The sequence below is a fragment of the Urocitellus parryii genome, chromosome X (genome assembly GCF_045843805.1).
Source record: "Urocitellus parryii isolate mUroPar1 chromosome X, mUroPar1.hap1, whole genome shotgun sequence".
Taxonomy (NCBI): Eukaryota; Metazoa; Chordata; class Mammalia; order Rodentia; family Sciuridae; genus Urocitellus; species Urocitellus parryii.
The window spans coordinates 121,684,452-121,756,540 of NC_135547.1; the positions used below are offsets into that span (position 1 = coordinate 121,684,452).

The 72,089-nt window shown below is 35.8% G+C and overlaps 1 pseudogene; it reads left to right on the plus strand.

Annotated features, from left to right (window-relative positions):
• Positions 1-21,542: 21,542 nt before the first annotated feature.
• Positions 21,543-57,748, plus strand: LOC113188450 (large ribosomal subunit protein uL23 pseudogene; annotated as a pseudogene).
• Positions 57,749-72,089: the final 14,341 nt, after the last annotated feature.

Consider the following 72,089-nt stretch of genomic DNA (forward strand, 5'->3'; position numbering starts at 1 on the left):
AATTGGAAAACTTGGGTTCAAATCATGACTCTTTCTCTAACTGAATGGGTTAGACACTGATCATCTCCATGCTCTGAATCTTATTCCTTATCTGGAAGAGGAGAAGATGCATGACATTTAGAGAATTACTTTTCAAACTGTATGAGTGAAGAATTAGATGTTTTATTTCTAAATCATCAGCAGTTGATACTCTTGGCAAATATAATAAGAATAAATTATTTAAAAAAATCATGTTTGGGATGGGGTTGTTGTTCAGTGGTAGAGTGCTTGCCTAGCATGTGTGAGGCACTCGGTTTGATCCTCAGCACCACATATAAATAAATGAATAAAATAAACATCCATCAACAACTAAAAAATATAAATTTTTTTAAAAAATACAATCCAAAAATAATGTGTTTAGGTGTCAACAATGTGAAATTATAATGCAAGTTTTTAAATGCTTACTGTGTACTAATGACAAACATTTGTTTTGGACAGATATTAGTCTACAGATCATATTTTAAGGAACAGTGGTTTAAGAGTAGAGATTGGCAGAGTATAGCCTGCAGGTCAAACCTAGCACAGTGCCTATTTTTGCAAATTGAGTTTTCTTGGAACACAGCCATTCCATTCACTTAAGATATTGTTTATGGCTGATTTCAGTGAACAATGGCAGAGTTGCAGTCTGACAGAAACCCTGTGGTGACCAAAATATTTACTATTTGACTCTTTATGAAAAACTTTGTCCACCTTGGTTTAGAGGGGGCAGAAAATAAGGGAGCTTGATTAATTTCCTAAGGCCCTTTCAAGCACAAAGAGATAATAATTCTGCCACGATGCTTGGTAATAGGGAAAATTGGCTGTCTGACCCTGAAAGAGAAATAGTCAGAAAATGCTGCACCTTTCAGTGAATTAGATGTCATAAGAAGACATTTTGCTCCAAAATGAAATATTTTGCTTTCTCCATCCCTTTATAATTCCAGTATTTCAGTGTATTCCACCCACACACTCTGAACACATATACAATTGTGTATTTGATCAGTTAAGGTCATTGTCCAGGTTTCTGGCTACCCCTTTGTTAAATTCCTAGAAATGTGTGCTCTCCTATTTCATTTCCAAAACATAGCCTATTTCTACATAATTATAGAGACTCTCTGTTTACCACCAAGGCCTTTCTAAAATGAGCTGTAGTTTATGGGCAGCACTTTGGTAGTTCTTTCTAGTTGGTCTTCATTTGTGGGGGTCCAAGAAGCATTAATAGCATCCCTGTTTACTATCTGAGTTCTAAACCTATAGGGAAAGACAACACTTATGATATTGGAAAATGTGGCTTATATTTGTGCACAAGTGAACGTCTTAACACTGATCTCCAGAATCAATCAGACATCATCAGAATCTCTGAAAACTACAGGCCTATGATAAAAGACTAGGGATAGAGATAATGAAAATATATAGCCTTACTTAAGAAAGGAGGAAGAAAAAGGAATAGGGCTCTTCAAGTCCATTTTATTATCTCATACCAAACAGGTCATTTTTAGATGGAGAGGTTAGAAAGACTACATTCATGGATATCCCTCCACAAGGAGGAAACATCAGACATGGAGGGAACTAGATTCAAATGCTGACATCGTTCAGGATAAAACCTCTTCATTGACTCATCTTACCACCTATTCTGCTGTGGAAAAAAAAAACTCCATTGGTTTCAAACTTAATAGAAATATAAAGTTCAGTCCAGGTTTTTCTTTTTTGGCTAGTCATGAACTTTGCCATTTCTACCTCAGATGTCTCTTCAAACCTTTCTTCCTCCACTTCTCCACTCCATCTCCTTTAAGTCAGACCTTAAAAAAAGTTTTTAAAGTATATTTCTTGGATTTAGGGATATAGTTCAGTGGTAGAACACTTGGCCTGGGTTCAATAACCAGTATTGGGAAAAAAACTAAAGCATATTTCCTGTAACAGGCACATTATCACATATCACATGTACATGGCTTCAGCATGTCTGTGTTGGATAGCTCCTTATACCCTGAGGATATCCAATCTCAAGGACACAGATAGAGCCTTACTTTTTTTTTCTGCCCCAGGGCCCCAAAGTATTTAACTTCTGTGTGGGCACATCTGGAGGTGCTAGAGATTTACTATCTGGTAGTCATCTTCAGCAAGTGGAAAGTCTCTGGATAAATGCTTTAGACACAGACACATCCCTCTTTGTTTCAGCAGAACAATTTTGAGGAACATTCTTTATTGATGCCCTGGTTGGTTTGAGTTGGTGGCAACAAGCTCATTCATGCAGTATTTTCTTATCTTTCTTCTTCCCCGACTCATCCTGCTCTCTTATTTCCACTTTATGGGATTACCTCCCAAGTGTACAACCTATCCTCTATCTTGGTCTTAGGCTTTACTTAGAGGAAACACAAAGTATGTCATTATTCGTGAAGTTGGGTGGTTTTATTACTATTTCTTTAAAGACAAGAAACCAAAAGCATCAATAAGTGAAGTAACTTGTTGAAAATTTTACTTCCAGAACATGTCATAGTGTTATGGGCCAGGCTATATGGGCAATGACCAAACAGACTCCATTTTACCCTGAGACTCCACATCATGTAAGAAATGCATGGAAAGCCCCTCCTCTGCACTCATTAATAGTTGCCTAGCATGACATACTTGGCAACACAAAATAGCAATTCTTATGCAATGTTAAATTGTTCTCTATGGTTTTCATTTTTTTTGGGGGGGAGGCAATGTACCTAGTCAGAGATTGATTGTCTAGACAGTAACCATTCTCTAATATGTTCTGAACTAGAGTCATTTTGACCACTTTCCCTTCTGCTTGCTTGCTGCCATGCCAATCTGGAAAGTCCCATGGGAAATACCATTGTACCCATTGCATTGTCTCTCTAACTGCCAGTTCAGCTTCTGTACCTGCTTGTTTGCAGCTATGTCAACCCGGATGTGTTTTTTTGCCTTTAAATATCCTAAAATGCTCAGGCTTGGGGCTGTTCCTGTGGGGAGCAATCACTGGCTGGCTATTTAGACAAAACTGGGACTTGGTGTGTTTTCTGAGCAACCTGCCTCACAACGATATCTAAGGATAGATCCATGTCCAATGTTTCCACTTTGCTGATGTCTCCTTTCCACCCAAGATCCAATGCATTTTCCATGTAACATTTCATTACCTGAATGAAATTTTAATAGAAAAATTTAGATGTATTAGTAGGCATAAGGTATTTTAAAACACATTTGTAGAAAGTGGCTTCTTTGCAAGTAGGCATAGTGGTAAATACTTAATCCATGAGTTTTGTTCAAGTGCTAGGACCCATTTATTGTGATTCAAAGAATGGAGACTTTTTAATCAGCTTTTTATTTGTTTGTTTTCTGAACCATTCATATTACAAGTATTGTTTGCCATGTTCACTTCTTGAAATAGAGCCAAATGAAGCACTTTGCAAGCAAAACAGGCCACTCAAATGATTTATTATCATTCAAAAATAAATGAAAATGCTCCAAAGCTGAACAATTAAGCTTTCAAAAGTAAGTACTCAAGTAGGCTTCCTCATTTAAAGAAATCCAAATTAGCTTTAAACTCTCAACTCTAATTTCAATTAAGCAGAAAAAAAGCCCCTGTCCAATTGTGAACTATTTTTATTTTGCCATTTTCAGTCTTTTAAAACATCAGAAGTGTCAAGACAGAGAAAAGACTGTTGGAAAACATTTGCCTACCATCCTGAATGGTCATAAATAGCAGGTAGGAGATGACATCTTGGGAATGCCCTCTTAGCTTCTCTAGGCTTATAATCATCTAAGTGGAAATGAATGGAAATTGGTCCAAAGAAAGTGAATATATATATATATATATATATATATATATATATATATATATTCCAAGCAGAAAACAGTATAACTCACCTGGGAGTTTTGAAGAGCTCTTTTTTACTGAAGAAACTACTTACTATTTAGAGGTATGGGTGGAGTTAAGGGTACCATTAAGGATACTGGGGTATTAGCATGTAGCAACATTAGAAAGCTAGAAATCTATTAGCAATCTTAGGCCTGGTGAGGTAAAGGAGGGAACAGATCTACTAGGCACAGTGATAGCTGGAAACATGGATGTGCCCCTACTCCCAGAAATTGTGATAACAGAAGAATGGTGTGAAGCTGGCAGAGATCCAAGGTAGTAAGTACTTTAACCATTTTTAAAAAATCTCCTATTTTCAAATCACTCTCCAGGTACTTCTCTTTAGCTGAAACCAACCAGAAGCCAGTGGCATGGGGTGGAGGTAGAGGTGAGAATCAAGTGATGTAGCTCACATAGGTCATCTACTGGGGCACAAAGAAGGACAGAGAAAGATGGAGAAGGGATCTAGGAGCTAGTGAAAGAAAGAGAAAGTACTGCATTTGCTCACTCACTCATGAATCAATCCTATCACATACATGAGCAAAATCAGTTTCATGGAAGCTTTAGCTCCCCAAAGGGTAGGACTTAGACTCACCACTTACAGTAACTAAGAGAGAAGCACTCAAAATAGATTTTAGCCTAAAATTTTAATGTTTACTTGGAAGCCTATATACATTTGGGTACATATTTAAGCAAACAACTGTGATAGTCAACCTTAATATGGATAAAAAGCAATAAGTGCTCATAAAACAAAAGGATTTCTTTTTCTCGATAGTTAAAATTCTAGCATTACACAAATCTTTCCTCAGTTGACTGATTATTGAATCCACATCTCAAAAGTTTATTCAAATTGGACCAAATTATTTTATTTTTTCATATATTCTTATTGGGGCTGGGCATGGGAGCCTGCACCTGTAATTCCAGTGAGTTGGGAGGTTGAGGAAGGAGGATCACAAATTCAAGAGAAGCCTCAACAATTTATCTAGGCCCTAAGCAACTTAGCAAGACTGTATTGCAAAATAAAAAAATAAATAAATAAAATTGGCTGGGGATATGGCTCAGTGGTTATAGGAATAGGGTGCCACACTCATGAATTTGCTGCAGTTTGTCATTCATTCGTTAGACACTCATTGAGCATCAAGCCGTTTACTAAGCCTAAGAGGAAGACATAAAAGCATCCTTGTTAAGGCTGACTCATAGTGGGGTATGGAGGGGGAGCATGGGAGGAATAGACAAACTCTAGATAGGGCAGAGAGGTGGGAGGGAAGGGAGGGGGCAGGGGATTAGAAATGATGGTGGAATATGATGGGCATCATTATCCAAAGTACATGTATGCAGACATGAATTGGTGTGAATATACTTTGTATACAACCAAAGATGTAAAAAAATGTGTTCTATATGTGTAATATGAATTGTAATGAATTCTGATGTCATATATAAATTTTTTAAATAATAAAATTTTTAAAAAAGCATCCTTGCCTTGTTCAATATTGCTTGCAAGTTAAGGAGGTAGATAGGAGACAAGTAAATACTTTAATAAAACATGTTCAGATGATGATCAGTACTGTAGAGGAAATGAAAACGGTGAGGAACTGAAATACAATTAGGGAGAAGGACAATCTCAAGTAGATAAGGTGGTCAAGTAAAGTTCTTTTGAGACAAGAACATGAAAACTGAAATCAGAGGGATGGAAAGGAAGTAGACCTGTGAAAAGCAAAGGAAGTTATAACCTAGACAAAGGGAACAGCAAATGTAAAGGCCTAGTGGCAGGAAAGGACCTGAGTCTTATGACAGTGTATCCTCTTATTCCTTTAGGATAAGGTGACTTAGAGTTACTTCAAAAGTTATAAATTTCTGCAGTCCCCTCACAGATGCACTGCATCAGGATGCAGAGAAAGGATCCCTGGGAAATAGGTAAAAACTATGATCAGGAACATTTGCAAAACCCTGCCCATAAAAAACTACCAAATCTTATTTGGACTATATATGGTGGTATATCTCAAAGACATGGGGGCTGAGTGTAAACATGATGTGTAACCTTGTTGATTTTCATAGTGCCTTATTTCAGAGGTATTAACCTCTTAAAAGTAGCAACCAAAGTTATCAAGATCAAATGTACCTGAGACACCTGCTTCCTGGACCTTGGGGCTGCTGTTGGCTTTAGATATACAAGTGATGAAATGTGGTAGGCTGAGTTCCAAAGATGCTCCTCCAAGATTCCCATCCTCTGGTTATTCAATCAAATGCTAATCTAGGTATTGCCATGAAGGGGCTTTGCCAATGTAATTCTGGCTACAGGACTTAAAATAGACAGTAATAAGGATTGCTCAGGCAGGTTCAATTTAATCACATAAACCCTTATAAGTAAAGAATTTTCTCCAGCTGGAGTCAGAAGGATGATGCCACAGAAGAGGAGGGCAGAAGAGGCATTCAGAGAGATGCAGCAGATTCAAAGAGATTAGAGGCATGACAAGGGCTTAACCTACTGATGCTGGAGTGGGGGGTGGGGCACATGGAAAGTGTAAGAAAGAACGTGGGAAGCCTCTAGGAACAAAGACCATTCCCTGGTTGATACCATCAAGGAACTAAACAGCTTGAATAAATTAATTTGAAAACTGATTTTTTTCCCTTATAGCCTCCTAACATAAGCCCAGACAGGCAACAGCTTGTTCCTGGCCTTGTGAAATATGAAGCTGGGAAACAAGCTAAGCCCACCAGGACTTCTGACCTACAGAAATGTAAGATAATAAATTCGTGTTGTTTCATGCCACTAGGGTTGTGGTCATTTGTTCTGGTGGCAATGGAAAAATTATACAAGAGGTTATAGTCAAACTCAGTGGCTCCCAACCTTAAGGCCACTCTTAACACTCATCATCATTAGGAGTCCCACCAGTGGTTTAGTGAATTGAATCATTTATCCATCACTTAAGTTTTCTGAGACTCACATTCCTGATCTGTAAAACAGAGATAAAATTGCCCCTGACTCAGAGTGTATCTGAGATGCTGATGAGATGAAAGCACTAAATAAACTTTGAAATACCATACACACATTAAATGGTTGCTTCCACAGGTTTGGAGACATCAGAATGCCTTTTGGCAAAAATACTTGCACATAGTTCTTCCCATCTGTTACAAGTCGGATTGCCTGAGAAGCAGATTTGAAGATGGAACTTGGAGTTAAGGTCTGAGGCTATTTATTAGGCCTATATGGGATCAAGACCTATGGAAAGAAGCAGGATTGGGCTAGGGAGAAGTTGAGCTGGAACACAGGTCTGTCAGTTAGTCCCATAAAAACTTTATAGCTGAGATGTTCCTTCAAAGTTGTTCAGGGATGAGCCCTGGGTCTGAGCCTTGATGCCTTCTGAATAGATTATCATTGGATGAGGTTGCCCTAGAAAGAAAACACTGGCTTGGTCCAATCTGCTAGATTGAGCTGAGGCAGTTCCTGATGAGGGCTGATAGCCAATAGCACTCCCAGCAGCTAGGGGTAAAGTCCTTCCTACTTGAAGGGAAATCTGAATAGTCTACCACAATATTCACCACAATATTATTGATCTTTGTGCATTTTCAATAAGAGGCTTTTCTGTCATACAAAGGAAAGCATATCTTAGGTACCATTTTGTTGTCTATATGTTTCTTGTGACTTGGCACTTCAGTTTCATGCAAAATAGATGATATTTTGTAATTAGTATCCCCTCTTAACTCTCAATGATCTCTTGTATTAGCCCATTTTTAGGATCTTTGAATGCCTATAGATTTTTTTGGCCAAATTTGAGCCTGCTTAAATATGCTGGCATATATATTTGCCAAGATCAGCTCAAGAAAATAACATTGGGAAGGAACTAAGGAGAATCCTATAGGAATCCTCTTAAAATGCCTGTGGGCTAAATGTTTAAATATAACAAACAACCACTAGGGTCCCCCAAGGCTCTAATTTGCTGTACTAAAGGAGAACATTTTGTGCAGTTATGGCCACAGGATTCCAGGAGAGTTTCAGGAGAGGCATTTTAATATTTCATTTTATCAAACCTCTTCTCTCTTTCAAACGGCATAATAAACTGCAAATGTCTTATGACCTTGGAGTGTTTTTATGCCATATTCCAAGCCTTACAAGTTACCCTGGGATGTGAGGGTTGAAATGTTATGGTAATGTGTGATTGAGAAGGAAAAAAAACTAGAGCAGTAAAGGAAAAGGATGGAAAGACATGATTTTTAAACATCGTGTTCAATCCTATTCCTCTAGCTGGCAGTTTTGTACCTTTGAAATCAGCATTAATTCTTCACTGCCTATCAGGCATATTACTGTTTTGTTATTGTAGGGGTTGAAAATATTAATCTGCACTGAGATCTTTGACATAATGTTCTAGGGTGAACAATATTTGGTTAAACCAATTTTAGCAAAGTATATAGGTTGTTAAAACTTAGACTCAATCTATAAACCAAATCATAAGAAACTTAACTGTGGTTACAAGTCAGTCTATAAGTGTTATCATGCAAAATAAAGATTTAATTGACAATAGTTGGAACATGAAAGAGAAGAAAACAGGATGGGGTAGTATTATTCTAGTCTAACAAAATGAGGAGAAAAAAGGAAGAGTCCATGTTTAATAGTCCCAGACAAGGAGGCTTAAAATTCTATATAATGTTACACAGGTGACTACTTTTGTTGTTCTCTTATGTGTAATATATAGGGAAGAGGAGTGGATAAGTCAACTGTCTCTATCTAAAAATCAAGAAATCGGAAAATCTTAAGGTTGATATCAGCATAAGTAATTTATTGAGAAGTATAATAGTATCAATCTGAGAAACAAAATTAGAAATAGTAGTTTTTTCTAGGGAAGGCAACTGTTTTCATAAACTCTTCCATGCTATTTTATTTTTAAGAATATTACTTTGCACATATTCATTTGACCAAGCCAGAGAAAGAGAAGATGCAACATCAGCAACTTAGTTTCAGGACAGCAACAACATTCATTACATTAAATGAAATGTAGCTAATTTGGATTCTATTGGCAATGTATCTTTGATCATATTTAATTTGTAAATTTGTTTTGATTTTACAATAGAAAAAAGCATAAAGATTTTATACTCAGCTTGATGTATGTGCATTTCCAAATACCATTAGAATAAATCAATTCTTAGAGGTCAAAACTTTTTCTTTCTATCATTATATCACTTAAGTTTAAAGACTACCACTTCATTGTAAAGGGTTGAGCTACCTTGGTAATGACTCATTACTCAGGGCTTGGTTCAATTTCATGTCCTCTCTGAAGCTTTTCCTTTATCTTCTAAACAGAATTGATGATGCTCTCCTTTGGGTCCCACTGTACATTATACCTGCATTTATCACAACTTATGCTTCTCATCATAGAGCTATTTGTTTATACAGATGTTTGTTTATGGTTCCTAGACTAAAAGTGATTATGAGTAGGGCTCATAGCTTGTTCATGTGTATTTTTAGTACCCAGCTCAGAGCCAATCACATACAAGAAGCCCAGCAAATATTTGCTGAATTGAAGACATTCCCTTGGTCTTCAGAGTCCCCCCCCCCACCTCAAGTGTTAGCCATCAATTTTAGAAATCTCAAGGTACTTTATTCATCATGGCTAAAAAGCTTTTTAGAGATAGGAGAAACATTAAGATGAGGCATAAGTCTTGTAATTAGATTTATGGCAGATTCAAGGCATCGTAAAAAGAGTTGTCTTAAACTCCTTTCCTGGGTGTCTGTACCCCGTGTAGAGATAAGGTAATAGTCTCATTATATTCAGGTATAGTAAATATTAGTACAATGGGAGACCATCCTAGCATATAATGACATATCATAGGTACTTATGCATGATCAGCTTTTTAAAGATAACTCTGCAACACTGAGATTTTCAGTATTACTGCAGGAAGGAATTTTAACCTACTTCTTAGCCCCATTCTCACTCATCCCCCTTTGCAGTTCATCCTTTACCCAGATGAATCTGTCTTATTGGTCTACCTACTTATGAAAAGAGACAATAAAACCACAATACAAGAAAACAAAAGGTGAAATTATTGAATATTTCTGAAAAGATCAGACTCAGAGGAAGAAGCAGTAATTCTATTTGGAGATGTATAACCTATTTGTTGAGATTGGTGAAATTGTTGAGATTTTTGTTTGTTGTCTTCCCCAGTCCCCTTGGTATTGCCAGTCCACATGCCCATTCATTAATTCATTTAGCAAGACATCAGACACCAGTTAGGAGCAAGATGTTTCTCTAGGCGCCATGGTTGATTTGCAAGATGTGGCCCTAATAAACCAGAGTAAGAACTTCATGCAATTTGTCTCCTGGCCAACCAGTCTGTTATTTGCAGTTTTACAACTGACTTTGACAAAAGGGAGCACTCTCTATCGATTGCAACTTTTAAAATGGACCTAAATAGCTGACAGTCAGGTATTTAAACAAAAGCATGAAGGCTCCTTGGGAGCCATTAAAGCTGGCTTAGTTGCTTTATTCTTTAAAAAGACATATTTGTTTTATTGTGATCTCAATTATAGCACTTCCTCAAATGTTGACACCTATGAAAAGCCACTATATATATTACGGTAAAACGATTATGTGATACTTAACCCTACAGACTTTTTAAATACCTCATATTTCCACTCAAATAGATTTAAGGATTCAGAATAAGACTTATTTTCTTAAATCTTTTGCTTTTTAAGCTTAGAATTTCTAGATAGTAATCTAGTTGGAAACATCAGCACTTGAAAAAAAATAGGGTTTATTTAGTTCCTTCAGAATGTTTTTATTTTATTTTTCATTGAAGTTACTTCAAAACATTCTTAAAGAACTGGATTAAGTATTTATGGAAACCTCTTACCCTCTTAAGTTATGAAGTTTAGAATAAAAAACTTTAACTTATCTTCAACCAGGTATCAAACAAGAATATATGAAGAATATTAAGAATTCATTTGAATTTACTTCCTTTCATCTGTCATCTCCTTTAGTCCCAGTTTCTTTTAAACTACCAGTGCTTTTATAAGAAGAATAATTTGTAATGTAGATATCAAATGTGGACTAATACTAAGAATTTCCATTTCCCTAAATTAAGGCCAAGTATTGTAATCTTAAGATATCCCCAAACTTTGCCTATAGTAATTTATCAGTGATTGAATTCTGTACAGATGTACACAACCTCAGTCAGCACAGAAACGTAATGGTGCCATATTTAGGCTTAGTATAAGAGAATATTTTTCCATAAGCCCTGGGGAGAACATTATTGACCTTATAGACATATTCCACATTTCACTAGTCCTGGATAAAATAGGATCTCATAATAACACTTAAAAAGTAGTATCTCTTCATCCCATGCCTAGAAGTTACAAAACTAATTCTTTCCTCAAATCTCTTCTACAGCTTTGGGAAAAACTCAGAAAATTCCTGGAGCTTCCACTATGTGCCAGCAAACATAGTCCTCCTAGCATTCTTCTCTTTTGCCACTCTGACTGGTTACTTCTTGGGATCCACCACTGATCTTTGTCTGATTGTTGCTATTGGATGGCCTTCAATGGGCTTCAAGTCTTAACACAGTGTTATGGTAACTCAAGAATTCTCCATCAACAGATTGACCACTTATTGTTAAAAAGAGATAACAATGTCTATTTTGAAAAGTCACTGGAAAGTTTAAACAGGACAATATACAGTTGATTCTCGTTATTCATAGTTCTGCATTTGTGAATTCACCTACTTGCTAAAATTTATTTGTAACTCCAAGAATAATACTGTGACTGTTTTACATTCACAAAGAGAAGCAGCATGGCAAAATTTTGAGTTATCCAAAGCATATGTTACTAGCTGAAGCCAAACAAACAATGCTCTGTCTTGTTCTAGCTCTCATACTGTAAACGAATACCCTTTTCCAGTCTATTTAGTGCCACATTTTTTGCATTTTCATGCTTTTCTTTGAATATTTAACTGTGTAAAATGGCCCCCAAGTGTAGTGCTGAAGTGCTGTCTAGTGTTGTCTAGTGTTCCTAAGTGCCAGAAGGTTTTCTGCCTTATGGAGAAAATATGTATGTTAGATAAGCTTCACTCAGGCATGAAGTACTCCTGGCCATGAGTTCAATGGTAACAAGTCAACAATATGTATAAGATAAGATCTTTAAACAGAAATAAATCAAAGAAAGTTATGTGTTGATCAGTTGATAAAAATGTGAACATATGCTTGCCAGAATCTAAACCTGCATTTCTACTAGGAATAATGGTTCAGTATTTGCTGATTCCATATTTGTAGTAATTTTATAAAACATAACTACAGCAAATAATGAGAACTGACCACACTGTAAATGCCTAGTACTTAGGTGGAGCTAAACAAGTACTTCCTCCTTTCTCTGTTCTCTGTATACATAAGAATAAAATGGTGAAATTTTCTTTGAGGGTTAAGAGGTGACTGCTTCCTAAACTTCCTCTTCTTAAAGTGTTTCCTTGAAACCATAAGAGGGTCAATAAGAGGTCCAACCTTTTTATTTTACAATGAAATGTCAGGGGCCTTTTGCTATCTGGTCCTGTAAATGTATACCTTCAAAATTAACTCTCAGATGAAGTACACAGGGGATTGTCACAGGTGAACGTCTTTATCTCTAAAAGAGATAAGAGAAGATTAAATTATTCTTTCTTCTGTCTCACTGTAGAAATTCGTATTAAATTCTTCCTGTCTTTGTGGGTACATTTGAGCTACCTTACAAGCATATAAATCTGGTATTGCTTACTTAAAAAAATGTGTTCCCTCTCTCTTTTATATTGGTAGAGTGAGGTCTTTTGTCAGTAAGATTATTTTATTTTTTCAACATGTGTTGGAGTTTTATTCTGGGTAGGCTGTTCTTTTTAAATTTCTTGGGCTTGTTTATATCTGTCAATGACTGAATGGCTTTTTGGCTTAGCTATTATGCAGTTCAAATTATACTAATGCACCTGTTAAGTTAAAGTGGTTATGCTTGTGGGCTCTCAGTGAATCAATTTTGCTGCTGAATAATGAAGCACCTCAGGTTTTCCATATTTCTGTGTCTACTTAGAAACCAGAAAAATGGATGTCCAGATATTTTGCAAGGTGCCTGGTGATCCTAATTGTTGATTGAGGATGTTGCAGGCATGGAAAGAAAGGTTGTTTAGACTCTAAATTTTATGGCATGATTCTCAGTTACTGGCTCTAGTCATGAGCCAGATGTCTGATTTTTCTAGGAGGTGTGTAAATCCAGTAATTCAAGATAGAAACCCATTTGGGACTCCATTGGATCATCTTAATAGCTGTTCTGAGGAACCTATTTTAGTAAAAAATTATGCAAGTGATGCCTGATTTTTGTACTCATCCATCTGTCCCCTTTTTCTCAATGTACTTCTTTTCCTGGAGATGTTCTAAGTGATATCTAAGTCACTGGCTCAACTCACTCCTTCCTCTAGGACAGGGTTTCCCAGCCATTGTTTGTTGTTGTGTGTGCTGTTCTGTGCATTGCAGGTGTTTAGCAGCATTCCTGGCCTTAACCTGCTAGGGGCCAGTAATACCCCTCACTCTCCATTTATGACAACCCCAAATCTCCACACATTATCAGATGTCTGGGGGGGGGGAATTCCTTCATAGATTAGCAGTGCTTTAGTGAGAGAAGGTGTATTTTGTGCCAACTATGGGTTTTCAGTGTTTTCTGTCTCTGTGATTCAAAGTAAAGGGCTTCCAGGCCCACAAAAGAAGCTCATCATAACCTGGCACCAAGGATTTCCACTTGTCTGTAGTAATAGGAAATGTGGCTGCCATGTGACCGAGGTACTTCTTAGCAATTGTTGTATAGTTCGAAAGTTGCCAGAATTATAGGAACAGTACCTGCTGTGTGTCTTGGTTTTCTTGTTTACACAAGGAAGAAAACACTGCCCCTCACAGAAACTTCATTTTGTTTTGCTTTTGGATTCTTTCCTGATTCAGAGAGGACAACAAACAGTAGCTTCTGGAAAATGAAGAACAACCTGATCATCTAAATTGTGCCTTTTCTCAGTTCTCTGGAGTTCCTGACCTTAATGGTTGGTAACTTCCCTTTTTTGATATTTCCTTCTTCAGAACCTTTGTCCAACCAAGCTGATTGGCTTACCACTGAGAGGCAGGAAGAGGTAGTGCATCACAGCATAGACTCAGTTCAAAACATGGCTATGTGACTCAGTTTGGGTGACTTTAAATGGCTCAGTTTAACTTCTGGTTTATATTTCTTTTTTTTACAAAATGCTGATAATAACATTATCATTCTTAGTCTTTGTTGCAAATCTTAAATAAGTTCATATTCTCCTAGCACTTGAACAATGGTGTGAGGAAAAATTTGTACTTCAGTGGAAAACTATAGACCTTTCCCCCTTACCTGCTTCTGATTCTATGGAAGTAAATTTACAACTCTAACTTGTAGACAACTGATAGCAATGCAAAATGATTCTTGTATATGAACGTGAAAATGTGCATTCATTCATGCTATAGCCATTTAGCTGCTTTTATTTCAATGTTTCTCTGTTTAAGGGACATGAAGAGCTGATGTATTTGCCTGTTCTTCCTTTCAGTGTCTATATAATAAATTCTCTGGATCTAAAAAGGACTTATGTTTCTTTACTGGTCAAATCTGTCAAGCCTTGGCTTTGACTTGTGCTTGACAACTAGAATTTGAAACGAGATTTACCTGACTTTCCAAAGTCTGTTTCTCACCGTATCTCTTTACATTACTGGGTATTATCTCTTTTAGTGATCTGCCATCTTTTAACTAACCTGTTTTTGTAGTAGTATTTATGATTGTTAGTGCACGTATGAAACTGAATCTACAAATGCCTGTGGCCTTCATCCCAGCCTATATCTGTTACTCATTGCTGCCTAACACATTATCCCCAAACCTAGCAACTTAAAGCAGCACATGGGTTATGTGGGTCATGAATTTAAGCATAAATTAGGTGGGTGGTTCCTCTGGCCCTGGGACTCTTATTACATACTCAAGGCTTACTACATGAAGTTCAACTGAAGAAGGATTTGCTTCCAAGCTCACTCACATAGTTGTTATCAGGATTCAGTTCCTCAAAGGCTGTTGAACTGATGGGTTGGCTATTGGCCTGAGGTAACATTCAGTTCCTTGAAATGTGGGCATTTACAATATGGTAACTTGCCTTATTAAGGTGTGCAAGCTAAGAAGGCAATAGAGACAGTCCGCTGAAATGACAGTCCATCATTTGCCATACTGTATTCATTAGGAACAAGTCCCTACATCCTGCCCACACTTAACAGGAAGGGATTATATAAGGATGTAAAAGCCAAGAAGCAGGAATCATGAGCCATCTTAGAAGTCTGCCTATCATACAGCCATATGGGATCCAAATTTGTGGGCTTCATCCCAGCACAATCTGAACCAAATCCAAATGGGCATATAAAATAACCATAAGCCAGAGTTCCACAGATCTCATAAAGAGGAGTAAATATGAGGCAATATTATTATTAAGGTCCAAATATAGCTATACCATAGACCCCGCCTACTGACAGCAGATCTCCAACCTTTTCCTTCAAATTCAACTTTGGTTATTTCTGAGAGTCCACAGGAGTGCCTCACATAGTCTTATAAATAAGGCCACCTCAGTCTTTAGTTGCAACTTTTAAGAAATGGAGCCAGGCATTGTCATTATTTCTAGCACTCTCAGAGGGAAACCTTAAGATGTTAAAAGGGAATTGTTTCCTTCAGTTCTCATTGCACTATTGAAGCCATCATCTACAAAATAAACAGAACACACTGGACAAAATTCTCCTTCCCCACTGTAGATCACAACTTGGATATCCAAATAGTGGTGCTTAGTACCCAATGCTTCTGCTGTGGAGAGCACCTCTGTTTTGTTCAAGTACCCTTACTCAGGTCAGGTCAGGCAATGGATATCATGCCATCCTCTCTGTCTTGTCATCTTCCCATGTCTATTCCCATGTGCTCAAAACTTCCTCATAGGTTCCCTTATCACTTCCAATCTGTGTTAATTTCCAAAGGCAGTCTTTAGAGAAAAAAGTTCAGATTTGGAACTTTTACCAGCATCCATGGTATAAATGTTCCCACTGTACACAATTATGTCATTGAACGTGGAATTGGGAAGAGATTGTGCACCATCTAGCCCTTTGCAAACTGGTACAAGCTGGCTCCAACATACTGCCATCTGTAAGGCCAATGTCCCCAAAGACACAGTCACAATATGAATCCTAGCCTGGACTAATGGGAGCCTTACTATGTGCTCTTTATTGGTTATTCACCCTCATCTGGGGATGTGTAGGATTAAATTGCTGTACCTTGTAACAATTTAAAGTATATTATATGCATGTATGAATATGGCATAGTGAATCCTACTGTTATGTATAATTGTAATTCACCAATAAAAATATATAAACAAATAAAAATAGAAACTGGATGAAGTTATATGGGGTAATGTGGAGACCTAGACAGAATGAAGAATCTTCCTTTAGGATACTGGCAGAAGTGACTATGGAACTCTTGTGTGTTATGTTTACTCAACTTGCTGTCTCTGAAGACTGGGACTGGATCTCAGTATCCTCAGAAAAAGAAGTCTGATGTATTCAAATAATTGTCAAAGTCATCACCATTTAAAATATACTTCATATTCTCCAAAATTCTCATGGACTGCAGATTATTTCCCAGACTTCATTGTTCTTCTTGGTGTCTTTGATATCTTTACTCTATATTCCTGTGTTGGTCCAGCCTGAAGGAAGTTTGTTCCTTCTTCATTCTAAAACTTGATCAAGTTTATTTTTAATGGTTATTTATTTATTTATATTGGTACATTACAATTATATATAATAGATGGATTCTTTATGCCATATTCATACATGCACATACATAGTTTAAACAGCTTCTTCTTAAAACATAATTATGAACTCAAGGGTCTGATATAAAACATTGAGGTTTTAGAAAGAACTAGATAGACACATACTTCTAATTTCACATCTATATAACCTTGGTGGGTTATCTAACTTCCTTGAGTAAGAATCTTTGTATGTCTAGTAGAGGTAAGAATGCCTACCTCCTAGGTTTATTCTGAGGGCATAAATTAGAGGCTGGATGTAAAGTTCTAGGCATAGAGTAGGTGCTTGTCAAAAATTATTATTTGTCAATTTATCCCAAGCTTGTATAATTATGTCAAAATGAACCCTAATATTATGTATAGCTAAAGAAGCTAATGAAAATTATTATTTGTCAATTAAAAAACAAATGAAATACTTTTAACATCTTCAAATATTCTAACATTGCTTTAATTTTTCCTTTTTATTTTTCTATTTTTAAGCATGGATTAGTTTTCTATCCATGGATACTGGGTTGGGTTGAACTGGGATGAATTGCTCTATTTTGGGCTGAGAGCCAAAATAGGCGCTCAGTGCAGGACACAGCAAGAGAGGAAGGGAGACATTACTTTTATAAGGAGGCTCAAAGTCTGGAGCCACATTTGGTTTTGTTTATTCATTTTGTACTAGTATTTTACGACCCCCACCCCATTGGGTTTTTTCCTTCCCTGTTGCTATATCCCCAGCATCTAGAACATCACTTGGCATAAAAACAAGTATACAACAGTACTTTTTGTAATTAAGTGAATAAAAAACCAAGATGGATTCAGAGATAAAAGGTAGATTTGCTCTGAGCAGAATCCAAATTAAGGTGATCCAAGATATCACCAGGCAACAAAACAAAAAACAGTTGGAGGAAAATTAAGTTATCAAAGAGCCTAAACTCAGAGAGGTACACCAAGCACACAAGAAGACCCCGCAAAGCCAAGAATCCCACACACAGCGGTGAGCCACAATGGACACCAGCAAATTGTCATCACTTTGTTAGTGGAGCTAATGCAGATTTTATTTGTTTTGTAGTTTTATGGACATTTTATAATTTTTGAGGCTTTATAAATGTATGTGCTATAAAAAAATAAATAAATAAAATATAAAAGCATAGCCTATTTATCTTAAGAATAGAAAAACGTCTAGATACGTATTTAGAAAGATAACAAGTAACAGTCCACTTTCTCCCCCATTCCTACTCTTTTTTGAAGGCAAAGTGTTCATCTTTCCATAAATATTTGTGTTCTAATTAGTAATATATGATAGTAGAATGCATTTGGACACATCATACAGTTTACACAAACACAAATATATAGTATAGGTATTTCCTCAAAGTTTACTTTTAAGAGATATGCTTTACTCTGAAACTTGTTTTTCTCACTTAACAATCCATCGTATGAATATTATTTGTTTGGGGGGTAGACAGGAAATAGGTACTGAAATATTCATTTATGAAATAAACCTATAAAATTACTTTGTGGTAACAACTTTCTGAAATATACTTCACATACCATACATTTTACTATTTAATGTATAGAATTCAATAGTTTTTAGTACATTCACAGAGTTGTACAATCAATACCACAATCAATTTTAGAACTTTTCATCACTCCTTAAAGAAACCTCATACCCTTTAGCAATTGCCTTCCAGTTCCCTCAGACTTATTCCCCTTTATTAGCCCTAGGAAACTGCTAATCTACTTTTTTTTTTTTTAAAAAGAGAGAGAGTGAGAGGGAGAGAGAGAGGAGAGAGAAAGAATTTTAATATTTATTTATTTATTTTATTTTTTAAAAATTTTATCCGCGGACACAACATCTTTGTTTGTATGTGTTGCTGAGGATCGAACCCGGGCCGCACGCATGCCAGGCGAGCGCGCTAACGCTTGAGCCTCATCCCCAGCCCCCTACTTTTTAGCTCAATAAATTCACCTGTTCAAGATATTTCATAGAATTCGAATCATACAATATTTTTGTGACTAACGTCTTTCACTTGGCATAATGTTTTCAAATTTCATATATTTTGTAGCACATATCCACACTTACCTCATTTTTATTGCTGAATTATATTCCTTGTATAGATATACCTCATTCTATTTGTTCATTTATCAGCTGATGGGCATTTGGGTTATTTCCACTTTTTGAAATAATGCTGCTGTGAATGTTCATGCATATCACCTGCTTTTTAAGCCCTAATTGCCTGGTCATTTGGACCTGTTTCTCAGCCCTGCTCCACAGTCATATCAACCTGAAGCCAATCTTCTTCCATACCCCATGTTCCAAGAATGTCTACTCTTTGGCAGATCCCTGATAATTCTAATTTAGGTATGTGTCCTGGAGATCAAGCTTTGATTACACACTATGTCTACATGTTTTATGACACTAATTTTGAAAATAATGATTCCCCCACCAAAACAAATTTGTACGTATCCTGACTACTTGGTCTTGTGTATATTCATATTCTCCAAATATGAATATATTTGGAGATATCCTGAAGCAAATAAGATACTCATAATCTCAATGCTATATTTTCAGTTTAGATCTCTTTATGTGTCATATACCCAGAGTATCAAATATTCAGCTTCTTGGGACACATGGATTTCCTACAGGCATCTCCAAAATCATGTCCAAGATGGTACTCATCCCATTTCTTACAAACTCACTCTTACTCCTGTATTCCCTACTGTGGCAGATGGTACTACCACATATTACTGTCAACGAAGTCAGAAATCTGGCAAATGCCCTAGACTTTCCCAAACACCCACTCTGCATGTAGTCATCCAAGGTATATTAAACTATCTGAAATAGGTCTCTAATTCATCCTCTTCTCTTATCCTCCCTGCCACTACCTTAATTCAAGCTACTCCAATATCCCTTTTGATGCCATGAACTCTTGAAACAGTGCTCCATGTTGCATATTTTCTTTGCCTATGATATTCTTCTACCTCTCATGGGCCTAGTTAATGTGAATGTAAGACTAAATTCAAATGTCACCTTCTCTGGAATACATTTTCCTCCTTTCTTATTTAAGTGTGATGAATTTCACTTGTTCTCTGCTCCTTGGCACTCTGTTTTACATCTATTTTGGCGAGCACAACATTCTAGTGTAGTTGCTTATTTAACTATTTGTTTTTTCATTTGATTCCAAAATCCTTCCTTCTTTTTAAAATCACATGCATAAAAAAGAAAAATTTGGGTGAATGATCAGTTTTATGTTTACTAATATAAATGAGGAACCCCCTCCTTATTATATGTCACCTTCTTATAACATCAGTATTAAATTCAAGAGTACTTTAAAATATGTTACTATTTTAATTTCTGCTTTCTCTATCTGGTTTGACAAATTTTAATGATTAAATTCTCTATAATTGGAGTGATTCTTGAAATGTGAGTAATAAGTCCATTAATAGTAATATCTAACTTAAAACATTTTCAAAATGAACACAGTAATACAATAAACTCATTAAGTTTCCATTAAATTCCTCCATGAAAGTGAACATCGTGCATTTGTTAAGGGTTACTTAATGAAATATCATTAACCCAAGTACTTCATAAATTAATATAAAGCTCTTCACATAAAATAATGTCTTACATAAGTATATGCCTTGTTATGAAGCTCCATGGTCAGAGTTCATCAATTCTATAAGTTTATCACACTGAGGAGATTGAATTTCATGCTTTGCTAAAGATTAATAGAAAAATATTACCAGTGTTGTGCACATTACTTATTAATGTAAAGACATGACTGACTGCCTCTTCCTAATAAGAAGAGCTTCAGAAATTAAAGCATTATAGAGGATTTCAAATATTCATATAGAGGAAGCAAAAAAGATAAGGAGATAAATGAACAAGGAAGGACCATAGTGGACAGCCGCCCAAGGGGAGCACAGCTTGATGACTCTGGACCCACGTATACTTTCAGAGCCCGCTTGGGGTGGGCAGGCAACAAGGGGCAGTGGCAACAAGGAAGGCCCAGTAAGACACCAAGAGATGGTCACCATTGAGTCAAGTATGAGCAAGCAAGGAGCTACAGAAGCACCTCAACCTAGAGAAGTGGATCTCAGAAGAGTTCACTCACCTCTGCTACAACTGTCAGAAGAGATCCCAGAGCTGTGAGCTCCTGGACATGGAGAGTGATGTCAGGATCCAGGAGCTGCTGGTTGACTGTTACAAACCCAGTGAGGTCTTCATCTTGGGCCTGCTGGACAGGACGGTACATGCAGAAGCTGAGCACACCCAAGAAGCAATAAGGGTCCCCAATCCAGGTGAATGTGATTCCCACAAGACAATCACTGTCCCCAACCTTGTAGCAACAGCAATACCAGAGGACCCTGTGGCCAGGCCTGGTGCCATGAGCAGAGCGCCCCATCTCCATGGCTTAGGGGCATCTTCCATTGCCCCCTTAGTTTTCCACTTTTGGAGTTTTTTTTATTGTTTATTCAACTTTTTGTGTTTTTATATTGACTCTAGTATGGGCTCTTTAATAAAGCTAGGATCTGCCTTTGGAGCAGCTAAAAACATGAACAAGGAGGAGATAATAAATATTTAAATGTTTGTGAGACATCCTTATTTATGGGCAGTAGGGAGGAATAGTTCAATTTTTTTTATTGAAAAGAGCACTAAGCCAAATACCAATTTGTTACTTCTGTATTGAGATGGCAAACTTCACCCTTTTCTACACTCAAAGATTTTTACTGATTTGTTGGAAAATTATAAGAATTATAATCAATTTTTATGATCTCTGAAGGAAAGGTTTGGGTGCCACCATCAAGTCAGACCTTTTGAGGCATATCTGAAAAATGTAAAAAGTAGAATTGGACCGATGGAAAAAACAGGTGAAAACCCCTCAAGCTCAATCAAACAGATGAGGAGACTGAAGAGAAGTGAGTAGATAATTCAGAGGAAAGTTCAGTGCTACAGAGGGACTGAGAGTGGGAGAAGATAATGGTGTATTTTTGGACTAACTGGGTGGCTGTGGGGGGGGGATCCCTAGTATGGTTACTAGGAATGGAGAGTAAAGAGGATCTAGGGAACTCCTGTGGCCACAATGAATGTAGAGAAGAAAAGAGAGGTTTCCTCTGGTGGTATTGAAAATTCTTTAAGAACTCAACTCCAAAGAAATTTACTTTCTACTTCCTTAGTGAGGGACATCTTCAGATTCCATTCTTCCCAATAGTTGCATCTCCTTCATGGGAGGTTGCTTTGACCACACAGAAGAATGGAATCAAGGTACAACAAAGTACCCTGCCTTCTTACTCATGGGCAAGATGTGGGAGGGAGTATGTGGTAGAGATAAATACAAGGGGAACAGTGATCCTCTGTTACTGAGGAAACCTTCACTAGATACCAATATTGATCAGTCTACATTATCATTTATAGGTAGGAATAGGCAGTCAAGTAGGGTGAAAAACAATCAACATAGCAATGACCTCTCAGGAAGCAGAGTTAATGTATGAACATATGTTTATATGAAATGAAATCTGATTAGTAATCTCAGGAAGTTTTTTAAAGTATTATGCTCAATTAAGAAAGCATGCAGCCTAAATACATAATTATATTAAAAACGCTTCCTTTTTAAAAATTTTTTAAGTTGTTGATGGACCTTTATTTTATTCATTTATTTATATGTGGTACTGAGAATCAAATCCAATGCCTCACACATGCAGGGCAAGTGCTCTACCACTGAGCCACAACCCCAGCCCCCCAAAAGCTCTTTTAGTCATTAAAAATAACTGCAATTTCACTTCTGGATATAGACTCAAAAGAAATCAGGATCTCAAAGAGGTAGCTCTACTCTATGTTCATTGAAGTATTAATCACAATAGCCAAGATATGGAAACAACATAAATATTCATTGATGGATGAATGGATAAAGAAAATGTGATAAAAAATATAAATGATAGATTCACCAAAAATATCGAGTAAAGAATCAGAACACACCACTAGAGGAAATCACTTAACCACAAAGGAAGACTCTAAGAAAGGGAGAAAGAAAGAAATGAACTGCAATAAAATAGAAAATAAGTAATAAAATGGCAGCAGTAAGACCTTATCTATCAGCAATTACCTTAAATGTAAATAGATTAGATTATCCAATTAAAAGATACAGAGCAACTATATGCTGCTTACAAGAAATTCACTCCACTTCTAAAGGAACACATGGAGTAAAAGTGAAGGGATGGAAGCCAAGAGAAAGCAGAAATAGGCAGACTTACATCAGATAAAATAGATTTTAAATAAAAAATAGTAAAAAGAGATAAGGAAGGTCATTATATAATGACCAAGGGATCAATTAAGCAAGAGGAAATAGCAATTCTAAATATGTATGCACTCCATATTGGAGCACCCAAATATACAAGGCGATTATTAATAGACTAATGGGAGAGGTAGAGTCCAAAATAATAATAATTGGGGATTTTTAACACTTCATTTTCCACCAGGGATAAATCATCCAGACAGAGAAATCAATAGACAATACAGAAAACAAGGTTCATACAAGGTTAATAAACATATATACAATGACAAGTATATTAGGTGATGTAGAGAAAAATAAAACAGGAAAGGATGAAAACTGGTAGAAATTCTCAATTAGAGTGACCAAGAACATCTACTCTAGGAAGATGACACTGAACAGAAATTCAAATGAAATGAAGGCATGAGCCATGGGGCTTTCTGGGGGAAAAGCGTTTGTTGCAGAGGGACCAGCCAGTAGAAATGTCTTGAGGCAGAGGTGCAGTGAGAGTGTAAGATATCATAGGTGAAGAAATTAGAGAAGTAGCCACAGGCTAAATGAATTAGATTCTTGTGGGCCATGATTACAAACTTGATATTTTATTTTATTCTATGTGATAGGAAGACATTGAAACAGTTTGCAAAGGTGAATGTCTGAATTTTCCATACATTAAAATTTTGTTTTGACTTTTGGAGGTAGAAGGAATGTAGGAAACAGGAATGGATGCCAAGAAATCATTAGAAAGCTATTCTAGAACTTCAGGTGAGAAAGCTGATGGTGGTAATGCAAAACAGTGAGAAAGGGTTGGATTCAGGTGTATTTTGAAACTAGAGTTGATGGGATTTGGCTGATGAGCTGTACAGGCAAGAGAAAAGGAGAGAAGTCAAGGTTGATTTCAAGTTAATAAATAAATGGAGGATGGGGCCATTTACTGGAATGGCAACACGGGAAGAATGGCTGAGGGGAACCAAAGGACCAGTTTTATGCAAGTTAAGTTTGAGATGCCTATAAGGCATCTAGGAGGAGATGTTGAGGAGTTTGTGAGACTCAGAAGTCTAGAGTTCAAGGGGAAGGCTGGATTGAAGGTAACAATTTGGAGGCTCTCAGTACCCAGGAGGCATTTCAACTAAGTGCCAAGTGAGTCGCCCAAGACTGGTTATTATTCAAGGTAGCTATTCTTTATTAAAAGTCTACAATAGGCTTGTAATTGTCTAACTCACTTTTGAATTACTTAGGATAATAGCAGAACCTACTGAAGAAAGGAACTCTAGAATTAATTCCCAATTACATATACAGAGTATGCAATTCAGAAAAATATAGCTCTTTGCACATAATTGGAATTTTTGTCTAATCTTCTTTCTGATAACCCAATCTTTCATCATCTCCAGGAATTCCTCTTGTACATTCAACATTTCTAAAAGTGTATACAATATCTATTGGACAATTTCTCCCTTATGTATGATCATATTACCTATTTTGTGTTAAAATCTTGAATCCAAAACATGCTTTACCATATTTCCCATAGGTTCTCTGTCCTGCAAGAAAAAGAGACTTTTCTCTCCTCAAAGACACTTGCCAAAGCTGCATTAAAGAAGAAATGAATGAAATCTGTTTGATCTCAGAGACATGCTGTTTTGTAGATAATGAAAACAAATGAAGCATAGCAGTTAATTTTGTTCTTTGTATCACAGATGGGGCCTCCTGTTAAAGAAATCTCTCAATCAAATAAATTCTTTTATTTGACACTGAAGACCCAGAGAATTATACAGCTAATGTGGACACCCTCTTTATTTTCATTTAAAGAAAGATAAGCAAGGACAACTCATATTTGCTCCCAAACTTCCATCATTCTCTGAGCTCTAGACATTTTAAATTCCAAGACCACGGATCATCATTGCCTATTTTTAAACAGTGAAAGGCTTCTGTATAAGTACATAAGATAGATACCAGCATTGGACCAAAAACAAAACAAAACAAAAACACACACACACTAGAGACCTTCATGTTTTAAATGGCTTGTCTCACCAAAGTTTCAAGGTCACGTTTTCTTTGTTTTTTAAAAAAGGTCAGTGCAAAAATAAATGAATTGCAGCAAAAAGAAATACCAAGTAAATAGAGCAAAAGAGAAACCTGCAGGATTGGGGGAAAAGCAGAGTTGAGGGGTGAGGTAAATATCAGCTGATGGGTTCTGAAACAGAAATTTCATACTCACAAAAATCTTCTAGAAATAATTTTTAATATATTTTGAAAAAGCTTAAAAACAGTGGCTCAACACTGGTTATGTCTTTTTCAGAAATAGAATATTTTCACTCCAATGATTCTCTGTCTTATTTTGTGTTTTCTCATGAATCCTTGACAATTTGGGTGACCTTGTATAGAGATGAGAGAATCTGAGAATCAGAGATGACATGTGACTTATATTAAACAAAGACATTCCTCCATGCCTAGGATTAGAGGTTCACTGCTGACCATTGATTTACCAGGTCTCTCCCTGACTTTTGCCTAGGGACATATTAGCATCACAGATAATTATGCAAAATTATTTTATCTATGCTAATCAGATTAAACACAATACATAGTATTCACCAAACATTTATCTAATTTCACAAAATAACATTCTTGTCTTTCATGTCAATATGTGACTCTAGGACATTCTTTTTAAAGACTGCATCACATTCACTTAAATCAGTGGTCTCTAACTGGGAATGGCAGGAGCAATTTTGCTCCCTCCCACAAGGGGACAGATGGCAATGTCTGGAGACAATTCTGTTTGTCACAACTGGGCAGAAGGTGCTAATGGGTGGGGGCCAAGATGCTGCTCAGTGTCCTACATGTACTGGACATCCCTTATAGCCAAGAATGACGTTTGGCCCAAATGTCAGCAGTACTAATGCCAAGAAACCCTGAAAATAGACCTATAGTACCACAATTTACTTAACAAATTCTCTATTGGTAGACATTTGAAATGTTCCCAATATTAACTACTACAGTAGCAATGAACATACAAGTATCTATATGTCTGCACATCATTCTAAATATTACTTTAGGATAAAATGCTTAGAAGAATAATTTTTGGTCAGATATTATGCCACCAAAGGGTTATATATGTTGTAAACTTGAACTACAAAAGGGTATATGAATTCGTATTTCTCTCAAGAATATGTGAAAGTGCATGATTCTCCAAACATTCTTCAATCTCCACAAAGTATTATCCACCCTGTTAAGTTTGGCCAAACTTTTAACATATGAGTTTCTACTTCCTTATTGTTATTTGAAATGAATTGTTACTGAGTTCAACCATATTTTCAAAAGTTTATTTGTCTTTAGATTTTTTTTTTATTTTGTGAATTGTCCATTCACATCCTTGATGATTTTTTCTATTGAGTTGTTTATCTTTATGATTTGAAAGAATTTTGTGTTATATGTGCTATAAATGTTTTTTCCTCATTTGTCATCTGTATTTTAACATTTATATTTTTTGCACATGCATAAGTGTTACATTTTTATAGAAGCAAATTTATCCTCATTTAAATATTACCTCCTAGAGATGTCATGTTTAGAAATGCTTTTCCTACCACAAGATTATAAAAATATATGCCTGTGTTTTCTCTAGCATTTCCCAGTTCCTTTTTGGTATGTTTGTCAGTTTTACATCTAATCCTTTAAATCTAGCTCCATTTACTTTAGTATAAATAATGTTAAGCCACTGACTTCTCCTAATACAGCTATCACAGCTTCATAGGAACAAGTCAAATGGAGATTTTCATTGCTGAGAGTAAACTCCTAACCTTACCATCTGTAATCCATTCTGGAACACTAGCCAAGTTTCTTCATAACATTACCCACAGGCAGGACTGATACCTAACACTTGTTAAGTGTTAAGCTCATTAGGCTTAAGAATTTGAGAGATTTCACACTATTTATATATTCCATATTATTTTAATTATTCACATTATTCCACTTAACCACATTTTATATTGGTTTATTTTATCTACATATCACACTCTAAGAGCAGGCTGTACAGATGGAGCACAGTTTAGGCTGTTGGCTTGGCTGTGTGTTTCTTGAGAACAGTGACTATATATTTTTCCCTCTCCAGTGTGGGGCACATACGATTTATTGAATAAATACCCGTTGGACCTAAAGTCACACTTTACTATGTAAAAATCTCTGCTTGGTTTGGCTATAACTTAGCCCCAGTGTTTTCCTCAAGAGAAATTGTCTGCAAAATACCAGGCGTTTTATTATCTTCCATTTAATCTTTGTACTATCTGTTCTTATAACACTTTTCTGTGTATGGTATATATAAATTGAAGATAAATAATTTAAAATCACCCAAATTAAGGTTGGCATGAAATGTGAATGTTTAAGGTAAATAAATCAATATTTTTGAGATGTTTATAGTCCATCAGCTCACATGCTTGGGTGGGGAGCTTACAAATAAAAAGTTATTGCTAGAACTCTAAATGAAATATCATGGCTAGAGAGAAAGAAAGTGGAATCTTTATCAAAATAGACCATAATAATATTTTAATCTGAAAACATTTCTACTTCTCTTCAAGAAAGTTAAACAATTAAACTCCATTGCAAGTGACTTACTATCATTCCCTTAAAAAAAAACCCTCTTAATTGTGACATTCCCAACCAATACACCAGACATCAAAGTATTACTCATCACCAAACCACCAAAAGGAAATTTCTAGCTGATTTCAAAGTGCTTGTGACTGCATTATCTTGGAGGAACCAAGACCAGGACCACTTTGTATGTGGCTATAGACACAGATAATGGTGTTGGTGTCCTTTAAACAATTCTATTCACTTGGTCAAAATGATCATGTGGTAAACCATTAAGTATTATTGCACAAGTGATATGAAGAGATCTTTAGATTCTTGCCACTTTGATTTGAGGCTGAATGAGTGAACAGATTCTAACTTTGTGTATGGTCAGTGTTATCACTATTATTTAAGAAGGAAATTTGTTCGATACCAGAAGCACTTCCAAACAGAAGTCTTTTGTTTTTTGTATTCATAGCTAGTTGCATCCATAACTATCAGACAAAAGATAAAAATTGATAAAACTACAGCCTTGGGGATAGAATTTTATCCCTGAGGTCTCCTCAGAGCCCTAGCTTTATATAAATTTTCCATCACACTCTCAGCCAGCTGTTCAAAATATAAGAATCTATTTCCCTGATGGGTAAGGAATCTCAGGGTAGAAAACATATTCAGAACAAAATTACAGAATTGCACTTCTTCAGTAAAATTCATTTCTTTTCTTACTTTTACAGAACATTCACAGCTGAGTCTAAATACATTTCTAATCAGATGTCCTTAAGAAAACAAGGCCACTGGGACTGGTGTGGTACACATTTCGAGTCTCTAAGACTGATTTTCCCTTGCCTATTGTCTCAGCTGTGTTTTTCTCTTCCTGGATCCTTAAGCCTTTAATCTTTTGAAGTTACCTTTTCTTTGGAATTACTTCTGAGTTCAGTGCCACCAGCTGGTTCTTCCCAGGTCCTAAAAGTCAGTTTACTGGTTTGTCTGTGCCACTTAGGGACTTATTTCTGTTCCTTAATCTTGGTCTGAATGACAGAAGGTAGAAAGGGTGGGTAGAAATTGCTGTAGAGAATATCAATTAGAAGGAGCATTTGAAGTGCTGACATTTTCAAATTAAAAAAAAGCCCTAAACCAAACTGACAATAAAAAGAAACTTACTAGTTACCAAAATTTCAAATTAGTAATAAAAAATTTTCAAAACAAGTCCACATGTATTATTTATTTCACTATCCTCAAAGAATCTTCTTTGGCAAAATTGGTTATCCCAATATTTCCACTAAAGAAGTGCCAATCTGATAGGGATTACATTGAATTTGTATTATGGCATTTGCAGGTAAATGGATGGAAATGGAGACCATCATGCTAAGTGAAATAGGCCAGTTTCAGAAAATCAAGTGTTGAATGTTTTCTTTAATATGTTGAAGCTAGAGCAAAATAAGGAAAAGAAGGAGGGGGGATAGGATATGATAAAGATATAGGAAAGATCAGTGGAGTAAAAGGAGATTAAAAGGGAGGGAGTAAAGACAAGAAAAGGGAGTAAATGCAGAATGAATTTAACAAGTCAAGTTATGTGCATATATAAATATATGCCACACGGAATCTCACCTTTATGTATAAATAGAACCATCAAAAATAAATAAAAGCAGAATTGACTAGTTTTGAAATAAAAGGAACATCAGTAGAGTAAGGAGAATGGAGCAGGGAGGAGGAGAAGGAAAAGAGGGGATAACGGGCACTGAAATCAAATTTCATGCGTTTATGATTTTGTCAAAATGAACCCAATTACTATATATAATTATAATACACTCTTTTTAAAAAATGCCAATTCTGAAGGTGAGTTGCCAAGGGTCACATGGCCACTAGATGGCGAGGTGAGATTCGGATTGAGGCTTAGATCTTATGTTCTACTATACCTCCCCACTCCTGGAGTTGTTTCAAGTGAGGACAGGAAGTGGGAAAGAATAAGCAGAAAATGCAGAATAGGAAAGTAGTGGGGGAAAGATGCTGGCACACTTCAATTAAGGACAAATTTTATGGATTTGAGTAAAAAATGGAGATAAATTCTTGAGAGCAAGAATGGGGAGAGTCTGGGGGCTGGCCTCTTAAAGAATGGTCAATGGGCCCTGGGTGGAGCTGAAGCTGGAGGGAATGTTATCAATGGTCAAATATGCCACTTCATGGTCTGGTCTGATTCTCCAATGATACAAGACCCTTCCCATGCAAATATGGTCCTTACATTTGAGGTTCTATTTGCTTAAGTTGAAACTGGTCTCCATGGACTATAGTGTAAAGGCATGTTATATTTGCAAAGACAATGTGTGTCCAAAATCACACAGATCACTCTTAGATATTTCAACTCAATGTCTCTGGTCTCACTTGTCATAATAGAGGCACTTTCACCGAGAAGCAAAGAACTCAAGTGAGAAAGGCCAGAAAGGAGGCATTCTTTATGTATCATTGCATGCACTGTGTTTGTTCAGTCTACTGAACTTTCCTGGTACTGCTTTCACAAGTAAGAATACCCAAATTTTCATTTATACATTTTGTTTTCCTTTTAAGACCAAAACAAAAGAAAAAAGTATCAAAAATCCCTTCCTTCAAGAGTTTTAGTCATTTCACAACAAGTCAATTCTGCTTTTATTTTTGTGCCTGTGGCATGGTATGTGGTTAGTTGCTAGATTAAATGGCAAAGGCTCATTCTTAATATCTCAACTGGAGCTACAGAGTGGTTATTGGAAGAAGGAGGAAGAAAGCAAACTGAAGTAGGGGTTTGTAATCCACCCACGTAAAACAATTTGGCTCCAGGTGAATGGTGTGGCGTATTTGATTAAAGCCCTTTCCAAAATGACCTTTTCTCCACCTGTGTGTACTATGCATCTTTTGGAACCTGAGCTTGGAGGCTTGATAAGAAAGGGCAAGCCTTGACACCACTTTTGGAGCATGATTCACTTGATAAACATGCAGACCTTGATGCAAGACTGAAATCACAACAAAAGAAGGCTCAGGGCTGACTGTACTGAGTTTTACCAGCACTCTCTTTTGATTTCTTGCCTAGCTTTGGGTGTGTATGCATGCCTGGGGAAGCATAGAGGACACTTTTGTAATCTCTACCTTGCCCTTGGTGACAAAAAGCTAGTACAGGTTGAACATCCCTAATTTGAAAACCTGAAATCTGAAATGCTTCAGAACCTGAAACTTTTTTGAGTGCCAATATGAGACCACAGTGGAAAATTCCATTTCTGACCTCATGTGATATGTTGCAGTCAAAATACAAAGGCACTAATAATTTTGTGTATCATTACCTTCAGGCTCTGTAACATAAGATTTATGTGGAACATAAGTGAATTTAGTATTTAAACTTGGGTTCCATCCCCAAGGTGTTTCATTTTATATATGTAAATATTTGAAAATAAAAAAGGAAATCCCAAACACTTCTGGTCCCAAGTATTTGAGGTAAAGTATGCTCAACCTGAATCCAGTGGCATCACATATATACAGAAACTATAATTTGAGCTGAAAAAAGATTCAACTCTTAGGACAAAAAATTATTTTGGGGATCTTTGCACATAGATTTACTTTAACATACATGTACCCTCCCATATTCATACTTCTTGCGGACCTTAGAATGGTCATCTTAATTTTTAAAAAATATTTTTTAGTTGTCAATGGATTTTAATTTTATTTATTTATATGTGGTCCTGAGAATTGAACCCAGTTCCTTGAACATGCTAGGCAAGTGCTCTTAGATATTTCAACCCAATATCTCTGGTCTCACTTGTCATAATAGAGGCACTTTCACATAGAAGCAAAGAAATCGAGTGAGAATGTGAGAAAGGGCTGACCTAAACCCCAGCCCTTTACCTAATTTTTAAATGTATTTGAAATGCGGGTTTAACATTGTTATGCTGATACTAGAAATCTCATCAGTAGTGAGCCAATATAATAATTACATACCCTTATATACTCTATTTTAAGGGGTCTTGGTAAGAGATTTCCAATTTTTTTGAAATTATATATAGTTATAGGCTACCACAGTTTCTCTGCCAGCTTAAATCCCAGAGAGATGGAGAAGCTTTCATTGCAGTAAAAATACTTCTTATGATCTCTTATCTGTGACTAACACTATATGGCTATAGCTTTTTTTTCCTTTAGAGCCATTTTTTCCAGATTTCATAAAGAGATTACCACATACAGATGCTAATGGATAAAAAAGCTCTGACCTTTGCCTTTCTTTAAGTGTAGCTTTTTAGGTTGTAATTCCTTTCCAATTCATTTTCCTAAAAGGCCTTTGAGACCCAAAGCAGAGGTGAAAAAGAGGACATGAGAGGTGCTGTGAAGCAGAGGTCATGAGCACATCTCATCTTTCATGTCTTCAGTCCCCAGGATGACCTGGCTGTTGGAAGACTTCCTCACTTGACCCTCTGTTAATTAAATAAGGGAAAGCAGTACCATGGGAAGGGGAAGATTCTTTATTTTCTGTTCTTTTTTGTGTTTTCGAACTACCTCTTCTTAAAAAATTTTTTTTAGTTGTAGATGGACACAATATTTTTATTTTATTTTTTTAATGTGTTGCTGAGGATCGAATCCAATGCCTTGTGCATGTGAAGCAAGTGCTCTACCACTGAGCCATAACCTCAGCCCCTTCAACTACCTCTTTGAGCATTAATTTTCCCTTCTTCTGGGGTCCTCATTTCCAGCTTCTGCAAGGATGTATCCATCAGCTACTGCCACAAAAATTCTTCATAACAAACCATCGCAAAACACAGTGGCTTTAAGTAACAATCATTTATCCTGGTACTCATAGGTGTGTAGTTTGGAAACAACTCGACTGGGATAGGCTGGTATCCAGACTTTGGGGTCCAAGCTTTAGGATCCAGACCTCAGGCTCTAGGCTGCAGGTTGAATCCAGTTCTGTTTGACATGTGTCTTATTTTTCATGGACCAGTGGCTATCCAGGGTATGTGGTGAACTCCAGATGTCTCAATCAAGGACCCAACATCACAAGGCAGTGTCTATATAGGGCATGTTCATTTCATGACAGTGCATATAGTACAAAAGGACAAACTCAATAAAACATGTTTCAAGTCTTTGGTTGTATTGTGCCCACTAGCATCCTATTGTCTAAAGCATATCACTTATACTAACCCAAAATCAAAAGATCAGAAAAGTAATCCTGCCTCTCAAGTAGATTTGGTAAGGGTGAGGTTATATAATGCTACTTCAGTTGAGTGAAGAACCAGGGAGGAAAAATTCAATATTCCATAAATAGAAAGTATTATAGTGCACTGAAATTGTTAGCTGTTCCTACTCAAACTAGACTGATCAGCTTGAGGATAGAGCCCAATTCTTGTTCACCTCTGAATTTCCATTCCCAGCATAAGACTTGCAATTGTGTGAGGTACTAGCTAAATTATTCTAGAAATAAATTACTTAGTAAATTATTCTGGAAAAACAGAGTATGGATCTATTTCTCTCAAAGCCTTATTAAGACAAAGAGAAAGAGAGAGAAGTAAATAGCAAGGGCTAGACATTCTTTTTGTTGATGACTGTTACAGAGTTTCTTCCTAACCTTCTTTATTTATCTTCATTCTTTTTGGCAAGTGTTAAGTTTTTTAGGGTTTGAAGCTCTTTGGTTCATCTTGTAGAAGCCCATGATGGCAGGAAAAGTCTTTACTCTTACTTTCATCTCCCTGTACTTCCTAACACCTGTGTGGACACTTGCTGTTTTTGTTTTCATAAACAGAGCAGCAATGTTCCTCAGAAAAACACATTTTTATGCTTCTGATGAAACATCTTGAAATTAGATGGGCACCTAAAATAACATACGATTGTCTTGAGGCTTCTTTCCCCCCGTGTAACTGACAAGAAATTGAAATTCTGGCATTCTATTTTCCTCTGTGATCCTGGGCCTCCAAACATGTTAACTCTAAGGCTGAAATAACAACTAGATAGCTCCCTTGATATTATGTGTATTAGGGTTTTGCAACATTACAGGGGACCGGGAAGACTTCAATTTGTATTAGTTGAATAAAAGTAACCTTTATTTATACAGCACCTACTTTTTCTTTCCATAAAGTGTTCAAAGACTAATTATTCATATTACCCTGCAGCAGCCTATCTTTGTCTAGAAGGAAACACTGTCAGTGCCCCATATATCCCTGGGCATTCAAGATCCTTGTATGCTCTGTGACAGGTATGGAACAATTAATTGGTCCTCAAAGATGTTTGTGTTCTGAGGTGGGCATGGTGGCACATACCTTTAGCCCCAATTTGGGAGGCTGAGATGGGGAATTTCTTGAGATCATGAGTTTCAGACTAGCTTGAGCAATATAGAATGACCCTATCTTTAAAAAAAAGTAAAGAAAAAGAAGAAAAAGAAATGTTTACATTCTAATCCCTGCAATGTATGAATATGTGAACTTACAAGTAAAAAGGGAATTTGAAGGTGTGATTAAGTTATGATTTTGAGATGGGGAGATTATACTGGATTATCTGGGTAAGCCCATGTAACCACAAGGGTCCCTGTAAGAGGAAGGCATTGGGGTCAGAATCAGAGAAGAAGATGTGGTTACAGAAGCAAAGGTTGGAGGTATACCGTTGGCTTTAAAAATGAAAGATGGCTACAAACCAAAGCTTCTAGGCAGATTCTAGAAGCTATGAAAGGCAAGAAAATGGGTTTCCAGAAGAAATATAAATGTCTGACCTACAAAATTATAAGACAATAAATTTTTATTATTTTAAGCTACTAAATTTGTAGCAATGGGTAACTTATACACTTGCCAAAGGCTTTCTACTGCAAATACTGGGATCTCTCGAGGCCTGAAGACTTTCTCTGGCTATGGAAGCAACTTACCTGCTTAAGCACTGGAAGGGCCATGTGTGCCATGTATTTGAGCCTCAAAAAACACCCTCAATTAATGAGTGGCGTGTTGAATATGCCAATTTCTTTGCCACTCAGGTGCAACAACTCTGAGGCATGTTCTACAGCACCTCCAGAGGTCTCAAGTTGCATAAAACTTGGTGGCCCATATTAGTGATCCACCCAATAACCTACCCTACAGTGGCTTCCTCCCTTTCCTGTCCCACTTCTCCATCCCCCTATTGGTGATTCCAGGGATTGTTTCGCTAACCTGCTACTTATATAAGGGCCAGTTTGTTGAGAAGCACAATCTTAAGACACCCACCTTCCCTCTCTTTGTTTATACATATCCCTGGAGAATCATTGAGGTGGGGACAAAACAATGGCTGGAAAATAGCTTGACATGACAGCTCAGAGAGGCCCTCTCCAGTAGAAATGGGGGAGATTACAAAAATCTTTATAGTACTTTTTTGGAGAAGACACAGCAAGTTTTTATCTGAAAAAGTTCTGATAAATAGGGATGGGGTTGTGGCTCAGCGGTAGAGCACTTGCCTGGCATGTATGAGGCCCTGGGTTCAATCCTCAGCACCACATAAAAATAAATAAATAAAATAAAGATATGGGTAAATAATAAATAAATAAAATAAAGGTATGTGTCCAACTACAACCAAAAAATAAATATTTTTTTTAAAAGAGAGAGTGAGAGAGGAGAGAGAGAGGAGAGAGAGAGAGAATTTTTTTTTAATATTTATTTTTTAGTTCTCGGCAGACACAACATCTTTGTTGGTATGTGGTGCTGAGGATGGAACCCAGGCCGCACACATGCCAGGCGAGCTCGCTACCGCTTGAGCCACATCCCCAGCCCAAAATAAATATTTTTTAAAAAGTTCTGATAAATAAGAAGCTGTAAAATGATAATAGAAGATTAACTGGAGATTTAGAAGAGGAAATAATTAACTGTTAAAAATTGCTCATTGAGTGTACACAGAAAGTCTGCATTTGGCATGATGAGAGTGGTGGGATTTATAGGTGTCTGTTTAGGAATAAATGTCTCCTGGTTTCAAATGCATGTATTATTTGTCTTTCTGCTAGGATGCATGATTAGGAATTAAATTGTGTCTTTTTTTCATGCTTAGGAAAAAAAATGGTTCATTGATTCTATGATAGTTACCCCGTAAGATTGTCTATGGATATTTAAAATCAGAAACATGAAGGGTGGGTACTTTTTTTTCATAGATCAATAGGGGAACAAAAGGTAATTTCAATCTAAATAACGTAAAAATGCAAAATAAATGTAATCTGATTTCCTAAAAATCATTTTGCAAGCAAGGAAAATGGAAAGGTTGATGTGTGCATCCTGAAGCTGGCCAGCCAATGTTAATAACTTAGGGTTTTCAGGCATTCACATTACATCTCATCTTTTATCTCAGGCAATCCAAATGCTACTTTGAAAAGTACAGTTCCTGTTGTGTGGGTTCTTTAATATCTGTGACAAGGAAGTGCTAATTCTATAGAACAAGGGGTGCAGAGTGTTCTAACATCATTATAAGAAGCAACTTTAATCACCGTTCTTTCAACTACATCATCTTATTTGCAAAAGCATTTGGAAACAAGACCCCTTAACAGTGGAGTTGATGTTTTTATGAGGATATTTTCATATATTTTTTCTTATTACAAAATGAGGCCATTGCTTATTTCAATGTTAGAATACTTAGCTGAAAAATGTCAGTAGTTTTACATTTACATATTAAGTGACCAAAACCTGATATTTTTGAAGCTCAAGAAAGTAAGCTTCTATTACTTTTATTATCACACTTGACATCTTATTTAGAGCTAGCTCTTGTAGGTATGAATGACTTGGATTATGTTAGCAGATAGTTTTTACTTATGTAATTCTATAATGCAATAAAAACTATTAATGTTATTATTATCATGTCACTTTATAAGAGTTTCTTAGTGTACCAATTTGTATGGCATTAGCTCACACAATCAAAATTATGTGAAAAAGGTACCCTTGACAGGCCTGTTTTATAGTTGAAGGCATTGAACATCACAATAGTAAAGTAATTCATCAGAAATCACACACCTTGCAAGTGGTAGAGTCAATATTAATATCCCAAAACAGAATCCTTCATCTGTTTTAAATACTTTAGAACCTTCATATATAAGTTGACTGACTCCAAGACTTAGAAATTAGTAATCAGAACTCTTGATATTATAGTTATTTTAATTTTACTCACTACACAATAAAGTAGTATGGCTGGAGTCATAATGAGGAAAATATAATTCTATAACAGTTCAACTGACCCTAATATTTGTATCCCATATTTTTTCCATAGGTTATTTCACCCAAAGCTAACACACACATATTCATTCTCTCTCTCTCTCTCTCTCTCTCTCTCTTTTTCTCTCTCTCTATTTACACACACACACACACACACAGTTATATCTCCAGCTCACACCTTTCTTCTAAGATCCTAATTCATGCTACCATCTGCTACCCCTGTCATTTCAATGCTGCTATTTCAGACATTATTCAGCCATAAAGAAGAATGAAATTCTGTCATTTATGGCAAAATGGATAGAACTGGAGGACATTATGTTAAATGAAACAAGTCAGACATAGACAAATACTACATGTTCTCTCTTAATTAATAAAATATTAACTATGTGTACAAGCTTTAAAAGTTGATCTCAAAGAGGAGTATAACAGTGATTATTGGAGGTTAGAAAAAATAGAGAAGCAGGGATGATAGAGGGAATTTGGATAATGGATACCAGAAAGCAGTTAGTAAGGAGGAATAAATTCATCAACAACAAAAAAGAAGAAATAATAAGAAGATGGAAATTTTAATTACACATTCTATACAAATATTCAATCTGAAATACTGAAATGTCACACTGTACCCCTTAAATGTGTACAATTATATGTATCTTCATCATCTTCATCCAAAGTACCCATCAACTCTTTTTGGTACCAGGGATTGAACTCAGGGGCACTCAACCACTGACCCACATCCCCAGCCCTTTTTTGAATGTTATTTAGAGACAGGGTCTCTCTAAGTTGTTGATGCTGGCTTTAGAACTTGGATCCTCCTGCCTCAGCCTCCCAAGGCCCTGAGATCACAGGTGTGAGTCATTATGACTGGCATCCACCTACTCTTTTTTAAAAAATATTTTTAGTTGTAGATGGACACAATACCTTTATTTTATTAATTTTTTTGTGGTGCTGGGGATTGAACCCATGGTCTTGCACATGTGAGGCAGGCACTCTACCACCTGAGCTCAATCCCCAGCCCATTTATTATGTGGTGCTGAGTATTGAACCCAGTGCCTCACACATGCTAGGCAAGTGCTCTACCACTGAGCTACAACCTCAGCCCACTCAACTCTTACTGGAACAATTGTAATTCTTTTCTTACTACTTGTCCCAAGTCCACTCTTGCCCCCATGTTTATCTTTAACTTTTAGAAATATTAATTATGACATAATAGAGAAAAATATAATAGAGACTTATGCTACTCAAAAAGCTATAATTCACCATTCTTTTACAGTGATAAATATATTTTTATAGATCTTACACAAATATTTTGTTTTTTATTTTTCCAGACCTCTTTTTTATGTTTTAATTAATGCATTATACATAATATTAGGCTATATTTTGACATAATCATATATAAATGGAATATAATTTGCTGCACTTAAATTCTCAGTACTTCCTCTTTTCCTTCACCTTCCTGCCCTGTTCCGTTTCCTGTACTCTACTGGTCTTCCTTCTATTTATTCAAAATCCTCAGCATGCCCTATTTAGTTGCCACCTTGCTTCCCAGGCTTTGTGCATGTATACACTCTACCCCTCTGTTGTGAGACTTCATCTATTCTGTGAATTCTTCATGGTTCTCATTATTCCTCTCTCCCCCATTCTCCTAAACCTGGCCAATTGCTAGGATTGTTGGATATTTAACTCTAATGTCCTTTCCTTTCAGAGGCTTTCTCTGACTTGAAAGTCCTCCCACCTCCAAATTTTGATGAAGTCTCTGTTTTAGATAGGCTTTTAGCAGCATTGTCCAATAGAACATTCTGTGGTGATAGAAATGTACCACATATGCACCATACCTATACCATATGTGACTAATAAACACTTCAAATATGGCTGGTGAGATTGAAGAACTGAGTTTTTCAATTTGAATTGGTCTAAATTTAAATAGCCACTGACTACTATATTATATAGTTTGGAACTTTTCCTTCCAATTGTCTCTTACCATGGCACTTATGTGTAAAACTCAGTGAATGGTTGTTTAATGTCTGTCTACTGAAACTTTAAACTTTGTTAGGGTAGAATCATGTCTGCCTCATTCATCATCAGCATTTAGCAGAGTACCTGGCATCTAGGAGACAATCAATGACTCTTCATTGATCACTCCATATATTGCTCACATATTCTAATTATTAGACAAATAAGAGCCCTTTCAGAATTGTGAGCAAGAAGACTGACAAGATAAACTTTGAAAGCAGGGGACCAAGGAGTACTGGGGAACAAAGTTAACCAAACTATGCTATGAGAATGTATGAATGCATCCAATTCTATATATAACTATAATGTACAAATTTATTTAAAAATAAATAAATAAAAGGAAGATCGATAGCAGAAGAAGATAGAGAGGAAGATAGAAGATAGAAGAAGATAGCATAAGGAGATAGAAGAGGAAGAGATAGTATTGAAGATTATGGAGAAAACTATGTTATATGACTTTCTGAATATGTCAAAATGAACCTCACTTTTATGTATACATATAATGCACTGAAAATAAAAAAAATCATCAGCAGTAAACTTTGCATTTTAGAAAGAGTATGCTGACAGCCATGGGAAGAATGTGTACACGTGACTGAAAGATACAGAGCTCAGAAGATTGGTACATTTATCCCAAGCAATAAGTATCAAGGCTTAAATCATGGTATGTTCTTAGGGGTGTTGCATATATTTACGAGTTTAGGTATTAATTAAACTTGAGACATACAGAAGAGAAAAGTATCTTAGTTTGTCTCCTACTCCCTAAAGCAGACAAAGGCGAGGGTGTTGGTGGTTATTTGGAAGATGGTCCCAGAGAATCCAAGTTAGGAAGGGAGGACATGAACTAAGGATGAACTAATGATAAAAATTATTGCTGAGAGCAACTGAGACTCAATATCACTGGGACTGTGATATTGAGGAACTGTGTGGAACACCACTTCACAATTGTCCCATTAGAGAATGAGAAGGCAGGGGCATTATTCACTAGCTCCCATCTCTTATAGAAGGCCTCCTGTTATAGTTTGGATGTGAGGTGTCCCCTAAAATCTCACATATGAGACAATGAAAGAAAGTCCAGAGGATAAATGATTGACGTTGTGAGAGTCTTAACACAATCAGTGATTTAATCCCCTGATAGGGATTAACTGAGTGGTAACTGAAGTGGTAGGATGTGGCTGAGGAAGTGGAAATTGGGTATGACTTTGAAGCATATATTTCTATCTGAAAAGTGGAGAGCTCACTCTCTGCTTCCTGATCACCATTTGAGCTGATTCCCTCCATGATGCTCTTCCACCATAATGTTCAGCCTCACCTTGAGCCTCAAGGAATGAGTCTTCTGTCTATGGACTGAGACCTCTGAAACTGTGAGCCACATATAACTTTTTCTTCTCTATGATTTTTCTGGTTGGATCTTTTAATCACAGCCACAAAAAAGCTGACTAAAACATTTCCCTTGAGATATTTGGCTCCACTGAGCATCTGTGTTAGGCATTTGTGGCCCAGCGAGTTCCTCTACTGTCAGAAAAAATGCTTATGCGGAGAAGTGAGATGCAAGTGCTCCAGGAGAGAAGTTGTCAACCAGCCAGGAACCATTTCCCTCAGCTGCAACACTGAGGGATATAGAGCAGGGCATCAACTGCATCTGTTCCAGATGGTTCTAAAAATACCCTCAGGTTTCTGACTTGGGCAAATGAATGGAATGGTGAATTATTCCCGAGAAGTGGGAGATATTAAAGAAGGTAGGAATAACTTAAGAACAGGTGCTGTGCTTCGTTTCTTTTGCAATTCTATCACTGTCTCCCCTTCTTTACAAGTAGTGATGGCATTATCATTTCAAGTACTGCTTTCCTCATGGCTTCTGTGTTCCCAAACTCTATGAGAAGTGAACACAAAATGAACTATAATTAAATATTCTACCATCATCTTCCCTAACATCCAACTCACCTGTACTTAAATAAAGTAATGTGGTACAGAGAATATTAAAATGTCCCCAAGATTCCTGAATCCTGGTGTACATGTTCTATGTAATCTCCCAGTCTGGAGTGTGGACAGGACCTGGAATATGATGAGATATCATTCTCATGATTAGCTTACATTATATGGCAAAGGTGAAGAGATATAAACAAGATTGCTACTCAGTTAATCTTGAATTAATTAAAAGGTGAATTATCCTGAATGGACCTGAGTAAACAAGATGAGTCCTTTAAATTAGGGTCTACAGGTCAGACATGATTTTATTACTAGCTTTGAAGAAGCTTGCTCCTATATCGTGGGAATGCCTATGAAGGGAGCCATGTAGCAAGGATCTGAGGGCAGCCTTGAGGAGCTAAGAATGGTACCCAACTGAAAACTAGCAAGAAAATAAGGACCCCAGTTCTACAAGCACAAAAAAAAATAATTTTTTTTTACAAATTTATTTGTTATACATGGCAGTACCAATGCACTTCAATTCATAGTATACATATGGAACACAATTTTTCATTACTCTGGTTGTATACAAAGCAGAGTCACACCAAAGAAAATGAATTTTAACAACCTGATAGAGTTTGGAAGTGGATTCTTCCCCAGTCAAGCCTCTAGACAGGAATGTAAACTGGCTAACATCTTGATTGTAGCCCTTTAAGACTCCCAACAGAGACCCCAGTAAAGGCATGCCTGGTCTCCTGACCCATGGAAATTATGAGATAATTAATTTGTATGTGGTTTTAAGCTGCTGAGTTTGTGGTAAGTTACACAAAAATGGAAATCTAATATAGGTAGTAACTAAAATAAAGAGGTCTGTAATTGGATCCACCCTGTTTTAGTTTTACCTTGAACCTATAGCTGAGAGTTTGTATGCCTGTTTCCTCATCTACAAAATAAGAATAAAAATACAACTTATGTAATTTTTATAAGTATTAAATTCAGGCTTTAAGTCAGAACTCATCTAACTCAGCTATTATTATGATATTACTATGACACTGTTATTATTTTCATCATTATCTAATTCCTTCCTAGGTCCTAAGTTATCCAGGAGCTTAATAATTAGATATTGATTTAAATAAAGCTGAATAAAATTGATTTTGGGGGAGTGGTGAGTTCTGACAGGTTGATCTAAGAAGAATGGAATAATTTTATGTTCAGTTTTATGAAAATTAAGTAGGTATTTACTATATTTTTAGGACAAAAAGGTGAATAAATCTAAAGAGCAAATAGTAAGGGTTTAGTGAAGAAAAAATTAGGCAATGTGGCACAGATGCTATTCTAAGTGTTTTTCAAAAATCAATTACCAACATATGTATAACACTGTAAAAATCCTAAGTAGAAAGCTGAAAAAAAATTAAAAACTTCCATGTACCTGACATCCAGATGAAGAAACAGTATTTTGGGAAATTCTGGAAGTAATTATAGAACACATTCCTAAGTGCTATGCCTCCTCAGGGGTGAGATAACTGGCCATTTATAGAATTCCTAAAACTTTAGCTTATATCAGAATCATCATCAGGATTATGAAAATACCTCATTGAACCCTACCTCCAATTTTTCTAATCATCGGGTCTGAGAAAGAGTTTGATAATTTGCCTTTATAACAAATTTCCTGGAAATGCCGATGCTACTGTTCCAGGGTCATGATTTGAAAACCACTGTCATTAGTGTTTCTATATGGAATTTCTTCCCCATGATTTCTCAAGAAATGTATTATTCTGAATTTTGAATCATAAGATAAACCTATTGATAAATTGGGAAAATAGAGAAGAGTATTATAATTTTCTTGCATGAATTAAAGCTTAAATATCAACATAGAGATGATGGTCTTAAAGGAATCCACTAATATAAAGCCAAAAGAAAAAGAAAAAGTGTGAACAAAAGTTCACATATAGAATTAAAAGTTAAGGTCAACATTTCCAGGAACAGAGACAGGAGTACACAGAAGAGAGATGATCATGATCTGATTGGACAGTCTTGCTTGTATCTGTTGTTAGGCTAAAACTGTGTAGTGTATTTGTGTTCTACTGCTAACAGTAAGTCATTCTTGCAAATACAAGAAATATCCATTAGTTTATATCCAGAACTATGCTTTGTAAAAATCCTTTCATTTATACAGTAGAATAACAAGTCTCAGAAGCAAAATAAGTCCTTAGATTGGCAATTTCAACTTGTGAGTCTGGGTAGTGTTGTTAACTTTGTCAAAAGACCTAAATAATGCATTATTCAAATAATATCCAGTAATGTTCATTGGCATTTCCAAATACTGAATATTCACAATAGAATACTGTACTATGTAAGTACTACTAAATGTAATATTGTTATTTATTAAAGATTTTTCTATACTCATAATAATGAGTAAAGAATGTAAAGAACACCAAAGTATTTAAAGAATAATTTATAATTTGGGGAAATCCTATATATCATTTCCCAATATTTCAATTTATTATTTCAAATGTTGAAGAGTTTGAAAACATTATTTTACACCAACTTTTATTCCTCATGATTGTTCATAAGAAGAGCTAATTATCTGACCTTTTCCCCTTGTGAAGAAGACAAAGCCAGCTCTATAGATCTACCAGAGAAAGCTGGAAGCAACTGATACAAAAATGGCATTACAAAAGACAAAAGATAACTAGTGTTGGTGAAGGTATGGACAAAAGGGAACACTTGTGCACTGTGGGTGGGAATATAAATCGATCCCATCATTACAGAAAAACAGTATGGTGTTTTCTCAAAAAAATTAAAAAAATAGACCTATCATATGATCTAGCAATCCCATGACTGGGTATATGCCCAAAGGAAATTAAATTAGCATTCCAAAGAGTGCAGGCACACACTCTGTTGGTCAGTGTGCAATTACCAAGATATGGAAGCATATCTAAGCATCTGTTATGGACTGGGTGTAAAATGTCCCCCAAAAGCTTATGCATGAGACAATGCAAGAGGGTTCAGAGGAGAAATGATAGTGCCCTGAAATCTTAATCCAATCAATGAATCAATTCCCTGATGGGATTAACTGGGTGGTGACTGAAGGCAGATAGGGTGGAGCTGGAGGAGATGGGAATTAGGGGCATGGCTTTGGGGTCTATATGTTGTAATCTGGCAAATACTCCCTCTCTCTCTCTCTCTCTCTCTCTCTCTGCTTCCTGATCATTCATCATCATGTGAACAACTTCCCTCCCCCACACTCTTGCCCTGTTAAGTTCAGCCTCACCTGGAGCCCTGAGGAATGGTGCTGGACTTCTATAGACTGAGACTTCTGAAACTTTGAGCCCTCAAATAAACTTTTCCACCCCTTAAAATTGTGCTGATGGGATCTTTCACTCACAGCAGTGAAAAAGTTGACTAAAACAGTGTCCATAATCAGATAAATGGATAAAGAAAATGTAGAACATACAAACAATGGAATACTATTCAACTTTTTTTTTAAAAAGGTAAATCCTGTAATTTGCAACAACATGAATGAACCTGGAGGACATCATGTTAAGCAAAATAAGCCAGGTACAGAGGGACAAATATTGTATGATCTCATATGGTGGGTGACAAAGGTTCGGGTCAGAGGAGACAGGGTGATAGTGATCAAAGTCTTCAAAGTTTCAGTTAGGAAGAATAAACTTCAATGAGTTATTGCACAGAATAGTGGCTATAATAAATAACAATGCATTGCATATTTAAAAATTCCTAAAAGTGTAGATTTTAAATGTTTTCACCACAAAATAATAACTGTATGAATTGATGCATTTAATTAGCCTGATTTAATCTTTTAAAATTGTAAACGTATATCAAAACATCCCATTGTACTCCAAAATATATGCAATTGTTATTTGTCAATTAAAATAAAATTTAAAATAGAGGGCACAAGTATTGAGGGAAAGATATTATTGAATTACTATTTAAAAATAGCTTTATTGAGGTATAATTTATATACCATAAAATTACACTATTTTAAGTGTATATTTTTTACATGTACATGATTTTTGGTAAATATATAGAGTTGTTCTACCATCGCCACAATTCAGTTTTAGAATACTTTCATCATCCCCATGTATCCCTCATGCCAATTTTCAGTGAACCTCAACTACCCAGCTCAAATATCATGCAATCATTGTTGATCTATAAGCTTTAATTTTGTATGTGTTAGGGCTTGTGTGTGTTACTGGGGATTGACCCCAGGGGTGCTCTACCACTGAGCCACATCCCAAGCCTTTTTTATTTTGAGATGGTGTCTCACTAAGTTGCCCAGGCTCAACTTGATCTTGAGATACTCCTTCCTTCACCTCCTGAGTAGCTGGGACTACAAGCATGTGCCATTACACCTGGCTGCTTGAATTACTTTTAAGGGATCTGTCAACCATAGGACTTTATGAAAGTAGAATCCTGAGACTTGAGCACAAAATGCAAGCTCACTCCAGGGAATTCAGAAAGCATTTGCCTTTCTGAGAACACATGCCTTCCTTGCATTTGCCATTTTGACACTTAGCAGCTTTCCTCATTAGCACAACTTTTCACACTTAGCAGTCCTGCAGACTCCTGTTGATTGTATGGCTGTTAACCGAGACCCTGGAATCCTAGAAATACTGAGGGTAAAGGGGCTCTGTTGTGTTGTGCGTTATAAATATTGGCTTGTTTGCAAGTGTAGACACTTTGCTTCCAGGTAATTCTTTATGGATAAAATCAACAGAACACAGGTTTTGAAAACTTCGAAGTGCCAGATATTTGCTTTTGGGCTTTCCCTAGAATGTTATCTTGTCCTAACTTCATAAAATGATGAATTTAAACCCTGTTCTCTCCATCTCAGTTGAAGAAACTGATGTCACAATTAGAAATACCTGGAGTTTTCTACCCATCCCTAAGAACATGTGTTCATGTTGGACTCCTAGGTAACCTTTTCCGAGGCTGAGGAGATTCTATTATTGTGTTCTTCACTCTCCTAAAAGCCCGAAGATCCATCTTTGTTCTGACCAATAACTTGAAATTTGGTATTATAAAATGAATCAACATTTTCCCCCTGAGCCTCAGTTTTCTTACCTGTAAAACAGGCCTAATCATAGCACACCCTAAGTGTAAGGGAAATACACTAAAGAATAAAAAAGAGAATTATGTATAATATTTAAGACATAGGTAATACATTCTATTTTTCATCCTTTCATTTGTTTACATTGAGTAAATGAGAGGTTCCACTATACTATTCTACACAAGACCTAAAAATTGCAGTATAAAAGGAATAGGGGTTAGTGGTATAGCTCAGTGGTAGAGTCCTTGTCTACCTTGTGCAAGGCCTTTGGTTTCATCCTCACCACTACTAAGCAAAAATGAAAACAAACAAAAAAGGGGTAAATTATTGATATGAATAATAACTCAGATTGACTGGAAGGGAATTATGATAGTGAGAAAAGACAATTTCAAAGCTTATATGATTCATTTTATATAAATAGAAACGTTTTACATATATTTTTTAAATTCTTGAAATAACAAAATTATAGAAATGGAGAATGAATTAGTGGTGCCAGCAGTTAGGATTAGGGGGAGGGAACAGGTATAGCTTATAAGGGGGTAACAGAAAGTAGCCTTGTGGTGACAGAACTGTTCTGTATCCTGACTGTGGTAGTGATTACATGAAGTTACATATGTGATAAAATTGCATATATCTACACACACAAATAAGAAAACTGAAATCTGAAAAAGTTCAATAGTGTATCAATGTCAGTTTCCTGGTTTTGATATTATACTATAGTTATGCAAGATATTACTATTGGGAGCAGCTAGATGAAGGATACATGGGACCTCCATATATATATATATATATCTTACAACTTCTTGTGACCCTACAATTATTTTAAAATAAATATTCAAAACAAATTTTTGTGTAAGATACAATTAATTAGAAAATTTAAGATTCTCCCCATTATTCATTAGGGTAAGAGAAGAGATCAAGAGGAAGATTAGATGAATTATAAGAAGCAAAGAAGATATATTTGTTTTGGACACATGTGTATATTTATAAACCTGTGACCCCATTACATATTTAGGTGAGCATGCCTTTGATTGACATAAATGAAAACATAAGATATTTGACATTTGTTTGGTTCTTTTTAAAAATATTTTTTAGTTGCCAATGGATTTTTTCACTTTGTTTATTTATATATGGTGCTGAGGATCAAACCCAGGGCCTCACACACGCCAGGCAAGTGCTCTATCCCTTAGCCATAACCCCAGTCCTGTTTGGCTCTTTTCAGCTTTTACAATGCATCTTGCATTTATTATATATCACTACACATATATCCACTTTGTTTTTAAAAATGGCTAATTAGTATTCATTTCTATGATATGCCAGGCAATACATTAATTATGTAACCATTTCCTCATTAATCAGCTTTGAAAATGAAGCTTCAGTGAAAATGCCCCTGTATTTGTCTTTGCAAGCCTGTATCTCTATGAAATTTTTTCTGAAGTGGATTTACAGGGTCAGTATTTTGTCAAATTGCACACTAATGATGAAACTTACCCATGTGAATTAATCAAGCCGTTAACTTAGTTTACGATAAGAAAGGACATAGATATGGAGATGTTCATACTGTTGAGAGTGAAACAGAATAGGCAGAAGGGATCATTAGCACCTGCTGTTGAATTAGAGGTGCTACTCTAATCTCCCTTCATCTACTTGAGACACAGCAGCTATGAAACCAGATGTGACCTCCTTCCTGATCAAGTCTCAGTAGCTATCTTCCAACTTTAGTAGGACTTTGTTTATATGCCACATTTCTTTCTTTCTTTCTTTTTTTTTTTTTTGAGAGAGAGAGAGAGAGAGAGAGAGAGAGAGAATTTTTTAATATTTATTTTTTTTCGGTGGACACAACATCTTTATTTTATTTTTATGTGGTGCTGAGGATTGAATACAGCACCCCGCACATGCCAGGCGAGCGTGTTACCGCTTGAGCCACATCCCCAGCCCATATATGCCACATTTCTATATGCATGTATTCCATGATACTCATGCACCATCACCTTTTGACTTATCATTACTATTTCACCAAATTTGAAAATTACCATGTCCATGTTAAGAAAAACTAGTGCATAACAGATGTAAATTTTTGATGTTTTTGGGAAGCTCTTTTTCTGGGATTCACAGTTACACTATCCCCTTTTCAGGAATCTCCAGTAGATTTCAACAACTGCTCTTATGGGGCACATGATTTGAAAATCATCTTTGAATACATTTCTACCAGAGTGTAATTGTTAGAGGTGGTATAGAATAGTGATTAAAAGCAAGGATTAGGTTGACATTTCAAATTTTACCTTGCCCACTCATGCAGCACAGAACAGGGATTAAAAACCTATCAGCACAACTTTTCATTTCTCTGGTTGTACACGATGTAGGGTCACACCATATGTGCAGTTATACATGTACCTAGGGTAATGATGTCCATCTCATTCCACCATGTTTCCTGCCCCCTGCCCCCTCTCTCCCTTTTTTTGTGTACAATGATTCAAAATGCATTCTGTTGCCATATATGCCTAATTAAAATAAATAAATCTAATAAATAAATAAATAAAAGAAAATATAAGAAAAACAAAGGATAATAACAACACTTTTTAAGTGTTGAAAATTATAATGAATAAAATCAAAATTATGCATACATCTCACTACTGTTTACCTTAATAAACATGTAGAACTTAGGAAATAATAATAATAATAAAAACATCAGTCTGGCTCAAGTCTAGAGTCTCTTACCCACAATTTCAGTTACATATTGCTATATTAATACTCTGTAGTGAGTAACCAAACACACACACACGCACACACACACACACACACACACACCCCACAGTGCCATACAATAAAAAGCATGTATTTTTTTGCAAATCCATGGGGGAGCCTGGGGTTGGCTGATCTGAATGACAGGTCTCAGCAGAACTTCCTCAGCTGGAACCAGAAGAGTAGGCAGGGCATATTCTTCTCATGCTTATGACAAAATGGCAAAAACATCTCAAGTCCCGACTCAGGTGATGACTGCTTATACCCATTGGCCAAATCAAGGCATATGCCCAAGCCTGATGTCAAGGGGTGGGAAGCAAGATGAGAATTACTACTGAGAAACATGGCACAGGTTATCACTACAGAGAAGGGTGAGGATTTGGGGCCATTAATGCCATCTGTCACAACCATCAATCTGACACTACTTCCAATATGTTTCAAGGTTATTATTCATTCTCAGCAACTTAGTAGAGTCTTTATGGAGTATACTACCTACCCCTCCTTTTGTAAACAGATAAGGTTTTTTTCTTGTATTTGAAAAGCATTACTATTTTCTCTTGGCCTCTGAATATAACCAGGCTAGATTGTTACAACATCTTAGTTCTTACTTTCTTTCTATCATCTAGGGACACATTTGGCTGTAGTAAAAGAACTCAACAAGGGAGGAGGAAAGGGAAGAGTAAGGACAGAAGAATTAATCAGACTTAACTTTCTTTGTCTTGTATTTGAATACACAACCAGAGTTACTCCACATCACATACAACCACAAGAATGGGATCCTAATTAGAATAAACTATACTCTATGCATGTATAATATGCCAAAATATACTCTACTGTCATGTATATCTAAAAAGAATAAATAAAGTAAATTTTATAAAAAGGAGAACTCAAGAGCTAACAATAATTTAAATAATAAAGAAATTCATTTTACACAAGAATTCTGGTGATTTCAGGTTTGGTGTGATGGCTCAGTGAATGAGTCAGGATTTTTCTATCATTCTGTTCTGTTGTTATCAGCCTGTTGGCTTTTCTGCCTTAGGTTATTGCCTCCTGGTCTCAAGATGGCTGCTGCAGTTCCAAGCATCAGAGTATCCCATTTTCATATTCAAGCCAGAAAGAAAAGTAAAGGAGCTATACCAGAGAGTATGCTTTACTTAAATATTGTCACTTTATAAGGAAGAAAGACTTTTTGCAGAAGTTCTTGGCAAACTTCCTCTTCCATATAACCATGTAGAACTGTGTCACATGGATACCTATAGCTACAAAGAGACTAGGAATGTAAATATTTGTCTGCTGTTCATGTATTTACCATTTTAATAGAAATTGAAAAGGTAGAGTGGTTGGGATGGCTATTGTGCACCACTGGCACAATATATCATACTTTTTTCATTATACTAAGAGATCATTTTAGGGCTTCACAACCTAACTTTATACTCTTATAATAGTTTTCAGATTGCCAGGCAGATTGGACAGGGGAGAATTAATCCTGTTTTTCTGAAAATTCCAAGTCTGGGCTTATGAGTTAAGTATTTTTTTTCAACACTTGGAATTTTATTTTTCATTTTAAAAAATTAGTGTTTGTTTATTATCCCAGTAGCTTAGTATAACAACAATAAGGAAACCATGTAATCATTTTGAATAACCGAAAAAGACAAGAAAACAATACAGAGTCTTTGTTTCACAAATTCAGCATTGAACTTCTTAGAATATTCAATCTGATTGAAATTTACTGAGACTCTCTACCTTTGGGATAATCAAGCTATTATGTAGTTTCCTAAATAGCAAACACTGAAAAAGAAAAACTCAGCTTTACTAGTAACACATACATCTATAAACAAAGTATTTAGTCTGATCCTCATTAAGACAAGTAAAATCTATTTCCATTTACTTGTGGGGAAAAAGATTGATTTTTTCATTTGTCCTTAGATAAACACTAATAGCTACACTCTGAGAAAAATATTATTCACATGCAGTGTCTTCTTCCCTTGCTTATCAAATTAAAATTATTCAACTCTCCAAATTCAGACACAAATGTGTCTTGTCAGAACACATAAATTAGGGGCAAAAATATAATCTGTGAATTAGAGTGAATAAGAAAGGATGCTGTTATCCACATGCTAGGATACCAAAGTTTAAAAAATGGGAATTCTCTAAAAAATGTGTTCATCCATATATTGTAAAGCAAAATGTAAAGGTCCAGGAAACAAAAGTAATTTTTACTTAAATTGATTTAATTTTATTTTGGAATTTGAATTGATGGTCAATTTTATGCCATAAAAGAAACTGATGTCTGGTCCTTTAATATATCTGCTTAACATATCCATACATATGAAATCCCATCATCTCTCCAATGAGATTTCTAATTTATAAAATTAACACACATGCACACACAAGTACAAATAAAACTGGCATAATTTGAATAAAATCAGTAGATTGCATTACTGTCCATATCCTGATTATAATATTATATTTCAGTTTTGCAAAAGATTACCATTGGAGGAAATAGGTACAATGCACATGACAGTTCTTCATATCACTTTTCTAATTTCATATGAATATACAATTATCTAAATAAAAAAGGATTATATGCTAAGCACAAGAATTAGGCTATTTGGTCCCTGGAAACACAGAGTTAATATTACAGTTGCGAAAGTCCTTAAAATGGCATTTCTCATATCATGTTCCTCAGAAAATTAGTCCCATTGCATACTCTATGAAAAAAAGGCATAACAGGGTAATTTGTGGTCAAATAATTTTAAATTCTCTCCTGGAGATTCACAATGCTCATGAGTATAATAAAAATTCTGCAAATCTCTGTATATTATTTTTCTATGGCCATAGCAACACTGGGGTTATAAATAGCTACAGAGTCTTAATGGCATAAAATAATAAACATTTATTTAGCTGGTTTATTAGAAAGGGGTTGGCTTATCTAGTATGACTTGGTTAAGGTGGTTTGTTTCTTCTCTATGTGACTTACATCCACCTCTAAGGTAGTCTCACCTTGAGGCAAGGGAGTTAGCCTGGGGTAACTCTTTGTTTTTCAAATAATATTCTTGTAATAGATTCCTGGAATAATGGTAGTCAAAGTACACATGATCCCATCTGGAGTGGGAGACAGAGTATCAAATTATTAATAGAAACAAAACAGTAAATATACACTGTAATAAGTGCTCTATGAAGGAAAGATATACATGACTATTGAGATTATAAAATAAGGATCTGACCTGTCTGAGAGAATAAAGTTGGTATGGGGAAAATTCCCAACAGAAGTGACATTTGAGCTGATGTCTGAAGTATGTGTAGGCATTAAACAAGAGAATAAAAGAATATATTCCTAGTAAAAGAAGAGATAGGAGCATCAGCCATCCAAAAAAAAGGCATTGCAGAAGGCCTGAAAGAGCCATCAGGCTGATTGGCTAGAAAGAGATTCCAGGAGGGCTGGAGTTGTGGCTCAGTGGTAGAGCACTTGCCTAGCATGTGTGAGGCACTGAGTTCAATTCTCAGCACCACATAAAAATAAAATAAAGGTCCCTCAACAACTAAAAATGCATGTCAAAATGTTAAAAAAGGTGTTCTGAGGTAAGGCCCAAAGTAACAACAGCTGCCTTGGAACAACAACTGGAGCAGTATGTTAGGAAAGATGGTAGTTTGTAAAGGTTGGCTATGTGGGGGAGTGATAATTGATACAGAAAAATATATAATTCCCTCCCCTTGGCTTGTGAGTTATCTATTCAGAACAAGAGAAGCTCTCCCAGAGCTGAGGTAGTCAACAGCTTTTAGGCACGTGGAAAATACAGCATTTCCACCCAACCCCATTGGTTTTCACTCCTGGGAAGCTCAGTGACCCCTTTAGGAGGTAGCCCACCTTGAAGAAGGAAAGGTACCAGGATGTAAAGGCTACTTGTGAATTCTTGGGGCTGTAAACTGGCTGCAGCCTTTCAAAACCAAGAGTTTGGCTGCCTCGTACAAGGGGGAGTGTACTGGTCTCTGTTGTTGTCCTGACTGCATCCTCTTTACTTGTTGCTGTGAGTATTAGCCCAAACAACTCATAGCTGCTCCTCTCCCTGAAGATTTTCCTCCACCGAATGGCAGCTGCCTCACCTGGAATGTTATTGTCAGGGACTACAAAGGGCCTGTCCCCTGGGTTCAAGGTGAGACTAACTAGGTGTTATCTGTGCTCCAGAGTGCTGCATGGGCTCAGGCTGAAACCCCTAACTGAACCCACATACTTGCTTGATTTCCTTCATGTCTTACCTTGATTTTGTTAGACTCTTCACTTCAATAAAACACTCATATCCAAAACTGTTTCAAGATCAGCTTCTAGGGAGCCTGATCTAAGACAGGGATTTGGTAGTGGTCAACCAGTTAGCTATTTTTTTAAAAAAGAATAACTACCTGATTAACATAGGTTTGGCAAAATACTCTGTCTTTCAGATGATTAAAATGGTCAAAAATGGATGCTGTCCAATGAATAAGTATACCTGGACAGGTTGGCTCAGGTACAGGTTTTAAGTTGCAATGCCTAATGCCTGGGACTTGGGAAGTTTATGTTAAACTTGCAGATTCTAGTTTCACAAGGTATTTCCTACAGAGGAGAGGTCAGAAAACTATGACTCATGGGCCAAATCTGGCTTTTTGTATAACCCATGAGCTAAAAATGGTTTTATATTTTTAAATGCTGAAAGGAAAACAAAGAATATTTATGGTGTCTGATAAATATATGCAATTAAAAATTGTGCATCTGTAAATACAGTTCATTGAAAGCCAGTCATGCCCATTTATTTACATTTTGTCTGTGTCTGCTTTGAACTACAATAGCAGAATGGAGTAGTTACCAAAGAGATCATTTGGCCTCAGGAACTTAAAATTTTTACTATCTGCTTTTCCTGAAAAAGTTTGCCAACCCCTACTGTTGAGGAATGAAGAGCTTGAGTTCAATTCTTTTGATGAAGCTGATTCTGTTGGTAAATTCCAACTGTTAGAAGATTTATCTATTTTGGGGGGTTAACAAGTTTGAACTGAGCAGACATCAAGGAAGTAGTTATGTTTGTGGCTAATGGAGTAGAGACCTCTGAGTTAAAGGTAAAAATCCATCATGAGAAAAAAGGACATTGCAGTTTGGAAAGACACTCAGGTTTTGTCACTAAGAGGAAGGAAGAGGCTGACTCGCAGCATAAGGGACTTGGAGAGGTGGGGATAATGGAGTGGGCCAGCAAGGAACTTGCAGAGCTAAAATAAGTGAAAATCAGTAATTGCTTTTCGATACTGTCTAAGCCCCAGGAGTCCCACTGAAGCAGTCAAAATGGATTGAATTCCAGCTGGAGACAAGGCTTGCTATTGATTAGGCAGGCCCATTCAGCATCTTGCATCTTAGTATGAATGATTACTCCCCAAGAAAACCTGCCCAGAAGTAGGTTTCCATCACTTTTCTGATGACTCAAGAGAGTATACTAGGTAGGATAAAGTCATGGCGATAGATTACTGCAGCACAAGCTATAAGGGGAAGAATGTGTGAAGGTGAATGGGAACACATTCAAATTTAACTCACATGTGTTTGATACAGAATAAATTTTTTTACACTTATGTTACTCCATTGTGAGCCCCAGTTTATGAATGAAGAAAATAAGACTTGGACAGTTTAAAAATATTTATGCAGGACCACAATGCTAGTAAGTGAAAGTAAGTGGAAGTAGTAGTGTTAGCAAGCTAGATAGGCATCATGGGGTGAGGGAAAAGATGAGAACGGGAAAAAGAAGACAGGAGAGGGATCCCACCACATGTGAGAAACCAGGGGGCTGCCACTGGATTTAGGTCTTGGACTCTTGTAGATTCAGGCTAACTACTAGAGTGGGCCTAGGATGAGATCAGTGAGCATATTAAGGATCCCAGAGACAACAGAAACAGCACAAGTTATAAGTATGGATGAAGATTAGAATAATCTCATTGGTGTACTATATTTTCAGAAAAGGAAGACTACATGCATACTGATGAGAATATGGAGCCCAAAACCAATCTGCCTATCTACTTAGCTTGTGTGAGTTAGGTTAAGTCACTTTAACTTCTTTGTGCTTCAGGACCACAAAATGGATCTAACAGTAGTGCTTATCCCATAGGGTAGCTCTGAAGATAAAAACAAGGTTAATAGTATCAAAACACCGCATTACCTCATGAATATGTACAATTTTTGTGTTGTTATTTATCAGTTAATTTTAAAAAATATTTTCAAAGGATTTAAGGTTTTCAAAATGTAAATGCACCTTTATTAAATAAAGTAGATAAAGGATATCATTAGTAATGTTCTTGTGAACATTGAAAAATAGGTTCTAATAAGGTATAATTTGCAGCATCTGTTGACTCCCCTGGTGTAAATACTCCCACCATGGCAGGTTTTAAGCTACAAAGGTAGCATCACTGAATGCAAAATTGGGAAGAGATATATGCAGTAACATATCATTTGATATTTCCCTACACAGATGCAATGATGAAATTAATCTCAGGAGCATAATCATAACAGTGAAATAAATAGAAATTTCTAATATTACCTTTGTTTTTAAAATACTTCATTTAATTTTTAATTTATGTAATTTAATTTTTAATAGAGGCTACGTTTAATAATTGATTCTTAGTCCCTAAAATTTGAACAATTGTCTCCCACAAGTTTATATAAAGTAAAATTGACCCACCAATGGGCATGTCCTTTGGAGCCACTAGTCTTTTTTATTGGCAAAGGAGAGATCTGTGGGAAGACTTCTATATAGTTCCTTCTGTGAGCCAGCTTTATTTGGTTTCAGGGTACTTAGATATTTGGTCAAATTTTATTCTGGATGTTTATGTAAGTATGTTTTTTAGATGAGATCAACATTTAAAATAGTAGACTAAGTAAAGAAGATTGTTCTCCCTAACTTGAGTGGGTTTCATCCAATCAGTTGAAGGCCTGACTAGAACAAAAGAATGCCCATGCGTTTGGCAAGGGAGAATTCCCCTGCCTGACTGCTTTTAAATGGGACATCAGTTTTTTTTCCTGCCTTTAGAATTGACTTGAAATACTGGCTTTTCTTGGGCCTCAAATCTGCCAGTCTTTGGGATGAAACTACACTAAAGATCTCCTGGGTCTTCCATCTACATAAATAATCATGAAGATCTTGGAACTTGTCAGCTTTCTTAATTACATGAGCCAATGTGAGTCAATATCCCTTATACCTTATAATAAATTAGTCTCTCTCTCTCCCTAACTCCCTTCCCCCATCCACATATTCTTTCCACATAAACATGTGTGTACATCCTACCAGTTCTATTTTTTTGGAGAACCCTAATACAAGTTCCTATGTAGAAGAGAAAAACTTCTGCATTCCAGTGGATGTGATCATTGGCTAAAATCTGAGAGTACAGGCTACTGCATCTTTAAAGGTTGACCTCTCCTGGTGGCAGCCAGAGTTGCTCCCCGCTCAGATTGTCAACAATCTGAACTCATCCAAGACTGTGCATATGCTCTTTCAGTTTCCCCTTGAAAGAGGGTAGATTCGTGGAAGCCTTTCTTTATTATGGAACACAAAGGAACCACACAGGTTTATGTTAGCAGCACAACTGAGCACAATGAAGGCTTAGCTTGGGAATTTAGGCAATGCTTTATCAACAGTGGAATAATGCAATATATAATGATGGAGAAATAAAGAATGTTGTGACCTCACCTATGTTTCCCCCTATTTCTCCTGTATTCTTTATTGAGGGTCATTAGGATATTGATTCATTGTCCACTGGAGGATAGTACTGGATGAGTTGGAGCTGTCCTTGAGCAAAGGCAGGTTGAAGACAACAGTCAACCTCCAGATATAGTTGAAGATTTATTCTGAAAAGTCTCTCCAGCCTTGCCATTTTCCTCCTATACCCTTCTCACTACATACCAGGCTTCAATAGGTAGTCACTAAGTTGTTTTCTAATAAATGAATGAATGAAGAAATAAATAATTTAACTTTGAGGAATAAAAAGTTTGGTTTGGCTTTTCAAGAGAAAGAACTATCAATATCTTGAGGTTAAAAAGATTGTACAACACTGCTGTAGAGTAGTGTTAATAACATTCACACTTTCCCCCATCACAAATAGAGGAATGTATTTCCCTATTCTACTAGTGTTGGGCTCAGTAATGTGACTTATTTGGCTAATGAGGTATTAGGAGATGGTTGGCATGTGCTTTCATCTCTCTGCTGTCACCGTGAGAGGAGTTTTCCTTAGATAGTTGCTACCTTATCAGCCTGAAATGGATAGTGAGACATACTGAACAGAACAGAGCCCAGTCCATAAAAAGGCAGACTTGCTTGGGCCCACAGCTTGAAGCAGGGTAGCCTATTAGAAGTCAGTCTAGGACATCCAAGCTCAGCCAAGTGACAGACACATAAGTATTGTTGTTTGTTATGTGGCAATAACTGACCCATATAACCACAGAGCATGAAGAATTCTCAAAAGGACAGCTTGAGGCTAAATATGCTAGGGCCATGCATAGGGCTATGGTCCTGGTCAAAACTGAATGGGGTTAAAACCTTTGTGTCAAGAGTTTTAAGCAGAGGAAACACTTTTTCTATTAATCTAACTGTCCATTATCTTTTAAAGAGTGTATTATGTACTAGATACTCTGCCAGGCATACAAATACAACATGGAAGTAAAAACTAAAATTTCACTGTTGAATTTGAAGGACCATTAGTCTGCTTTTGTACAAGGACCTTGGGTCATGATTATTCTGAACAAATGCAGCTCCTGTCTGCATTCCCTTCATTAAGAGACATATGAGCCCCTTGACATTTTCCACTGCTATCTTTTAAGGGAAGATAGATAGAAAGAAACTCTTTTCTTCTCTTTATTTAAAAAACCACTCGGGCTTTTCACCAAGGTGGCAGCAAAAGCAAAGAATGAAGCTCCTGCCCTTCCTCAAACTAAAGCCAAAGCAAAGGCTTTGAAGGCCAAGAAGGCAGTGTTGAAAGGCACCCACAACTACAAAAGGAGGAATATCTGCATGTTGTCACCTACCTTCTGGTAGCTCAAGATATTGTGGCTCTGGAGGCACCCCAATATCCTCAGAAGATTACCCCCCCAGGGGAAACAAGCTTGCCTTCTATACCACTATGCCATCATCAAGCTCCTTCTGACCATTGAGTCGGCCATGGATTAGATAGAAGACAACACACTTGTGTTCATTGCTGATGTCAAGCCCAGCAAACCCCAGATCAAACAGGCTGTACAGAAATTCTGTGAAACTGATGTAGCCAAGATCAATACCCTAATCAGGCTTGATGGAGAAAGGAAGGCATATGTTTAACTGGATCCTGCTTATGATGCTTTGGATATAGCCAACAAAATTGGGAAAATGTAAACTGAGTCTAGCTGGTAAATCTAAATATACATTTTTTTAACATAAAAAAAAGCCACATGACTTTTTTTTTTAAAAAAATGGACACTTTTTGCTATGAAAGATGAAAACCCAACTTGAAGTGGGTTAAGTGTAAAAATTAAACTATTAAATGGCACATTGAATTGAGAATTCCAGAGGACTGGCATCATGAAAAGATCCAGTGGTTCAAGTTTTATTATCAGGCTCATTCTTCCCTATCCCTTCACACTATTGTCTTCTATAATGGCTACATTCCAACAGTCCTTTTGGTGAAAAGATTGCAGGCAAAAACTCTAGGTCTTTATCCTCTACGGTTCATATTCAAAGGGAAAGATTTTCTCTTTATTTATAGCTCTCACCAAGTCCAGGGATTAGCTTTTAGTGGGACTCAAAATGAAGCTTAGTTTTACTTGAGCCACATGTCTATAATTGTGGTTGAAGGAATGAAATGTTCTGATTGTCCAAGGATGAATTATGTAGCACGATTGTGTCTCCCTTTCTCAAAAACCTGAACAAAGGAAGAAGAGAAAAAAATAGTGGTATTGGGATTTCATAACCCACTTGAATCAAATATATGAAATATGATATGTCAAGAACTATGTAATGTTTTGAACAACTAATAATAATATGAAAAGGAAAAAAAGATTTTTTAAAGCAAAAAAAACCCAGCTGATCGATATGGTTTTATAAAGATGTACCATAATTCACTTCACCAGTGCAGTTTGGGGCCATTTCAAAAGCCTTCCGGATGCTTATTTTCTTTCTTTCTGCTAATATATATATATATATTTTATATATATATATATATATAATATATATATATAGTAGCAATGAACATCTTTGTGCAATGTTAAAAAGAATATTCACAACTCTACAATAAAAAGACAAACCAATTTAAAAATGCACAAAAGATCTAAATAGACATTTCTCCAAAAAATTATACAAATGGCCATTAAGCAAATGAAAAGAAGCTCAACATCATTAGTCACAAGAGAATTGGAAATCAAAGCCACAATTTATTTACTGTTTTGATTCTGAAGATTGAACCAAGGGCCTTGTGCATGCTAAATACACGTTTTGTCACTAACCTATACCACTGATTCTCGAAGTCACAACTTGATGCATTTTCATATCCACCAGCATGCGTATAACCAAAAAGTCATATAATAGCAATGTTGATAATAGAAAAATCAGAATTCTTACACACTGCTGATGGAAATGTAAAATGGTAAAACCACTTTGGAAAACAATCTGTCAGTTCCTCAAAAATTTTCCATTTAACCAAGATGTTCTACTTTTAGGTATACACCCAAGAGAAATGAAAAATTTATGTAAAAAATTACACATGAATGTTCATAGCATCATTATTCATAATAAAAAATCCAAGTGCCTATCATCCAATAAATGGTAAAACAAAAAGTGGCACATTGTACAATAGAATATTATTCCACCATAAAAATAGTGAAGTATTAACATACATACAACATGGATGAAACTTGAAGACATTATATTAAAAAAAGAAATCTGTTACAAATAACACATATTATGTGATTCTATTTATACAAAATGACTAGAGAAGGTAAATTGATAGAGTCAGGAAGTAGTTGGTGGTTGCCTGAGGCAGAAGGGCATGTGGAGTTTGGGAGGTAATAGTTAAAAGACATAGGATTTCTTTCTGGGGTGATAAAAATGCTTTGAAATATTTTGTTGTGATGGCTGCCCAACTCTGTGAATATACTGAAAATCTATTGAATTGTACACTTTAAAGGAGTAAGTTTATGACATTTGAGCTTTATCTCAATAAAGCTGTTAGAAAAAGAGTTAATATCTGCCAACATTGAATAGTATAATTTCCACAATAAACTTAATGGTCTATGGTCCCAACCATTAATTCCAATGAGAATAGAGTTATGGATTTAAAAAGTAGTTGAATTGATATATTCCATTGTGAAAACTTGAGTGTCTTCATCTAATTCTCCCTCTCCATTTTCTTATTAAATCATGTTTTTCTCTATCTTGGAAACTTCTTATTGCAGGAAAAATAACAAATATTGATTTAAATCATAATCTGTTGACAAGTGAATGGACTGAATTGGAAAATATTTCTAACTTTCACATACGCATTCTGTTAGGAAACTCAGATTATATAGATATATTTATTAATAAAAATGTATGAAATAATATGTATTAGGTCAGTAACTTTTTACAGACATGTGTAATTAATATATTCTATTTACATTTCTTAATAAAAATAGATATCCTCAGCATTCTGAGGAGAACATTAATTTGTAACAGATGATTGCACAAAAAGAAAGCAAATTTTATTTTAAGTCTTCATTAATGGACTGAAAGAGAGAATAAAGGGAAGCTGATTAAATTCTCCACTGATACCCAATTAGAAATTTTCTCACACTAGGAAGGCCAGTAAAGTTATATAAATAGATTTAGAGAGTGTGGGTTGATGTGAACAAGAATAAAACTATGGGTATTATACTCTGTTCAATGACAAAGTAATACATTTGGAAGAGATAAAAAACTGTGACAATAATATATTTGAAAGGTAATATGGCTAAAAAGAACTAGATATTCAGGGTAAATATAGAAGTAAATATTCAATGTGATGTGAGGTATCCATAGTCTGTACTGGCCATCAGACCTCAATATACCTGTTTATTTTATGTACTCTTTATTTGTTCTAACTAGTTGTACATGACAGTAGAAAGTATTTTGACATATTATACATATATGGAGTATACCTTCTCATTCTTCTGGTTGTACATAATTTAGAACTACATTGATTGTGTAATCATATATGCATATTGGATAGTAATGTCTGATTTATTTTATTATCTTTACTATTCCTATCCCCCACTTCCCTTCATTCCTTTTGTCTAATCCAAAGTACTTCTATTCTTCCCTAACACCCCCCCCATTATTGTGTATTAACATCCACAAACCAGAGAAAACAGCCAGCCTTTGTTTTTTTTTTTTTTTTTTTGAGGTCGGACCAAATCACCCCAAACAAACCAAGATGCTCCAATAATAGAATCCATTGATACCACAGTGGAGGAAATGTCAGAGGGGGAGAATGTGCATAGTTAAACATAGTTAAACTGATCTGAGAAGTAAAGGATGATATAAGGAGTGAAATCAGAGATAAAATTCAGGAGGTGAAAGATCACTTTAATAAAGTGATAGGGATTCTGAAAAGAAATCAAACAGAAATCCTCAAAATGAAGGAATCTTAAACCAAATTAAAAATTCAATGGAAAGCATCACCAACAGACTAGACCACTTGGAAGACAGAGTTTCAGGCAATGAAGAAAAAATATATAATCTTGAAAATAAAGTTGACCATGGAGAGAAGATGTTAAGAGACTATGAACAGAGCTTCCAAGAAATATGAGATAACATGAAAAGACCAAATTTAAGATTTATTGGGATAGATGAAGGCACCAAGATATAAACCAAAGGAATGCACAATCTTTTCAATGAGATAATATCAGAAAATTTCCCAAACCTAAAGAATGAAAAGGAAAATCAAATACAGGAAGTTTATAGGACCCCAAATGTATAAAATTACAACAGACCCACACCAAGGCACATTATTATGAAAATGTCTAACATACAGAATAAGGATAGAATTTTTTAAAATAAGTTAATTTATTTTAATTAGGTATATATGACAGCAGAATGCATTTTGATTCATTGTACACAATTTCAGCACAACTTTACATTTCTATGGTTGTACATGATGTAGGGTCACACCATATGTGCAGTCCTACATGTACCTAGGGTAATGATGTCCATCTCATTCTACTATCTTTCCTGCCCCCATGCTCCTTCCCTACCCTCTCTCCCCTTTGCCCAAAGTTCCTCCATTTTTTCCCCATGCCTCCCCCATACCCATTTTGGATCAGCATCTACTTATCAGAGAGAACATTTGACCTTTGGTGTTTTGGAATTGGCTTACTTCACTTAGCATGATAAGGAATAATGATAGAATTGTAAAGGCTGCTAGAGAAAATGTCATTATGTTTACTGAGAAACTAATTCAGGTCTGAGCTGCTTTCTCAACCCAGACCCTCAAAGCTAGAAGGTCTTGGAATAATATACACCAAGCTCTGAAAGAAAATGGATGCCAACCAAGAATACTATACTTAGCAAAATTAAACTTCAGGTTTTAAGGTGAAATAAAAAACCTTCCATGATAAATACAAGTCAAAGAATTCACAATTAGAAAACCTGAACTACAGAGCATTCTCAGCAAAATATTCAACGAATATGAAATGAAAAAAAGTGAAAATAAGCAAAGGAAGAAGCTACACTAAAAGAATGGTCAATAAAAGGAGAAAATAATTAAAATTAAAAGTCAACATACCTATTTAAATGACAAAAGTTAAATACATCTTCAAAAGCATACTTGGGATCTGGAGGCATAGTTTGAGTCACAATCTGAGTTCTGCCATTTATTTGTACAAATTAATTTACTTTCCTACACTTCATTTTTCTTTTTTTAAAAAAATATTTTTTCAGTTGTAGTTGGACACAATATCTTTATTTTATGTATTCACTTATTTTTTTATGTGGTGCTGAGGATCGAACCCAGTGCCTCGCATGTGCTAGGCAAGCACTCTACCAGTGAGCCCCAACCCCAGTCCCAACACTTCATTTTTCTTATGCATAAAATATATACAATAATTTTCTTTCTCACAGAAATAAAGAATACAGTCCTGGCTGGAGAGTGTGAAGTCTATGGGTCAAAATTCAAATCATTTGCATGGCACATAGGGCTCTTCCATTTCCAACCCCTATTCCTTTCTAGCTGTTTATACCTAGGTATTTTCATTTTTGCATTCCAATTTTCGGTTAATACAAGCTTTTACTTCTCTTGGAATTATAAATCTTTACAAAAACTAATCTTTGTTTCTGAAATGGGAGAAAAAAAATCTTTATTCTTAAGCATGTGAAGGGTCTGTGATTTCTACTCTACTAGCAACTGACAAGGTAGTGTGAATTTTATGAACATAATCAAAATCCCTTGATTAAAGATAAAGATCTCCATTACTCATTTTGCACAACAGGATGCATGAATTTTATGTTTGTGTCAGGTTTTCTTGCTCTCGAAGTCCCACAAAGGCAACACAGTGTAGCCTAGGTAGATGTTGCAAACATGCTCAGTCATAGCTAAGGAGCCCTAGACTTAGGAAACCAAAATATTTTATAATGGACCTCAAACAAACCACCATGAACTTTGCCCCAGATGGAGACATTATGTTTATTATATTGAACAGCAAACAAACCTGACATCTATTCTGGAGAAGAATAGTATATCTAGTTTCCCAGGTTATAGAAACATCTTTGTCCAGTATTACAAATCATAAACCCATCTCAACAGCTTGTCTTTATTTAAAAAGTTGATTTTTTTGCATTAATTTTGATTTTTAAAAATATTGCATTAAAATGCTTATTTTCATAACTGAACATTTTGCCAATCCTTTGAATTTTGTGCCTGAAAGAAGCATACCTTTCATACCTCACCACAGTCCTGTCCATGTGCAAAAGTACAACAAAACAAAAAATACATAGTGAAATATATATTTGTATACAATTTTTATATCATTTTCTCTATAGCAATTTTGATACACACATATTCTTTTTCTTCATTGACACTAAAATAATTTGTTACATAAGCTGTCTGTACCTTTTCTGCTTAATAATATATTTTCTTCACTTTATCATAAACATACAAATCTAATTCATTTAAAAAATATTATTATTATAATCATGAATATTTATGGGATATAGTGTGATAATTTGGTATATGCTTATATGCATACAGATATACTGAACAAATCACAATAAAGTATTTCCATATCCTTAAATATTTTCTAAACAAATTTTTGTTAACATTATAATTGTACATATTTAGGGGGTACAGTATGCTATTTCAATATATGTATAAAATATGTACTTATCAAATCAAGGTAATTAGCATTTTAATTTCATCATTACATTGTGTTTGAAGAGTTTGAGTTCCTCTTTTCTAGTTATTCATAAAATATTTTAGAGGTCCACAATCTTCCACAGGATTGATGCACTATACTTTTATTGATGAGTTTTGAAGTGTTCCACTTCTTTGTAATTAAAAGCAACAATGTCGTAAACATCCTTTTACCAACCATGGTGAAGTGGAAGTAGAGAACAAATTGTGAATATTAAAATTGCTGGATTAAAGAGTTTGCATGATTCCACATTTAGTAAATATTATCGAGTTGCTTCCAAAAACTCTTTATGCTTCCACTAATAAGGTACAAAAGTGCACGTTTCTCCACACTCTCAAAAATACTGGATATCAACAAACCTATAACATTTTTTGCTGACAATGCATGAATGATATTATCCTTTGATGTGCATTTTTGAAATTATAGTGGAATCGAGTATATTTCTTATGCTTATTGGTTATTTAGAATTTATTTTCTCATAATTGGCTGTTTATATCCTTTTTCCATTTTTATATTGATTGTGCTATTTTTTTCTTAATAATTGGAATGGGTTCTTTGCAATTAATGCCATAACATAATGATGTATATTTTCTTGCAGCTTGCTATTTGTTTTTTATTTTATCTTTTATTTATTCAAAAAATTTTTCCCATGTGTAACCTTGTGGGTTTTTTTAGTTAGCAAGTTTAATAATATTTTATGGAGTCAAGTTTTGTATCTTTTTTCCAGATTTAATAACAAGTTTTTAAATAAAAAAATCTTATTTTTGCCCTCAAGCAATAAATTTTAAAAAACCAATTTAAAAAAACAGGTTTATAAGGTAAAAAGTTGAAATAATACTAAACTTTTACCCCCTTCTGTCCACTATTCTCACCACTATTAGCTGTCTATAAATTGGGAATAATCATATACTTATACAGCAGGAGATATATGTGTACCATATGTATCAAACACATACATGCAAAAATATGTAACATACATTACCATTATATATAGTATACTATATAATGACCAGGAACCTATATGTTTCTTTACACAAACTGTTCCTTTTATGAAAATGAGAGAAAAGAAATCATCTTGTTTAATACTGAAGGGTCTGTGATATCTGCCTTATTAGCAACCTGACAAGTTAGTGGCCATTTTAGCTGCTCAATTCTTATTTTCTTCAGAAAATTATTTCACCTTTTGACCAAGGGGTTTCTCATATTTGGTGCTGTCTAAAGTCTCTCCCAACTCTGTGAATTGATATCTTTTCTTCCTGTATCCTACCTTACACAAACCCAACTCTATTAACTTGACTTCTAACATTCCTGTTGCTTTGCTTACAAAATCAACACAGTTTCTAGGAAATCTCATTATTTTTGAATGAGCATGAGTTATGACTGTCTAAAAACATCCAAAACCCAATTGTCATTGTGTGAATTTCTTTAATCAAAGACATCTCAAGAAATCAGGATGGCTTTGCCTCCCAGCAGGACCCTATTTATATCCTACTGGCTTTTCTTTCAAGGGAGTGTCAGAACTGTAGAACCCTTTCCAAAATTTCCACTTAAGTACTGTCAGTCTGAAATGTAATGTGCTTTGCATTTCATCACTATTCTATTAGTCCATGACTTGCAACTTTTTATACATTTTTACTTTTTTGTTGTTAATATTAGCATAGATTGGTAAATCATAATTCTATATATTTATAGTGTATGTTTTGATATGTACACAATGTGGAATGATTTAATGAAGATAATTGACATATCTATAGCCTCTCTCTTACCTATTTTTTTTTTTTGTGTGATATAACCCAATTTGCCCATTTTGCATTTGTTGGATGTGCTTTAGGAATCATGATGAAAAAGTTATTGCTTAATGTCATGGAGATTTTTCCCTATGCAACTCTTATTTTCTCAGCTTCCTTCACTTCTTTACCTATTGAATTGTATAAACCAACAAAAATCTATAATTCCTGTAAATTTCTTTACTTTTCACTGGGTGGATATGTAGAATATAAGTAATGGGTTTGTTCCATTAAAAAATCTGTTGATAGTCTATTTTGAGATGACCAATATTCATCTAGAAACATTTTTAGAATTCATAGGAAGGTGGTTCTGGTTCCAGGGTGCCCAAAGCCATTAGGATTCTGAGGACAGTTTGTAATGACAAACTTAGTCCTCTACACCTTAGTGATAATGTAAATTATTACAGAGATGCAGTGGAGCAAGGAGGTGGGGAGGATGGAGGTAGTCTGAAATGGAATATGTGAAACTTGTATATGAAAAACAAATCCTTCCTTCCTTCCTTCCCTCCTCAATCCCACATAGATTTACAGAGATCTAAAATATGTAAACAGGAGAATATTCTAAGTAGTCTGATAAATCCATTGTGTGAAAACATGATTGATCTGGGGAAAAATTTTAAATATGTATAATTTGGCCAGCCTGATATATAACCATTCACTTAATTGCAGGTTGAATGACACATTTTGCCAAGTGAATATTAAAGAATGTTTAATTCATTTATTTTTATTACCTGTGTATCTCCAGAGGGAATAGGGCAATGAGAGCAGAAACAGCTAATTAAATGTCTTGGTGAACTGGCAAGTAGCTGAAACTTGTTTACAAGCTTGGTATAATGCATAATTAGATTGCAGTTTTGGAGAATAAAATTCCCAATGCTTAAGATTCTAATTTTTCACCATGGGGTCAAACCTATACATATAGACCATTGGTGGGAAATAAACAGGGCTTAGTTTCTGGAAGAAATAGGTATTTCAGCCTAGTTTCTACTCAGTACATTTTTACATAACTGTCTAAATCTTTTTTTTTATTGTTGGTCATTCAAAACATTACATAGTTCTTAATACATCATATTTCACTGTTTGATTCAAGTGGGTTATGAACTCCCAATTTTACCCCGTATATAGATTGCTGTATCACATCAGTTACCCTTCCATTGATTGACATATTACCTTTCTAGTGTCTGATGTATTCTGCTGTCTGTCCTATTCTCTACTATCCCCCCTCCCCTCCCCTCCCCTCCCCTCCCCTCCCCTTTTCTCTCTCTACCCCTTCTACTGTAAATCATTTCTTCCATTTGTATTATCTTGTCTTACCCCTCCTTTCCTCTTATATGTCATTTTGTATAACCCTGAGGATCGGCTTCCATTTCCCTGCGATTTCCCTTCTCACTTCCTTTCCCTCCCACCTCTCATCCCTGTTAATGTAAATCTTCTTCTCAAGCTCTTCGTCCCTACCCTGTCCTTGTTTACTCCCCTTATATCAAAGGAGTCATTTGGTATTTGTTTTTTAAAGATTGACTGGCTTCACTTAGCATAATCTGCTCTAATGCCATCCATTTCCCTCCAAATTCTATGATTTTGTCATTTTTTTAATGCAGAGTAATACTCCATTGTGTATAAATGCCACATTTTTTTTATCCATTCGTCTATTGAAGGGCATCTAGGCTGATTCCACAATCTTGCTATCATGAATTGTGCTGCTATGAACATCGATGTAGCAGTGTCCCTGTAGCATGCTCTTTTTAGGTCTTTAGGGAATAGACCGAGAAGGGGAATAGCTGTGTCAAATGGTGGTTCTATTCCCAGCTTTCCGAGAAATCTCCATACTGCTTTCCAAATTGGCTGCACCAATTTGCAGTCCCACCAGCAATGAACAAGAGTGCCCTTTTCCCCGCATCCTCTCCAGCACTTATTGTTGTTTGACTTCCTAATGGCTGCCAATCTTACTGGAGTGAGATGGTATCTTAGGGTAGTTTTGATTTGCATTTCTCTGACTGCTAGCGATGGTGAGCATTTTTTCATGTACTTGTTGATTGATTGTATGTCCTCCTCTGAGAAGTGTCTGTTCAGGTCCTTGGCCCATTTGTTGATTGGGTTATTTGTTATCTTATTGTCTAATTTTTTGAGTTCTTTGTATATTCTGGTTATTAGGGCTCTATCTGAAGTGTGTGGAGTAAAGATTTGTTCCCAGGATGTAGGCTCCCTGTTTATCTCTCTTATTGTTTCTTTTGCTGAGAAAAAACTTTTTAGTTTGAGTAAGTCCCATTTGTTGATTCTAGTTGTTAACTCTTGCGCTATGGGTGTCCTATTGAGGAATTTGGAGCCTGATCCCACAGTATGTAGATCATAACCAACTTTTTCTTCTATCAGATGCCTTGTCTCTGATTTAATATCAAGCTCCTTGATCCATTTTGAGTTAACTTTTGTGCATGGCGAGAGATAGGGATTCAGATTCATTTTGATGCAAATGGATTTCCAGTTTTCCCAGCACCATTTGTTGAAGATGCTATCCTTCCTCCATTGCATGCTTTTAGCCCCTTTATCAAATATAAGATAGTTGTAGTTTTGTGGATTGGTTACTGTGTCCTCTATTCTGTACCATTGGTCCCCCCGCCTGTTTTGGTACCAGTACCATGCTGTTTTTGTTACTATTGCTCTGTAGTATAGTTTGAAGTCTGGTATTGCTATACCGCCTGATTCATACTTCCTGCTTAGTATTGTTTCTGCTATTCTGGGTCTTTTATTATTCCATATGAATTTCATGATTCTTTTATCTATTTCTACAAGAAATGCTGTTGGGATTTTGATTGGCATTGCATTGAACTTATAGAGAACTTTTGGTAATATCGCCATTTTGATGATGTTAGTTCTGCCTATCCATGAGCAGGGTATGTTTTTCCATCTTCTAAGGTCTTCTTCTATATCTTTCTTTAGGGTTCTGTAATTTTCATTGTATAAATCTTTCACCTCTTTTGTTAGGTTGATTCCCAAGTATTTTATTTTTTGGGGGGATATTGTGAATGGAGTAGTTGTCCTGATTTCCTTTTCAGAGGATTTGTCGCTGATATACAGGAATGCCTTTGGTTTATGTGTGTTGATCTTATATCCTGCCACTTTGCTGAATTCATTTATTAGCTCTAATAGCTTCTTTGTAGACCCTTTTGGGTCTGCTAGATATAGAATCATATCATCTGCAAATAGTGATAATTTACGTTCTTCTTTTCCTATTTTTATGCCTTTAATTTCTTTTGTCTGTCTAATTGCTCTGGCCAGTGTTTCGAGGACTATGTTGAACAGAAGTGGTGAGAGAGGGCATCCCTGTCTTGAACCAGATCTTAGAGGGAATGCCTTCAATTTTTCTCCATTCAGAATGATGCTGGCCTGTGGCTTATCATAGATTGCTTTTACAATGTTGAGGTATGATCCTGTTATCCCTAATTTTTCTAGAGTTTTGAACATAAAGGGATGCTGTACTTTGTCGAATGCTTTTTCTACATCTATCGAGATGATCATATGGTTCTTATTTTTAAGTCTATTGATGTGGTGAATAACATTTATTGATTTCCGTATATTGAACCAGCCTTGCATCCCATGGATGAATCCTACTTGATCATGGTGTATAATTTTTTTGATATGTATTTGAATCCGATTCGCCAGAATTTTATTGAGGATTTTTGTGTCAAGGTTCATTAGAGATATTATTGGTCTGTAGTTTTCTTTCTTTGAAGTGTCTTTGTCTGGTTTCGGAATCAGGGTGATGTTGGCCTCGTAGAATGAATTTGGAAGTTCTCCCTCTTTTTCTATTTCCTGAAATAGCTTGAAAAGTATTGTTGTTAGTTCCTCTTTAAAGGTTTGTAAAACTCTGCTGTATACCCATCCGGTCCTGGGCTTTTCTTAGTTGATAATCTTTTGATGGTTTCTTCTATTTCCTCTATTGTTATTGGTCTGTTTAGGTTGTCTATATCCTCCTGACTCAATCTGGGCAGATCATAAGACTTAAGGAATTTATCTATGCCTTCACTATCTTCTATTTTATTGGAGTATAAGGATTCAAAATAATTTCTGATTATCTTCTGTATTTCTGAAGTGTCTGTTGTGATATTGCCTCTTTCATCCCGTATGCTGGTAATTTGAGTTCTCTCTCTTCTTCTCTTCGTTAGCATGGCTAAGGGTCTGTCAATTTTATTTATTTTTTCAAAGAACCAACTTTTAGTTTTGTCAATTTTTTTCAATTGTTTCTTTTGTTTCAATTTCATTAATTTCAGCTCTGATTTTAATTATTTCTTGCCTTCTACTTCTTTTGCTGTTGTTTTGCTCTTCTTTTTCTAGGATTTTGAGGTGAAGTATGAGATCATTTATTTGTTGGTTTTTTCTTTTTTTGAGGAATGAACTCCAAGCAATGAATTTTCCTCTTAGAACTGCTTTCAATGTGTCCCATAGATTCCGATATGTTGTGTCTGTGTTTTCATTTAACTCTAGGAAGTTTTTAATTTCCTCCTTGATGTCTTCTAAAACCCATTGATCATTCAGCAACCTATTGTTCATTCTCCAAGTGATGCTTGATTTTTCCTTCCTTCTTTTATCATTGATTTTCAGTTTCATTCCATTATGATCAGATAAGATGCATGGTATTATCTCAACCCCTTTATATTGTCTAAGAGTTGCCCTGTGACATAATATATGGTCTATTTTTGAGAAGGTTCCATGTGCTGCTGAGAAAAAAGTGTAACTACTTGATGTTGGGTGGTATAGTCTATATATGTCAATTAAGTCTAGGTTGTTAATTGTGTTATTGAGTTCTATAGTTTCCTTATTTAACTTTTGTTTGGAAGAACTGTCCAGTGGTGAGAGATGTGTGTTGAAGTCTCCCATGATTATTGTATGGTGGTCTATTAGACTCTTGAACTTGAGAAGAGTTTGCTTGATGAACACAGCTGCACCATTATTTGGGGCATATATATTTATGATTGTTATGTCTTGTTGGTGTATGGTTCCCTTGAGCAGTATGAAGTGTCCTTCTTTATCCCTTTTGATTAACTTTGGCTTGAAATCTATTTTATTAGATATGAGTATGGACACTCCTGCTTGTTTCCGCAGTCCATATGAGTGGTATGATTTTTCCCAACCTTTCACCTTCAGTCTATGAATATCTTTTCCTATCAGATGCGTCTCCTGTAGGCAGTATATTGTTGGGTCTTGTTTTTTGATCCATTCTACTAGCCTGTGTCTCTTAATTGGTGAGTTTAAGCCATTAACATTTAGGGTTATTATTGAGATATGGTTTGTTCTTCTAGCCATATTTGTTTATTGATGTTACTAAACCTGATTTGTTATCCTCTTTGACTACTTTCCCCCCTTTACTGTCCTACCTCCCATTGTTGGTTTTCAATGTTATTTTCCATTTCCTCTTCCTGAAATGTTTTGCCAAGGATTTTTTGAAGAGATGGTTTTCTAGCTGCGAATTCTTTTAACTTTTGTTTATCGTGGAAGGTTTTAATTTCATCTTCTATCCTGAAGCTTAATTTCGCCGGATACACGATTCTTGGTTGGAACCCATTTTCTTTCAGTGTTTGAAATATGTTATTCCAGGATCTTCTAGCTTTCAGAGTCTGTGTTGAGAGATCAGCTGTTATCCTGATTGGTTTACCCCTAAATGTAATCTGCTTTCTTTCTCTTGCAGCTTTTAAAATTCTCTCCTTATTTTGTATGTTGGACATCTTCATTATAATGCGTCTAGGTGTGGATCTCTTATGATTTTGCACATTCGGCGTCCTGTAGGCTTCTAGGATTTGGGATTCTGTCTCATTCTTCAAGTCTGGGAAGTTTTCTCGTATTATTTCACTGAATAGACTGTTTATTCCTTTGGTATGGAGTTCTGTGCCTTCCTGTATCCCAATGACTCTTAAATTTGGTCTTTTGATATTGTCCCATAATTCTTGGATGTTCTGCTCATGGTTTCTTAGCATTCTTGCTGAGCTGTCTATGTTCTTTTCCAGTTGAAATACTTTGTCTTCATTGTCTGATGTTCTCTCTTCTAGGTGATCTACTCTGCTGGTAGTATTCTCAATTGAGTTTTTAAGTTGGTTTACTGTTTCCTGCATTTCTAGGATTTCTATTTGTTTGTTTTTTATTACCTCTATCTCCCTGTGAAATTGATCTTTTACTTCCTGGATTTGTTTTTCAATGTGATCTTTCATTGTCTGATTTTGCTGTCTCATGTCTTCCTTGAGACTCCAGATCATCTGAAGCATGTATATCCTGACCTCTCTATCTGACATTCCATCTGTTGCAGCTATTACCTCATCTAAAGTTGAGTTGACCTGCATTGCCTGTGGTCCTTTCTTCCTTGTCTTTTCATACTGCTGGCGTTTCTTTCTGCTTGGTGAAACTGTTGTGTTTTTGAAATTTTCCCTCTATTTATTTATATTGCTCTTGTCTAGTTGAAAAATCACCCTTGCAGGGCAGGTAGTGGCTGTGAACCTCCTCCAATTGGTGTGATCCATCTACCACGCTGGCAGGCCCTAGGTCTGC